The sequence below is a fragment of the Saccopteryx leptura genome, chromosome 4 (assembly GCF_036850995.1).
Source record: "Saccopteryx leptura isolate mSacLep1 chromosome 4, mSacLep1_pri_phased_curated, whole genome shotgun sequence".
NCBI lineage: Eukaryota > Metazoa > Chordata > Mammalia > Chiroptera > Emballonuridae > Saccopteryx > Saccopteryx leptura.
In genome coordinates, this window is record NC_089506.1 from 9,308,554 (window position 1) to 9,380,642 (window position 72,089).

Sequence of the window (72,089 nt, forward strand, 5' to 3'; positions counted from 1 at the left end):
GTGATTATATTATTTTTGCATAATATAACCTCGGAAGAAAAACAGAGGGTTTTTTTTTATTAATATTATTAACTTTCTTTAATTTGCATAATTGAATATCTATTATGTCAGTTACATGAAACTTTAATATAATTGATAAACTACTAAATTGATAACAAAATTTTAGGACCCTTTGAATCATACCTATATTTAAGTATCCTGGTTTTCTTAGTTTGAAACCTAGCAACCGAGGCCACAATTTAAAAAGAAAAAAAGCCATAATTGAACTCTTTTTCACCTTTGAGTTAAAGCTTCTAGAAGAAATGTAAAGATGAGGAAAAATATATAAAGTATAAATTTAACATTTTCCTTTCACTTTTTGCAGGATGTAATGACTAAATTTTTTACTAATTCTTTTCTTTACAATAATGACAAGTATTTATGTAAAAAAGATGTGTTTTTGTTTATTTTCCTTGCCAAGTCACCTTTTTCAGCAAAATGTTTCTATCCTCTGGGTCTACCAAAAGAATGCGCAGATTAGTAGAGGTAAGAAAGAAGTAAATTGTAAGTAGAAGGATACATCTCAATGTTTCAGTAAACTCTTCCCTTTCTGACCTAGGATTTGGAAAATTACTAACAATGGCACAGAGATCTGTGTGTAACCCAGATTTAAGATCCATATTTCAGTCAATATGTCCATTCAATGGAGATTGCATTATTAAGAAATAATGTTTTTATTTATTGCTCAAACAAATAAAATAAGACCAATTCTCATAGTCTCAATGAAGTAATCAGAATTCAGGAAACTTACCTTGAGGTTATGGGAAGAACAAAGCCATTCCTTTGAACTAGTAGAGATTGGAGAAGTCTCAGATATATGCACTATTTATTTCCTAGTCAAGGGCTCTGGTTCATGACATGTCAAGATTCATCATGGCAAGGTTTTCAGACAGATCTTAGTGGAATCTCCAGTCTGGTTGAAGTCCATCATTCAGGGCACTAGGAATATGCTCCTAGTCAAAGAAAGATGAGATTATTAATCTGCTGTAGAAAACAAGAGTTTACCAAAGAAATAAAGAAGTATCTCCATCAGAGGGAGTCATGAAGTGATTATTATATGTTTATGACATATCACAGGTAGTTTTTGTGGTAAAATAAAAAAAGGAAAAGAAAAGGATTCTGACCTGGATTAGGTCCTTTTGGGATTATAGCAATCAGGAGATTGGATATATTCATAATTTGTATCAAAAGGTAAAGAAGCAATGCAATGTTAGGATTATTGTGCTCAATGAAAGAGTAATAATACACTGTTAGCTGGGAAGGTGGTGTGTTTGATCATTCATGTGAAGGCAGAGTGTCTTTGCTTCTGTAAATAGAGTTGTATAGAATCACCTTGCTTTCTTCTTGTTCTACCTATCATGGTCAAAAATGGGGCTCTCTGATTATTGTTGATTTTTTTTTTAGAAACTGGTTGATCAGGAGAAATGATCAATCAAATGATCAAGAGGAGACATCATGGCCTAACAACTCATTGCCAAAGACCACCTATTGGCTGTCAGGGATGTTTTTGTTATTCTTTGTTCATTTGCTTTTTCTTCTTAGCAATGTATTTTGTGAGATGCTATAGAACATAGATTTTAGGCTCCCTCTTATTTGTAGTTCCTTCACATTATTATTTCAACCCTTCACAATTATAAAAATTTTATCTTCACTGTAAGACAAATAAAATATTTTTGCTATCATCATTAAAGCAGAATCATAATCACCAAAAGTGGAGACCCAATTTGGTCTCATCTGTTCTGTCATAATTCACTGTATTCATTCCAGGATTTATTTTTCAAAACTATTTAAGTCTACTCATAATAATATACTTTGTTTCAGGGGAACAATATTTAACACTTAAATATTTGTAAATATGCCTAAGTATTACCTGTTGTGGTAAATGATATGTATACTCCCAATACTCTCTGTGACCCACTAATCTACTAAAGTACAGCTTCTTTGGTAGAGAATACTGCATCAAGTAGTTAAAATTTATCTGCCTTATAGTTATCCATTATAATTAATCTGCATAGATTACAAATAGATTATGATGATAGATGATAGATAGGCAGACAGATAGAAGGAATCGATTCAGAAATATCATTTAATCAAATTGATGGTGTAAAAAAAAAAAAAAAAAGACAGAGAACTACAGAAATGAGGCGCCTAGGCAAGCATGATGCAGTTGCTGTGAACCAAAGGTGGAGAGGGAGTCTGAAAAGTAGTTGGAGATGGAAGGAGATTGCCTATGGAGGAACTTCAATTAATCTAAGAGCTGACTCTTCAAGGGCAAGAAGGGGGTGCAGGAAATTGTTATATCTTTAATGTGCTGAAAGAAAATGCTTTTCAACCTTGAATGTTGTAATCATTGGAACCATATTTCAAGAACAAGAACAGAACAAGGACAGAGCAAACAGAATAAAGACATCCTCTGATAAACAGAAACATGTTTTTCCCCACTACAAATAGCCATTAACAATTAACAAGGATAATTACTTATAAAAGAAGGTGACAATAGATTGGGAAACAGTAATGAACCTCAGAACCAGACAATCTGATAAGGAAATAAAAACAGAAAGCACAAATAAGATATAACAAACAAATCAAAATGCTAAATTTAAGAGATGTGTTTGAACCATTGCATCAAAATTTAAAACATATTCTTAATAATATTAAACTCAGTATGTATTTAATTTATGATGATACATTAATTACTATTATCAAATCAAATAGAAGTTAAGGCCAAAGTGTTAGCATTTTAAGGATCCCTCCAATAAGATAAAAAATTTAAAAAAAAACCCAGGAAGTTACATAAATTTAAAACTATTGCTATAATATAGAAAATGATCGTGTAATAAACCCATAGCTAGAAAATTCACATTCATCTGAAATACAGCACACATTTCTAGTTCATTGGTCAAAATAACATTATACAGGCAGCCCCTGGGTTACAAACAAGGTAAATTCTATAGGTTTGTTCTTAAGATGAATTTGAATGTAAGTTGGAACAGGTACATTTACCTATTAAATGCAACTTAGATGTTTATCTTAACATAATATTTATTTTTACCTTTCTTTGCATATAAATTCCTGAATAATTTTAAACCTACAAAATCCTATGTTGTTTGTTACCTGGGGACTGCCTGTAATACAAATTAACAAGAGTTAAAATTAAACAAGAAGGAATGTGACCAATTAAAACTAAAGAAGTGCTTAATAGAAAGTCTGATATCTTTTTTTTTAAAGAACAATACCTAGTGATGGTAAGGATATGGAACAATTTGTCAAAATATATAGTGCTGGCAGCCAGACACAAAAGAACATATATAGTTCCTTGGATAGTAAGTTCCAAAGTAAATAGTGACTTCCTGCAGACAGTGTGGATTGACTGTGAGAGGTTCTAAGAAAGGAGATGTTTAGTGCTATAGGGCTGTATGGCGTTGTAAGTGTTCATCAGGGTAGAATCTGACCGTTATATACTTTACTTTATAAAATCATGCCTCAGCTAAAAAATTAAATGAAAATGTTTAAATGGCTATGTGTAGTGGCTTAAACAAAATTGTTTAGAAAGCTCTAAAGCAGAGCATTGAGGAAAATTCAAGAAACATAAGAAAAGAAAGAAAAAATTCAATATCTACTCATCCCATTTTAACAAAAAGGTAGAAAATAGAATGGTAGGAAAAAAAACCTGATGAATTTAGAAGAAGAAAGTAATAACTAAATGAAACAGTGCAAACAATCAGAACAAGAATACAAATTTCCTTTTGGAAAGACTAAGAAAATTCTGAAAAACACCTTCAATATTAGAAAGTTTAAAGAGGTAGGTGTGGTACATGAAATATATTTTTAATAATATAGGAGGCTTTACTATAGACTTAAAATTATTAAAATATTAAAATTATTTAAAGAAAAGTAACAAACAAGTTAAAATAGAAAAAAAATACACGACTCACCTAATGACTCAAATGAAACAGAAAAACAGTATAATTCTGTAATAATTAAGGAAATTAAACTTGTTTGTCAGTCTTTTCACAAAGAAAGTAACAAGCCAAAACAATGTTAAGGTCAGATTTAATCTCTCATTGAAGGTAACAGATGATGCTGATTTTATACAATACACTCCCCAGATCAAAGGAGTAACGTGCTCCAGCCAATATCATGAGGTTAATATATATCCTTGATGGTCCAAGCAGATAAGAACATTTTATCACAGAAATATTATAGCTCAATGTCATTCATGGATATAAAAGCAAAAATACTAAAGTATTAGCAAATGAACACAGTGACATGCAAAACAGATATTATCTCCAAATTAGAGTCCTAGCTAGAATGTATTCTTGTTTGAACATTCCAAAATAAAATGTCATAAACAGGCATATTTAAAATTAAGAAGAAAAATATAATTACCATTGATAAAAGAAAAAAAAAGGCAATGGAATCTATTATCCAAATTTTGATAAAAGCTCTCAGCAAGCAAAAATTAAATGCACTTATTTACAAAGTAAATGTTGTACCTCAAAATTTACTATAAACATAATCCTAGTAGTTACATGGCACTGCATTTTTGAGGATTAGAATTGAGATTACAGGATGTAAACTCTATACACTTCTGTGAATCTTGTTTTTCAGGAGATCCTGAACAGGATATAAAAAAAAGATTTAATATGATGAAACAAAATTATAATTATTTGCAAATAAAAATCTTGTGTGTGTGTGTGTGTGTGGTGTATATATATATATATATATATATATATATATATATATACACACATACATACATGTGAGGAACTTACAGATACATTATTTGGGTTAATAATAGATTTTGCTATGGTTGATTAACAAAAAAATCAACACATGTTAATGGTCATTTCTTTATATTCTAACATTTCCAAAGCAAGTTTTAATACTTGTCAACATCAATATTTTTTACAGCAGAAATAAAAATCATGAAGTATCTAGAAGTAATTCCAGCAAATTTTGTAAGAGGCCTTTAGGAATAAAATTATAAAAATCTATTGAACAATATGGGAAGAGGTATACCATTAACCATCATAAAGTTGACATTTTTTCCCAGCTGAATCAAAAGACAAGTTTAATAAATATAATGTAGCATATTTCTTCAACAGAATATTATATTTGAACAAGAAAGAAAAGATCTATAGATACTTGCATAAAAATATGTTAGAAAACAAAATTTAATTTTGAAAAATGGAAACAAGTCATAGAATGATACTTAACATAAGTGTTTTTGTAAAGTGTAAAAAACAGGCATAATTTAAAAAATAAATGATAGTTAGACATATACCATGTAGCTTTTAGCTGCATCCAATAAGAAAAACTCAGAATTTCAGAATGCATTACTTTTTCACGTGACTGCCTGAAGCATGTGATCTTGGGTGGGCAGCTTGACTCTGCATGGAGGCTCCTTCTGTTTCTTGACTCAGTTGTGACCAGCGGTCACACTTCCGTCCAGCCATACATTCTCCTCATATTCCAGGGAAGCAAGACGTTGTCACACTGTCACCCCCTACACACAAGGGGGCTGGGAGACAGAGTCCTTGAGCAGCAGCCGCTTCCTAGAGGTAGCTTTACACTAATGAGGAGCATATATTTCCGGTGGTAGTTAAGCAACCTTGTGTTAAGTTACAAATTAAAAATCCAAAATAAAAACATAGAAATGAATAATACAAATGTGAATTTAGTGGTGACCTTGACATAAGTTTGGATTGCAATCATCATGGGCACGGAGGTCTTTTCAAGGCTACAGACATACTTAATATGTTTGGGGGTAGCACGTAAATGCCCGTATTGTTATTGAAAAGGTGCATGCTTTCTATGAATACTGTATATATGTATCAGATTACATGCCCTTGTATACATCAATACATATGCATGAACAACAAAGGACAAAATAGAAGCCAATACAATGATATACTAAATAGCATTAGTTGTAATAATTATATATATAATTAGTTATGATATTAAATAACACACGATAGAAACATGATTATAAATGCAAATATAATTATAGTAATAAATAATATTATTACCAACTAGGGGTTGTTTGCAGCACTTTAAGTTTTGGCTTTATTGATCATTTTAACAGATCTATAATACTAAAAATATAATCCCACTATCTTAAAGTGATTCAAAAGGAGAAAAATTCACCAAAGTAACACAGCTGTAACACAGCTGGAGCAAGCCAAAACTTGCAAAGCCAGTAAGTGGCAAAGAGACTTCCATTAACTGTAACAATGCTGACAGCTTTGGTAAAAGTGCGTTAATGATAGACAGACAGCCGTTCACCAAACTGACCTTTTCACGCCTGTTCTCTGAATCCCACCCCTGTTTTCCCTCACACCCAACCTCTCTGAGAACGTGCTCCATCTCTGCTTTCTCTTTCTCTGTGACCTGCCATGTTCCCCTCATTATTCACACTCTAATAGAGAGCCTTTACTTTGTACAAACACAAATTCTTTCCTCTGAAGCCCTTTCTGTTATGCTCTACAAACAAGAAATAACCCTCCCTTAAAAAAGAGGAGTTGACACAGAGATTAGTTAATTGGCATTCAAAGTATCACAACACGATTTTATTATTTAGCCTGGACAGAATTACAATCGGTTTCCTGGCCCATTCAGTAGCCATATCCAGATAGTGTTGGACAATCCAACAATGTAACCATGGAGAGGCTGCTTGGGACCACATATCACCTGTGCAGGAGCTGGTGCAGGTTGAGGAAAGCCTATCGTGGCTCCTCTCTTCAGCCCCTTCGGGGTATAAATGATGGTCCCAAAACAGATGCTGTAATCTCTCTGAAACTTTAAGCTGGCTATAACATTACTCTTGAAAAGCCAGTATTATTTGCAATGTCTGTCTTTTTAACCAACAAAATGAAATACATAACTTGTTTGAGAAACAAAACCCTCTAAACATTCTCCACTGTTATTGGAATAATAAAAATTTAATCACTCTTGCTCGTTGTAACTTTGGAGTGTCTTCTTTGTTCCACAACCGAATTTCTGTTTTATTTCAAGCAGCAATATCGAACCACAAAGAAAATTGTTGTTAACTATATTTTTGTAAGATCTTTCATACTTTTTTGTATAATTAGAATGATATTACTCAATACAAAACCATCCATAAAAATAATTATGCTTCAGAAGACTCACAAAATTTTAAATTCATTTTTGAGTGTGCTAATACTATTTTAAAAATTATAATATGTGTACTCATTGTTCTTAACCTTCATTTTTCTATTCAAAATCTTTCCTGAACTATGCTCACGATTATTCATTGAGACAGAGAGAAATCATGAGCCCACATTGAATAGTTTCATTGTTGAAAAGTCTTTATAATTAAAGCAGTCTGGGACACTAATCTTATACTATCAATATAAAAAGTTAATTTTCAAATACTGAAGATATCATTTAAAATATTTCTAGTCATCTATTAATGTCACTCTGACTACTTAACAAAAGAAAGAGTTTAAAATTTTTACTAATGAATACTGTAGAAAAAATATTTCACCATTGATGACATAGCAGCTATTAATATTTTTATAATGAGCCACAGCACTTTGTGTGTGAGTATGTGTTTATGGAAACTTTTAGAAAAAAATATACATAATGCTAAAGTGAGGAGTATATCAAATTTTTAAAGCCCTTTTAAATGTCTGAAACAGTAAACAAAAGTAAAAATAATCTTAATAATCAAAAACAATGGAAAAATAATGACATTTTAGCATGTTAAAAAACTTTTAAGTTTTTCCTATTATTAAAATTATTCCTTACATATTATCATTTTTTCAATTATTTGAAATCTATCCAGATTTCTTGAGACAAAATAGGTTACTTCCTTCTCTCATGTATTGAAATGTTTTCATGAAACATTTGTAAATAGCTTAGCATAATTACAACATGGATAAAATCTCTGCAAATACATTTAGTCACTTAACTTCTAAGTATTAATTAATTTTTGAATAGCCCCCTTGATTATGTCATAAATGAAAACTTTAAAATAAATGAATATTTTTGATGAATTTGAAAGCTATAAAATGGGAATGCCTTAGTTATATGAATAAATTCCCAGAAGAACTTATTAAACTATTTGCTTAAAGAGCATCTACTTTTTTTTGCATGAAATATTACATTCATGATATATAAAAAACATTTTAAACTATAGAAAGAACATAAATAGTTTTACAGTATAACTGAATTTCCACAAATATTTGAAAGAAAAGCGAGTTATGACCAGGTGAGGTGTTTGATTATGGTTATACACAGTGAAAAGCCAAATTTCACACTGCACGTGGGAGAGTATATGATCTCCAACCAATATAAATTCTTTCTTAGTGATTTAATAATATTAAAATTATTAATTTTGTTTATCCTAAATTATAGTACTCCTGGAATATTACCTATTTTCTACTTACATTCAGATGATAAAAGTATTTTATATATTTTTTCATGATGATATATTTCAAAAAATAATGGAAAGCATGGAGATAACTCTCATTCTATACCCATCAAACAGTTATAAAAATATGATTATTTTCAACATTTCTTTAAGATTTTTTAAAACAAACAGAACACTACAAATAAAATAAATCCCTTCTCTCATGCTACTATGCAACTCCATTGTCTTCATTTCCATAGGAAATCTTCATTTGTATTATTAGTGTATATAGTTTTTATATACCTCTATGTTTATATATCCATACACACTAATACTATATATGTTGCTTTGAAATGTTATATAAACAACATTGTACTAAACCTACTTTTTTTTTGTATCTTGGTTTTAAATTTAATACCCATATGTTCAGTTGAAATACAAAGCTTTCTTTTATTCTAATTTATCCATGGCATAATACCTCAATGTATTTAACTATTCTCTTATGGGTGAGTATTATAATTTCTTTCACACAGTAACTAGTGTTACAATATTATTGTTTATGCTTTCCCGTACACATGTTTGAGTATTTATCCAGAGTTAGAAATGCTAGATTATAGTCTATGCAGCTTCCACCGATATTGCCAAATTGCTTTCCAAAATGATTGATTGACCAATTCATATTCCAATCAATGTGATAATTCTTGTGTCTCCATGTATTGGGATGAATCACCTTTTAAAATTATTGCATATGAGAGGGATTTCATCTTCTTAAATATGCATTTTTCTGTTCAGTAATGAGGCTGTCTCATTTATGCTCCATGACCATTCATTATTACTTTGAGTAATTTCTTCACATTATTTGTCCTTGTTTCTATGGATAAGTTTGCTTTACTTATATATATATATAAATTTTTTTTTGAAATCTCATATTTCTGTTTCTGCTTCCTTATTAGTTATTTGTGTTGTAAAGACATTCTTTCAATCTCTACTTCTTTTTCTCTTTTTTTGTGGTGACTGAATTTTAAATACTACTACATAGATTTCCAATTTACTTTCTTCAGAATGTATTTTTTTATCAGTCTGAAAGTAGTTTCTTTAACTTGGGACCCTGTTAATAGCAATAACTCAAACATTCTATATTATGAATTTCAAGTGTCACACTGGGACCACTCCCTTCCATCTTCCCAAGGCCAACCCCAATTCCAGGGATCCATTAACCCCACAGAAGCTCACTCTACCTCTGTTCCTTTAAACACTGTTTTTTTGTTTATTTGTTTGTTTGTTTTACGTCCTTTAATTTCCAAGATCAAACTTTATAGTAAAGTCTCCTGTGTACACCCTCAACAATCTTGGTACTCTCTCACTTCCTGTGAGTTGAATTAGTAAAATGCAACTGTAATTGAACTCCAATTCTCTCACTCAGTATGCCTAGAGAAAAAGGAAAAACAATGCTAAATAACCTCTCTTTAAATTTAGGACAAATAATCTCAATGACTATATTTCAACTCATGTTGAATATGATATAGTTTCCAAATATTGGCTGATTTTATAGATATCTTCATGTTATTGATTTATAATTTAATGCAGTTATAGGCAGAGCACATATCTTGTAACAATATATCCTTTTAAAAATACTGGTTTTTATGGTCCAGATTACCATCTATCTTGGCAAATATTCTGTATTCACTTGAGAAGAAAGTGAATCCTGTGATTACTGAGCGGAGTGTTCTATCAAACATTCACGGGAAAGTATTAGTTAATAATATCTTGGAAGTATTTAATATCCCCCTGCTATTCTGTCTCTGTGTTCTATCATTCATTTTGAGAGTGGTGTTACGGATTATGTGCTTCTCCTTTCAGTTTTAGCAGCATTTGCTTTTGTATTTGAATTTCTTTCAGTTAGAACATGTAAGACTAGTATTGTTAATTTCTGCTGATGTATTGATTGCAGTTTCTTCATCCTCTTTACCTTTATTATATACTATTGTTTATTCTGAAATCTACTCTGTTATTAATACATCCAACCTGAATTCTAAGTTCATGTGTAATAAATTTTTTTTGTTTATCTTACCTTAATTATTTGAAAGATGTCTTCTCCTAAGTATACGTCTATAAAGTAATTTTTCCATTTTTCCTAGTACTTCAGAGATGTGCTGCTTCCTTCTTACCTGCATTAAAATATTTAAGCCATTATATCTTTAAAGGTTTTTTGCTCCCTACCCCTCATCCCAGTTCTATGAAGCTCCGGTTTCCTCTACAGTGGCTGCTTGAAATTTTATCACACCTCACTGATGCTGTGTTGATGTGTTCTTTACCATTCAATCTTTTCTCTCTGTTTCACTTTTGGTTATTTCTTCGCTATGCCTTCAAGTTTACTAATCTTTGCTTCTGAGGTTTCTCATGTTACATTTATCAACTTAATGGATTGTCAGCTTAGTCTTTGCAGTCTTCATAATTAGAAGTTTAATTGGGGTCTTTTATTATTTCTTTCATAGCTCTACTTAACATTGTCAACCTGGTCCTAGCTTCTAGATGAAATAGGTGATGGAGTTGTAATCTAGCTTTGAAAGTTACTGTGTATTAAATCAATTACTTGTGCCATTTCTGAGTCAACTCTGATTTTTTTTTCCTCGCCATGAGTTATAATTTTCTATTTCTTTTGTCTGATTCATAGTTTTGATTAGATGTCAGATGCTGGATTTTAATGTTGTGGGTTCTATATATTTTTGAATTCCTATATAAATTTTTGAGCTTTGTTTGCTTATTTCCTTGGAAATAATTTCATTATTCTGAACCTCGACTGTGAGCAATCTTAGGTCAAATTAAAGCAGTGTAGTGTAGGGGGTTTTCTCCCACTAGATGTTATCCTCTACTCAGTGTCTCATTAGTTTTGGATTTGTGCATTCAGCTTGGTGGAAATGGGCATGAGTCCAAGCCTTGCTTGCCTGTCCTGCACTGTTCCTGCTAATCCTTCCAGGGATTTCCCTTGCCAACCTCTGTCAGTTTCCTTACACAGTTTGCTGATCAGTGTAGGACTGTAGACTTGAAGGGGGAGGACCATCTGCTAATTTCTGGAGTGTTTTCTCTCCACTCCTTTCCTGCTCTGGTGCTTGGACTGGCCCACTGTTCATACCTCACGTGGCCAGAACCATTGTTGACTCACCTGGTTCGTTTGTCTTCTCTGTGAGATCGCAGTACTTTATCACCTGATCCCCAATTTGCTGAAGGCCATCGGTTCACACAGTAAATCTGGATTTCTAGTTGTTCAAAGTGGGAGCAAGAGGAAATAATTCAACCACAGTTACTTCCTTCCGGAAGGAAGTGGCAGCTTGTGGTATCACCTAAAGGACTGTTTAGCAAGGTAAATGCTTGGACCTAGAATCCCATTTCCTCATTACCTTCATATATAGCCCTATTAGCCTCCAGCAGTAATGGCTGCAGTAGACACACTGCTGTAAGCTTAATTATCATTACACTAGTTCATGTGCTTCCTTTTTCTGATATTTATTTAAAATTGCTTATTTATTCCTGGTGTTCAGTGAGGGCCCGTGTGTAATTGTTTTCTGTATTAATATACTGAGTGCTATTTCAACATAACGCCTTCGTAAGAAATATACTTATGCTGGAAATAAAATCTGAATACCATTTCTTTGCTGTTCACTTCCTTCTCTGTCTTCTAACTTTTCAGAGGAATACTAGCTTCTGAATTAATTGATCCTTCTTTCACTTTCTGCTTTTCTTCATTTTTAATCTTTTATCTTTTGATGCTTAATTCTATGTGATTATTCTCAATTTTATCTTCCAATTACCTATTTTTATACTGCATAAAAGTTTATTCCTTCTGTGCATTTTTAAATTTAAAGACTGTATTTTTCATGTGGAAGAAATATAATTGGTTCACTATCAGATTCCACTTAATTTGCCTCATTTGATCATGTTAATATTTCATAATTTCTTATTTTTATGGGTGTCATTTCTTCATTTATATTTTTGAAAATAAATTTTAAATACTTGCCAGATTTTTTTACAATTCATGAACAAACATAGAGCTATGTTATAGTTTTATTGCTTATCTTTTGTACAATCAGATTTTAAGTTTTTACTTTCTATTTATGTTTATATACTCATTTTAAATAGGAGGCATTTACTTTTATGGTTTGGTTTCATTCTATTTTTCTCAGTCTGTCCTTGTGTGCTTACTTTTACTTACATACGAAGAAAGAGGTTGTTTTGTTTATGGACAACTAGCTTCCTGGCACATTGCACGTTGCCAGCTTCATGGTGACAGTTATATGTTATAAGGAGAATCTCTATGACAGCTAGAGCGAGCTCAGTATTGTCCTCCCTCCTAAGGTTCAGAATTCAGTAACCACAGGCTACTTCTTGAGAGCTGATGCAACCATATCGGAGCTTCACCACTTGAGACTACCTCTTTTGTTGTAAGCTTAATTTGGTATCTCTGGTGCCAGGTGTAATTAACATGGACCCCTCCAATTTCTCTTTATCCCTCTAGAATCAAAGCACTACAACAGTTTCCTGCTTTGTGGCACAGTGGGCTCAGTGCTCAGTCTAAATTACTATTTCATTTATTCTTTCTTTTCTTATTCTGTGAAGATACTGTTTCTGAAGCTAGGTGTATACATATAAATAATACCTTGTCTATAATTGATGTTTGGAGTAGGAGTTACATAAAAGCATGTATTTTTTTTTTTGCCTTCATTTCTATGAAATCTTCTGTTTGTTTGTTTATTTGAGAGAGTCAGGGAGAGAGAAACAGGAACATGGAGCTACTCCTGTCTGTGCCCAGACTGGGGAATCGAACCAGCAACCTCTGTGCTCCGGGACAGTGCTCCAACCTAGCTGTCCGGCCAGGGCTTAATTTCTTTTTTATTTTCAGAGAAACAGAGAGAAGAAGCGACAGAGAAGAGAGGGGGGAAGGGAAACATTTATTTGTTGTTCGCAACCTTGTTGTTTTGGGATGATGCTCCTAACTGACTGAGCCTACCGTCCAGGGCTCTATGAAGTCTTTAACAAGATTATTGTCACAATGAAACTAACATACCAATCAACAACTCTAGGAATAACACTTTTTTTCATTTCAACATTTTTCTAAAAACATCAGAATAAAAGCCCTGAGATAAATCAACAACAAAGTTGACTTTCTAGCCTTTCCTGCCTCTTTAATAGGGATTCATTTTTAAACCAGGAGACAAACAGGAATAATTTTTCTTAATTGCAATGATACGATTTCTAAAAATCAGTTATCACTTTTTTCAAAGAGAAAGCCATAAAGAAGGTCAAGCTTTTTTATTCTGTGAAACACAGAAATTAGAGTAAAATACATTACTTATATATATCTGTCTACTTCCAAGGAATTAGTTATAAAGGCACTTCTTCAAACTCCTAACTTTGAAAATGTGTATCTAATTAACCATTGCCTTAAAGGCTTTTCTACTTGCACCTCATGAGGTAGAGGTCAAACAAAAGAGTTAATTGGATATTTCAAAGTGGAATTTTAGGACAAATTAAAGTATAGCTTGCAGAAATCTGATTTGTTATAGATACCTTGCAATATGCCTGAGGCTATATTCCACCAATGACTTCATGTAAAGAACTTTTATATTGACTAAAAACACAGTGTACTAAAAAATATAGTAGTTCAAGTACCTCAATGTATGTATATACAGTCAATGTGGTAGACTTGTTTAATGATGGCTTAAAAGTGAAAAATATAAACGTAATATTAAGAAACTAGTGCTTAAACTTAACAAGATCATCAGCCCCAAGCACAAATTTCACCATACAATATTCTGATATAAAGCTCAGGCTACTATTTAAAAAATTACAGAGATGCCTTAAGACCATTATTATCTTGAATAATGTATTACCACTTTTTTTGTTCCATCAAATGTAACAATAAAAGTTGCTCTTTCCACGGAGGGCAGTGACATGTGCTGGCTTCCTATCTTTTAGTCACTTTGAGACTCTCTCTGGGTTCACCACACAACCAAACAAAAATAGAAATTGAATTAGCTTAAGTGTACACACAGGTCAAATTAGAATAGGACAAAAAAAGAAAAAAGAAAGAAGAAAAGATCTTGACTTCGTTTAATGGTTCCTTTGACTTTGGTATACACCCTCCTTTTTATATTAAAAAGAATGGAATCTAATCCCTAAAGAAGTATCCTGTCTTTATTCTATCTTCCTTTTTCTTTCTTTCTTTCTTTTTTTTTTTTTTTTTTTTTTTTTTTGGTATAATTAAATTTATAGAGTGCAGCTGCCCAGATGTGTAGGGATGTATGCTCAGATATTATTTAAAGAAATACAAGGTAAGCCTACATATCAAACTAACAGACACAAACACATACCACACAGAGTGTATTTTAAAAATCACACGGATATCTCTGTCACTGGGGATTCGACGCTCAGTGACGGTTCAGTGCGACTTGTAAACCTTCAGGTCTATGGGAGTGTTTCTCAAACTCTCTTGTCCTTTATTCTTAAAACAGGAGTTTACCATGTTCCAATGGCATGGCCTTTGTGACGTGTTAGGGTCTTTCTTGTAGATGGACTGTGATTGGGAGTACTGAGAGGGATTCCGCAGGCAAAGAGGTTAGGTAATATATTATTTTCCTCTGAATGAAATAGATCTTTCTTAACAAACTTTTGCTTTGTATTTTTTTTTTACTTACGATTGTTGAGAGTCTATTTTTTTACCTAATTTTCTGCTCCAATTGGTGATGCCGATCATATTTACAAATCATTGACGGATTCTATAAAATGGAAGTTGGCAGGTGAGAAAAATTTTGTAGTATCGAACAATCACTTTTCTCTTATGTTTAAGAAGAATGTAAGTTGCTTGACCTGGCAGTGGTGCAGTGGATAGAGCATCAGACTGGGATGCAGAGGAACCAGATTTGAAACCCCAAGGTCACCAGCTTGAGCGCAGGCTCACCAGCTTGAGCACAGGGATCATAGACATGACCCTATGGTCACTGGCTTGAAGCCCAAGGTTGCTGACTTGAGCAAGGGGTTACTCAGTCTGCTGAAGGCCCCCGATCGAAGCACATATGAGAAAGCAATCAATGAAAAACTAAGGTGTTGCAATGAAGAGTTGATGATTTTCATCTCTCTCCCTTCCTGTCTGTCTGTCCCTATCTATCCTTCTCTCTGATACTTTCTCTGTCTCTGTCAAAAAAATTTTCTTTACAAAAGACCATAAGTTATATTACTGAGTTCCTGGTATACTTTCATGGCATGTCACCACTTAATCTGCATGACTGATGGACTGCATCTCTGTTTGTTCATGTACTCGCTGTTTTAGCTTGGCATGTTTTTGTTTTACGACGAGGGGCGCTGCAGTCATTCTTGAACACATCTCCTTGTTGACACCTGCAGGGCTTCTCAAGGATGTGGCTGGCGTGCTGCCCTACCACGTAGAAATGTGATGGCTGTTCTTGATCTCAGCATCACAGCTGGATGGGCACTGGAGACTAAAATTGTGAATAGCTTTATTTTTATACACAATTTAGTAAATTGAAGTATATTTCAATTTATTTAGTTAAATTTTGCTAAATTTTATAGTATGTTAATATATAACAGACTGGCCCTGACATGTTGGCTCAGCAGTAGAACATTGGCCTGGTGTATGGATGTCCTGGGTTCAATTTTCAGTCAGGATGCACAAGAGGAGTGACCATCTGATTCTCCACTCCTCATCCTCTTGCTTCTCTCTCTCTCTTTCTCTCTCTCTCTCTCTTTCTCTTTTTCTATCTTCCTTTCCCGCAGCCATGGCTCGGTTGAAGCAAGTTGGCCCCAGGTGCTGAGGATGGTTCCATGGCCTCACCTCAAGCACTAAAATAGCTTGGTTGCTGAGCAACAGAGCAATGACCCCAGATAGGCAGAGCATCACTTAGTAGGGGGCCTGCCAGGTGTATCCCAGTTAGGGTACATGTAAGAGTCTGTGTCTAGGCCCTGGCCGGTTGGCTCAGCGGTAGAGCGTCGGCCTGACGTGCGGGGGACCCGGGTTTGATTCCCGGCCAGGGCACATAGGAGAGGCGCCCATTTGCTTCTCCACCCCCCACCTCCTTCCTCTCTGTCTCTCTCTTCCCCTCCCGCAGCCAAGGCTCCATTGGAGCTAAGATGGCCCGGGCGCTGGGGATGGCTCCTTGGCCTCTGCCCCAGGCGCTGGAGTGGCTCTGGTCACGGCAGAGCGATGCCCTGGAGGGGCAGAGAGTCGCCCCTGGTGGGCGTGCTGGGTGGATCCCAGTCGGGCACATGCGGGAGTCTGTCTGACTGTCTCTCCCTGTTTCCAGCTTCAGAAGAAAAAAAAAAAAAAAGAGTCTGTGTCTATGCCTCCCCACTTCTCACTTAAGAAAGTGTTTTTTAAAAGGGATGTAACAAACTTCAGTGGACAGTCATGCATTAGAGGGGGAAATATATGGACTGCTGGAGGTGAGAGAGGTGCAGGTGGCACTAAAAAAGGTTAGGATAAGCCCTAGTAGATGCTACTTAATCCAAACCTTGAGAAAGGTGAGGGAGTGACCATGAGAAATGAGCCATGTGGAATATGACAGAAGCGGGCACAAAGGCCTAAGGTAGTATTATGCCTGGGTGTTTGAGGGAGAGCAGAGATACTCATATAGGTGAAGTCATGTGAGTGAGGAAAAATAACAGGAAAAGAAGCCTCAGGTAACTAGACAGATCTGGGAAGTTCATCCGGTGGCCATGCTAAGGGCTTTGGCTTTTACTACGTGTAAAAGAAGGAACTATCTGACGATACGAATCAGAGGAATTATCTGATCGGGCACGTTTTTCAAGAAGAACTCTGGCACCACACTTGAGGGGCCAGTGTAGCACATAGAGTGGCAACTGTGGATACAAATATAAAAATGAGTCTGAGATACACACCTTTTCTTATCCGTTGTGGTGCATGTCTTTGGAGAGGACACATGGATGTATGCTATCCTGGTCTGAGCCCGGAAGGAAGGTAGTGGACTTTCACTCCCCTTCTTTAGAGGGACAAACAGATAGACACGTTTAAAAATAAATAAATAAATAGCTTAACTTCATTAATCTTGAAACAATATAGCGTACAGAAAATGAGTTAAAGAGAAATCTACTCCAGCTTAGCCATAAAATTATTTTTTATATCTAAGAGATGGTGGGTACTGTGGGGTTAAAACGGTATAACTGACAATTGACTAAAGATATCATTGGTCATGCAAGAGTGAATCTTGAACCGGAGAAAAATTTTTAGTCTAATCTTCAAGGCAGCTGAATGTATTATTGTAGTTAAAAGAATCTCTCTTCTGCTTCTGAATCTCCATGAGATATTTCTCCAAGGTCTGAGGAGAAAAGTTTTTCCTAGACTCTGATACTTTTCATAAAGATTCATTTTTTTTTTATTATTTTTTTGCAGAGGTCATTAGAAAAGTTTTTGTCCTTGAAAGGTGAGCTAAGTCAATAGCTTTTCATTTGAAGTTACAAGCGCTCAAGCACTTCAGCTGCGAGTGTTATTTCTGCAGTGGTCTGAGACGTCGTTCTCGTGCAAACTTTAATCTAGGTAGTAGGAAATCAAAAACAAGTGCGGAGTGCATTATTTTCTGCCAAAGGTTATTCAGCTACTGTTGAATGATGAGGTTATTCTTCGAACAGTTATTGTCATCCTCTGGATTCTGTGTGATACAAGTAACAGTTACAATAGATAAACTTTAAAAATCAGTTCAAGAAGCTGAAACCACTGAATTCTGTTATTTTGATGATTTCATGGAAAGTGAAAAACATGCACAAACTTTTAGACAGTTTGATGAAGCATTAAAATATGGCAGAGAATATTCTTCTGGAGAATTTATGAAGACAACTATTAAACATTTATTAGGAAAAAATAATTTATTAGGAAAGACTAGAAATATTAATATAATTCTAATAAATATCAAATAGTTTTGTGATATGTTTAAGTTTCCTAAATATATTTTCTTTCTTTCTATCCTTCTTTTTCTTTCTTCCCTTCCCTTCCTTTCTTCCTTCTTCCCTCCCTTCCTTCTTTCCTTTTTTCATTCCTTTTCTCTTACTATCTATCTGCTTTTCTATCTATCCATTTATCTATCTTCTCTTTTGTACCTATTGAATATAAAGCCTAGAAAACATTGAAGAAAGAGTTAAGGTACTTCATAAGTAATAGGTATGGAAATTAGTAACTATTTGAAACTCCCCAAATTACCATTGTCCATTAAAATATCGCCCATATTAAATATGTAAGCAACCAGATAGTTGGTTGCAAGCTGCGCCAATAAGAGGAAGCAGACAGTAGGTTCCGCCTGGCGCCCCTCCCATTTCCTTCAGGCATAAGTCACAGGAAGGCGTGGACACCGAACACAACCCAGAATTTCCATCAGGCTGGGCGGTTACACAGGAAACGGCTGTAACTAACAATAGAAAGGGATGCGAATGTCAGACAACGCTGCCTCCTCCCTCACTTCTTTCTTTTCTTATTTGATAAAATTAACTGCTTTGAATATTTGATGAACGTATGAAGGAATAATTCCATAGTCACTTTGCCCATCTAACCAACAAAAATTTAGCATTGCTAAATTCTTTGCTCTGTGTGCCATAAATAAGTAATAAATACATGAATGAATGAATGAATGAATGAATGAATGAAACCTTTCTATATAGAGGAGATCATCTGTGGGCATCTGAAGGCTTTTTTTTTTAGAAAAATTCATACCACAAGGTTTCATTGCTGGCGGGATTGTAGACATCTTCAAAGCGAGGTGAGCTCTCTCAATTAGCACCTGCCTGTGGTGGAGGGAGAACCCACAATACTGTCACCCACAGTGCGGGAGCCAGAAGATGGGGTGCAGAGAGGCTATGTTCGTTTTCCTCTGGCAGCTCTGCTGAAATTGAGGACAACAGTGACGATGGCTAACGTCCAGAAATGCGGTGACAGGAGAGAACAACTCTCCCCTCCTGGTGTTGCTCAGCTGTCAGACCTCGGTCTCCTGCTCTGTCTAATTCCAGTGAGGTTTCAGAATCTTCCTCTCCACGCTGCTCTTCCGTGAGCCACTTCATATATTTTTAAACGCATTGTCCATGTCCCTGACCAGAGTCCGTGCAGGTGACTGATGCAAGCATAGAGGAATGTGTCCCAGATATTGACAACTTTGACAACTTTTATTTACAATTTGTTGATTTGAATAAACTTTTAGTTTTTCATTCATTTTTAAAAAAAAATCTTTTAGTTTTTTGTTAATTTTTTTAATGGGACTATAATTTACACAATAATTTCTCTAAGAATTTAATACAGAATTATGATTCTATGACATGGGTAAAGATGAATGTTATTAAATGATAGCATGTACTTTTCTCACTTAGTGATTTTTGAGTGATTTATCCTAAATTGGTTTTTCACCGTCAATAACTTGTGCTTGTTAATTGTTTAATAATAACTCACAATTTCAGTCTTATAGCTTGAAAATATTTACTCCAATTTTGAGCACCGAATAAGTGAAAATCATCTGTATTTTATGTTGAGATAAAATTTATTCCTTAGAGGATAAATACAAAAGAGGTATTTCGTAAGAAAAAAGTAACGGTTTCATCTTCTTTCTCTTCCTTGACTTTTAAACTCTTTAAGTGGAACCAAGCATCCACAAACACTAGGGAGACCTGACCTTTCTCTGACAAGTATGGAACAAGCGGTTGAACCTCAGGGGGTAGATCTGAAAGGAAATATCCTAAAGATAATTAAGTACTCTTCAAACTAGGGGGAACTACCCGTGTGGGGGACATATTTTGAGTTAAAACTCAGTTTTTAACCTAAAGATACAGAAGAAAGAGTATTGTTACAGATTTTCAATAAAAATTTCCTTGAGAATCCTTTTTTTCTTTTTGAAGCATTTCCCTGAGTTGCATAAAAACCTGCAATAACAAAGAGATTATTATCACTGTATTCATTTTCTCATATTTCACATACCCTTTACGTGAATCCATACAAACTAAGTACAGGCTCCCTTTATCTAAACTTGTACTTTCACCTTTGCTTAAACCGGAATGGAGAATTTGAATTAATGGGATGATGAGATCTGCATGGATAAAAGGAAAGGTTGAGAAGTAAGGCATCCTGGATTTCTTAGGTCAAATCCCATCGGCTCTCTATTTTTGCCTTCACATGACCAATATAAAGCTAGCCCAAATCTAAGTAGAATCTCTTTTTAAAAAGTAATGCTAAACTACAGCTATTGAACGTATGAATTATAAAGGTGCCCTTGTGACCATAGGTTTCATGAATGAAGACAGGGCACATGATTTGGAGTAGAAATAGCTATACATGAAATGCTTTGTTCATCCTGTGTGCTGAGACGTTCAATGTAAAGATGCTCTTTACAGAATGTTGTTAAGTACAGCTGTAAATATGTGCTATATCTTTTAACTCTTGATTTTATTGCTATTTTACATAGTAGAGTTGTGAGAATTTCACCAGGGATTTGTGTCAGATTTAAGAGACGTCCTTGAAAGATTTTAAGTAAAACATGAAGATATGCAAATCCACGGGACCGATTAGTTTAATCAAAGTCTACATTGAATAGAAGTAGATTATAGCATGACCTATGACTCAGAAATGCAATAAAAAAAGGTAACAAAAAAAATGCAGTTAGTTACCTAGCACTATATCATCAAATTGCTATCATATAAACAGAAATAGCTACTTCAATTAGGTATTGACATCAATCAAACAGAAACTTTTTCCATTTGATTTAGCAAAACAAGTGTCCTAACATTTCTTACCCGCTACCATAAATTAGTTTATTCAAACTATATGTAGTAAATTTCTATTGGTGTGATGTGCAATGATGAATTACAGAGTTAAATTAAATGTGACTATTGATTCAAGGTGAAATTACCTTTCAGGTAATAAGCTGATGTGTCACTAAAAATTGAAAGTCAACTTTATGTTTAATTACTCCTTCAAGACTTAAGATAGCCAATCAAAATATTGCTACTTTTAGCCAATAAATAATAACTTGAGTATTTAAGTACTTAAATTTAAGCAATTTTGATAACAATACAAAATATACCTTTGGATAGAAAGATTAAATACTGAAGTATACTGCACTGTATAATAATAATTCACTACAAAATTTAAAAATTTCCAAAACATAAATAATGCGATTTGTTTGCTTTATGACATGGAATTCAGCCAACTTAAATTAACCTATGAATTATATATTTTTAAAGTTTTAAAATTAAGGTTAACTCTGCAATAAATATAGGAACTTAACATCTTTTGAAAAAAATGCTTGTAGCTAAAATCTAGAGATAGAGCAAAGAACAAAGTTATTGTACATAAACTTTTTGAAGGTTCTTTTGCAGATTTTGTTGTTCTTTAAATAATTTCAGTTTCTAAAGGAAAACTAAAATAGACAAACTAGTTTTAATTTTATTAATATATATTTTTCTGCATTTTATAAATAAAAATAAGTTCCTTTTCTCACCACCCCTGGGAAGCAGGTAAGTATTATTATCTTCCTAATTTAGATGACAAATAGAGAAGACTGGAGGTTGGGACAAAGGCTACTGATATAATCAGCGGTATATTCACAGTACGAATAAGTGTTCATAAGCAACTTGATCACAAGCCATAGGGCAAAAATATGGGAGTTCTTTTCCTACTCAGGAATTTCCCTACTTCTTCCTACTCCTTTCCAAAACTTTAAAGGAGATCTGTGTAATTATGTTTCAAAATAGATCTTTAAAATTAGCAGTGAAAAAATGTATAAAATTTGAAAATGTAAAAATTACAGAGTATATTATATGAAGTGACTAGACTAGATCATGGTACTGTTTTGGGTCAATTGAGATATATATATATTTAAGCACTCAAATACAGTTTTAGTTAAGATCTCAGGGATTGGGGGGGGGGTTCAAATGTAATGCTTTAGAATATTTTGGTTAGTGGCCCAGAAAAATTGTGATAATAATAAGAAAATTCAATTTGTTTAAACTAGAACTACTAAAATTTAATATACAAATGCTCATATATATGTCTATGTGTGTGTATATACACATATAGAGACACCTAAATGTTCAAAGAATATATGGAATTTGTGAGAAAATTCACAAATTTTTTTTAATTTTATATATATATATATATTTTTTTTTTACAAAGACAGAGCGAGTGTCAAAGAAAGGGATAGAAAGGGACAGACAGACAGAAATTCAGAGAGATAAGAAGCCTCAATCATCAGTCCTTCACCGTGGAACGTTAGTTGTTCATTGACCGCTTTCCCATATGTGCCCTGACCATGGGGCCACAGCAGACCGAGTAACCCCTTGCTCAAGCCAGCAACCCTGGGTCCAAGCTGGTGAGCTTTGCTCAAACTAGATCAGCCTGCGCTCAAGCTGGTGACCTCGGGGTCTCGAACCTGGGTCCTCTGCATTGCATTCCGATGCTCTATCCACTGTGCCACTGCCTGATCAGGCAGAAAATTCAAAAATCTTTATAATAAATGATGCTATAAAAATTTTATAGTGAGTATAACAGTCTAATATCTTTAAGTGGTTGAAGAGATTGAGACACAGTAATTTTTTTTGACAAAGAATAAACTAAGTCACATCATTTTCCTTTTTGACAAATGATTATTTTTCATATTATGTTCACAATACAAATTACATTTTGTCAGACCTTGCATCAGCTATCCAAAGCTCATTTTTTTAATTAAAACTCTCACAAGGTACAGGCAAGTGAAAATTAGTGAGTTGGAAAATTGAAGTGAGAAACTATTCCAGAAAGCTTACTTAGGAATAAATTATTAGAAAAGTAATCCATGTAAAGGATAGACTTAGAGGGATTTCTTTCTCTCTGACAGGAGCCTTTGAAGAGAAGAATAATGAAAAGGAAAAAGGAGAGTGTGCATTTATAGAAATAATATCAAGTATAGCATTCCAGAAGTCTAAGAAAACAATATAAACTTTATAGGTTGTGTCTCCATAAAACAATACCTGAGACACAGGCATCCAGGTGATCACAGAAAGTGAGAGTCTAGGAGTGAACAAGATGGGATATGGAGAAACTGATCTGTTCATGAACAACTGAGGCCCTGAAGACCATCTTAGAATATGCTTCGGATTTGTCTTTCCTAATAACGGAAAGTCAGGACTGGTATCCACTGATCCCAAAAGCGGTCTTTAGGGCCAAACTCTAAAACTTGTGGATCGTCCTAGGTAGCTGCGGAAGCCAGTCCCCTAAGGCAGAGAAGCAGAGCATTCCGGGGTGGGTTGCTGAGAAGCCCCCAAGATGCTATCCACCACGGCTGCTGCTCAAATTTAGGCGATGCCCCATGGGACTCAAAATCACATCTAACACACTTACACTGGATGTCCGGTTCATAAAACTCCTAAAAGGAAAAAGAAGCAATAACTTGCACTAGACACATGCTAGGGGAACTTAAGAATATCAGGGACAATCACTCAGGAAGAAAACAAAAGTAGATCACATAAAAAGAAAGAATGTAAGTTGAACATCAGGTTTCTCAACTATAGCCCTGAATGCAAGAATAAAATGAAGCAATATCCTTAAACTACTGTAAAAGTGAAGCACTTTACACTGCCATTTAAATGCATGAGTGCAAAATAAAGAGACTCTAGGCATCCCAGATCTTAGGAAACTTACCGTATGCAGAACATACCTGGAGGAAAGAAACTTTGTCTTAAAAGTCTAAACATAAGACCTCGGTGTTCAGGCATATTAGGGAAACATAAACGATATTAAGATTTTAAACGCAGTTGAAGACTGAACATGATTGAATTTTAACACTGACAAGTAAAAATATAGAAATGCAGGTCAAAAGCATTAGAAGAAAAGTAAAACAGGAATGCATTTACCTTTAATTTTAAAATTGCTAATATTGTGAAATCTATCATATTTTAAAATAATATATATAGCATGCCCACACAAATACCTCTGGTGGTAATCATAACCAAAATTTCTTAATATTTTCTATTCTGGTTTTCTGGTTCTACCACCTATCTATTTATTGATCTATCTATCATTTATGTGCTTATCTATAATTTTGCTGCTTATTTTATATAAATGCAATTCTATTTTCTATGTAACTTGATTTTTAAATTTATAGTATACGCTGAGAATCAATCAAGTTTGTGCATTACAACTTTATTTCATTAATTTTTACTGCTGTGTAGTATTTTGTGATATAATTATGCCATAATGCAATCACCTATTTTACTATTCTAATACTGGAAATTGAGGCAGCTGTTTATTTTTTAATTTTTTTTTATTCTTATCAATGCAGCTATGGATAAAGGATTTCTAGTGCAAGCTTTATGTCGAGATTTTACCATAGGGTGCTGTTAAAGTAAAATACATATGGCAGACCAAACTTTGGCAGACCAAATTCCCTGAGCAGACAAAACCATTTAAGCCACGTAAGCAAAACTAAATCTAACTTATTTAATTTACATAAGGGAAACTTAACTTAGGTTATTTCTTGTGAATGTCTCTGATACTCATTAAAGGACCTTAAATCATTTTGCTAAGGTGGTACATGATAATATTTTAACTAATCCCTTGTCACCCAAAACCCCATTGTAATAACCAATCAGTGTGAAGGTTGAACTACATTCCCATTTTCACTGTATAAGCTGCCCTGTAATGTCAGGACTTTACTTTCATATAAGTTTTGAATTTCAAGACATCCAGTTCAAGATGTCCATAGAGAAAGTGTGATGTTCTTGCATCCTGAACTCCTACTAAATGCTACCTTACTGATCTTGATTTTAATTTACCCTTTCTTAATTTTTGACAGTACCCAAAGGTTCAACTTCACTCAAGATTTCTAAATTGTTTTATAATACAACTGGACAGGTTTACACTCTAAAACCAGTGATGTGTAATGAGATTAGCCATTACAGCACACCTCAATCTTTCTGTATACTGTTGTTGTGTTGTTAAATTATATTTTTCGCCTGACGAGGAGGTGGCGCAGTGGATAGAGCATTGGACTGGGATGTGGAGGACCCAGGTTTGAGACCCTGAGGTCGCCAGTTTGAGAGCGGGCTCATCTGGTTTGAGCAAAGCTCACCAGCTTGGACTCAAGGTCACTGGCTAGAGCAAGGGGTTACTCGGTCTGCTGAAGGCCTACAATGAAGGCACATATGAGAAGCAATCAATGAACAACTAAGGTGTCGCAACAAAAAACTGATGATTGATGCCTCTCATCTCTCTCCGTTTCTGTCTGTCTATCCCTCTTTCTGACTCTCTCTGTCTCTGTAAAAATAAATAAATAAATAAATAAATAAATAAATAAATAAATAAATAAATAAATAAAATTATATTTTCTAATGAAAAGAAGGCATACATTTTAATACAGACCAGATAATCAATATTTTCCACTTATGATTTGTGTCATTTACATTTGATTTAAGAACTCCTTTCCACTCAAAGAGGCAAAAATGCACTCTTAAAATACCTTCTAAATATGCTGTATGCTTTCTCTTGTCACAAGGCCACATAGTTTTAGTAAGATCCTTAAATTTTGCTCTTTATTTTTCAAAAAAGTCATGGCTATTTTTTGTCTTTCAGTCTTTCAGATATATTTTGTAATCAGGTTATTGAGTTCTAAAAATGTACTGTTTATGCCCTGGCCAGTTGGCTCAGTGGTAGAGCGTCGGCCCGGCGTGCAGAAGTCCCGAGTTCGATTCCCAGCCAGGACACACAGGAGAGGCGCCCATCTGCCTCTCCACCCCTCCCCCTCTCCTTCCTCTCTGTCTCTCTCTTCCCCTCCTGCAGCGAGGCTCCATTGGAGCAAAGATGGCCCGGGTGCTGGGGATGGCTCCTTGGCCTCTGTCTCAGGCCCTAGAGTGGCTCTGGTCTCCACAGAGCGACGCCCCAGAGGGGCAGAGCGTCGCCCCCTGGTGGGCAGAGCGTCGCCCCCTGGTGGGCGTGCCGGGTGGATCCCGGTCGGGCGCGCATGAGGGAGTCTGTCTGACTGTCTCTCCCCGTTTCCAGCTTCAGAAGAAAAAAATAAAATTAAATTAAAAAAAATAAATAAAAATGTATTGTTTAGGTTTGATTATGACTGCATTCATGTATAGATCTACAGGCAGAAAACTGACAACTCCGTAGCATAGAGTCTTGCAGTCAAAATCATAGTAAACTTTCCTTATTTATACTTGCTTCAGTATCTTTTAATAAAACTATATTCTCTATAAATATTTTCCTGTAAGAGTTTGCATATCCTAAGTAATTTTTTAATACAACTATTAATTGCCAGTTTTAGATTACATTACTTAATATTATTCCTTGTGTATCATATTACAATTGACATATATATTGATAATCCCCAAAATTTGGCACATTTGTATATTCATCTAAAATTTTCATGTGTTTTCCTTTTGGTTTTCTAGGTCACAATCATATGATTCCAAAATAAATGATGTGTTCTTTTGTTCATTTTTAATCTTTTTTTTTTTTCATTTCCTGTCTTCATGTTGACGGTGTCTACTACAATGTCAAATAGATGTGGCTTGATTGTATCTGCTCTAAAAGTAACTGCTTTTAATGTTCTACTATTAAACACTACATTTTCATTATTGTTTTGTGGTGCTCTTTATCAGGGCACACTATTTAAAATTTCTAATAACATTTTAATCACAAATAGATACATATTTCTTCTGAAAGCCTTTGTAACTTTTGAAATAATTATATTTTATTTTATCCATTTTTTTCTGTTATTGAGAATGAACCCAACTGTGTCAGGTTTATCTTTTTATTTTTAATTCATTACAGAATTCGTTTTGTTATTATAGTACTAATATGGTATGTAAATTTCTCTTCTATTATTTTTCTGGTTAGGTTTTGGAATTAATGTCTTGGTAGATAAATTTTAGAAAGATGATATATGTTCCTTTCTTTTCTAGTCTCTCTGAGAGACTATTAAGATTAGAATGATTTATTTTTTTGAATATTTGGTAAAACTTGCTTCTAAAGACACTTTGATATAACTTTCATTTGTGTAAAAATTTTAACATACTTGTTGAATCCTTTAATTAGTAAAGCATTATTATCGGTTTTCAATCATTCCTGACTCAATCTTATTAGGCTGTTTCTAAAATTATTTTTAATTTATCAATTTATTGACATAACAGTTGTCATATATTTGCATTCTATTTTACTCTCTGTGGCATCTATATTATTTGTTGTTTTCCATTCAAATATATTCTTTGTGCACATGAGCTCATGTATTTGTGTGTATGTGTTTATGATAACCAAGTCTTTTTTTTTATTATTATTATTTTCAAAGAACCAACAGGATAGATTAGATTAGGCTGTAGGTATAAATAGTTCCAAATTTTCAGTGGTTTAAACAGACTGATTTCCTAATAGGAACTGTCCAACCAAGAGTACACCAAGATTCTCTTTTCTCCACACCCTCACGAGCATTTACTTTGTCTTGTCTTTTTTACGGCAGCTGTTCTAACAGGTATTCGGTAACATACCACAGTCATTCCAGTTTTCCATTTCCTGGTGCTTCTTGATATTGAGCACTCTTCATTTTCCTCTTGGTCTTCTTTGGAAAAATGTCTATTCAAATTTTCTTTCCATTGTGGAGTCCATCTTTTTGTTGCTGACTGAGTTGTATGAGTTCTGTATCTGATACAGTTTAAACCCTTATCAGATAAATTATCTGCAAATATTTCTCCCATTCTGTTGATTACCTTTTCATTTTGTTGATGAGGTTTTTTTTTTTATTTGATTGTTTGTTTTGCTGCACAGAAAATTTTTACCTTTTCTGCACAAAACTAGGATATCGGAACCATTTAACTTTGAAGTCACTTCTCTATATTTATGGAATCTTTGTTCATACCCATCCATCTTTTTATCCTTACAATTAAACATTATTGTTACTCTACAGCCAATGTTTGTTTGGGATGCTTTAGTTTGACCATTTATTTTAATAAAACAGATTTTTAAAAGGAGAGCTTTATATCAGCATTAAAATTTGAAAACATTAAAAGTGTACATTAAAATATATAGTTATTGAAAAGTGTTCATCTGTATTATAAACCATGTGTACCTTAGCGGGGAGACTGACCAAGAATTGTAATTTATATTCACACTGTTATGAAATATTGTGCAGAACTTACTGAATATAGTGTTTTTTATTTCTTTTAATTTTTATGGGTTTTTTTCTTATTGAATCTTTTGCTGTAATACTGGTTAAAAAATTTATACATGTTCCGGGTGCACAATTCTACAACCCGTCATCTGTACCCTGTATTGTATGTTCACCAACTACCCCAAGTCAATCTCTGTCCATCACCATTGATCTCCTTCTACCTTCCTGTACCTGCTCCCATCATTCTTCCCCTCTCCACAGTCACCACACTGTATCTCATGTCCATGAGTTTTTCTAACTTATTTCTTTTTTTTCTATGCTTCCTTCTGTATCCAGCCACCCTCCTCCTTGACAGCTGTCAGCCCAAGTGCCCATCAGTAGATGAGTGGGTTAAAAAAAGCTGTGGTACATTTACACAATGGAATACTTCTCAGTCGTAAATAAAGATGGAAATCTTACCCTTTGCAAAAGCATGGATGGGCCTGGAGAGCATTATGTAAAGTGAAACAAGCCAGTCAGGGAAAGACAAGTACCATATGACTTCACTCCTGTGTGGAAACAAATGAGCAAAATTATCTTCATATATATATTTTGTTGTTGTTATTGTTGTTTTTGTTTTTGTTGTTTTTTTTAAAGAGACAGAGTCAGAGACAGAGGGACAAACAGGAATGGAGAGAGATGAGAAGCATCAATCATCAGTTTTTTGTTGCGATATCTTAGTTGTTCACTGATTGCTCTCTCATATGTGCCTTGACCGCGGGCCTTCAGCAGACCGAGTAACCCCTTATTTGAGCCAGCGACCTTGGGTCCAAGCTGGTGAGCTTTGCTCAAACCAGATGAACCCTCACTCAAGCTGGAGACCTCAGGGTCTCGAACCTGGGTCCTCTGCATTCCAGTTCGATGCTCTCTCCACTGCGCCACTGCCTGGTCAGGCTTCATACACAGAGTGTCCGTAAAGTCATGGTGCACTTTTGACAGGTCACAGGAAAGCAAGAAAAGACGATAGAAATGTGAAATCTGCACCAAATAATAGGAAAACTCTCCCCGTTTCATACCTATTCAGTGCAGTTCGATGTGGGCTCGCGCACAGATTTTTTAGGGCTCCTTAGGTAGCTATCCCGTATAGCCTCTACAGACTCATCACTGACTGATGGCCTACCAGAACGGGGTTTCTCCACTAAACTGCCGGTTTCTTTCAACTGCTTATCCCACCAAGTAATGATATTCCTATGTGGTGGCGCTTCCTTATAAACGCGCCGATATTCACGTTGCACTTTGGTCACGGATTCTAATTTAGTGAGCCACAGAACACACTGAACTTTCCTCTGTACCATCCACATCTCTACTGGCATGGCCGTGGGCTGCTCCGCTGTCTACACGTATACACGGTGTTGCCTCATCATCTGCGCATGCGCACATGCTGCCACACCATCCTACAGAAACTGGGAGGGTTTTCCTTTTATTTGGTGCAGATTTAACATTTATAATTTTTATTTTTATTGTTTTAATTTTTTACAGAGACAGAGAGTGAGTCAGAGAGAGGGATAGACAGGGACAGACAGACAGGAAAGAAAAGAGATGAGAAGCATCAATCATCAGTTTTTCATTACACATTGCAACACCTTAGTTGTTCATTGAATGCTTTCTCATATGTGCCTTTACCGTGGGCCTTCAGCAGACCGAGTAACCCCTTGCTGGAGCCAGCAACCTTGGGTTCAAGCTGGTGGGATTTTGCTCAAACCAGATGAGCCTGTGCTCAAGCTGGCGACCTTGGGGTCTCGAACCTAGGTCCTCTGCATCCCAATCTGATGCTCTATCCACTGCGCCACTGCCTGGTCAGGCCAGATTTAACATTCCTATTGTCTTTTGTTGCTTTCCTGTGACCAGTCAAAAGTGCACCCTGACTTTCCGGACACACTGTATATTTTAAATGAGTCTGCGTTGATAATGAATATTACTAGTTTGTTTACTGGAATGATACTTGTTTTCTCTTGAATATGAAAAGCTTTTTCACTCGTTAAAAAGTTTTAGATTGACAGCTATTTTTTTCCTCTGTACATTTTTTATGGTAGTATATTGATTTATGGCTTCCAAAGAGTGTCATTAAGAATCAATACTCAAATTAATTTTGCCCCTTAATTATCAGCATTTTTGGCTGTGTTTCAGTTACTTTATTATTTATATTTTGCAATTCTGCAAGGATATGTGTATGTGTTCCTTAATTTTTTTTTAATTTGACAAGTTAGAAATTTCTTGGCGTTATCTGAAAATGAATATTGACATTGTTCAACAACTCTGAAAAACTGTGTTATAAATATTATATTATCAAATAACTTCTCCTCTGTCTCTATCATTCTAGACTTCCAAATAGTTATGTTAGTCTTGTATATTCTATCCTACATCTTTGTAACATTTTTAATTTATTTTTTTCCCTGTCTCTGAGATGTGGTCTGAGTTATTTCTTGCACCTGCCTTCCAGTTATTTACTCTGTCTTTAGTGCTGACTAATCAGTAGAAATTCTTTGATTGAATTATGTAGATATACTCTGACATATACATACTCATTAATAATAATTTGCCATGTATCAAATCTGTCTGGTAAAAATATCTTTCATCTTTTCCTTTATTAATTGAATATATTGGAATGACATTGGTTCGCAAAACCATACAGATTTTAACACCAGCCGTACCCCTCATCGCACACCCTCAGCCCCCAGCAAAGTCTCTTTTCATCCGCGCAGCCACCTCCCAACTTGCTGTCGCCCCCACCTCCACTGTCTTATAGCATTGAAAGAGAAAGCATGATGAGAAGCCTTCTCTCTTAGCTCTTCATTTGTAGAAATTTCTCAATAAAATACATTTTTAAGATAGTTGTATTATGAATGACATTATGGGAAGGCAATATCAGGACTGCTAGAGCTCCATAAAAATTCATCAGGTCCTTGTGGAAGTGTCAAGGTGCAGAGTCCCTCAAAGACATACCAGCACTCTTCACCAGTTTATTGAAGGATGTGATAAGGGCATACATGAGCAACCACATGGGAGAGCTACACAAGGCAAGGTACGAGGAAAGGGGGTGAAGCTCTCTCCCCTGGCACACACTTCTCTTCTCCCCCAATCTCCACACATTCACCAACCCGGAAGCTCTGACAATCTTCCTTAATCAACAACCGCAGACTCTCAATGGATAACAGCAATGCAAATTTATTTTTCTTATTGGCATGTACCAGTCAAATGTGGCTCTACTGAACTCAACTAGAATCAGCTGAGCTTGGCTTCACACTGTTACTGTGTACAGGTCTGCTCCATATGTGTTTTCTTTCCAGGATCGGTGACTGCCAAAGGGGAAGTGCTTCTCATGAAGGAATTCAGACGTACAAAAAGCTAATCCCAAACTGATCAAGTACATTGTTCCTTTCATAGCATGCTTACTAACATTTATTGATCAAAGCGAGTCATGTGGCTAAGCTCATGGTTGATGAGTAGGAATGCATTCTCTACCTATTTTCCAAGGAAGTCCTCTGTAGTTTATGGCAAGCTGTAGATGTATAACTCTGTGAGTATAGAACTGAAGAAGAATTCAGTCTACCACAAGAATCCAGAGCACATTTGGAATGGAACCTTCAATATATAGAGAGGTACATATGTGTATATATAATATAAATACTACATATGATATATAACATACATTACATACTTATACATAAGAATTTACTTGGCCAGAATATTCTTTAATACATTGGTCTTCACAAGTTAATAAGGAAATACATTCATATAACACAGAAAATCTATACCCAAAAAATAATGAAGCCCAACAGAAAAGAGATATAAAAAAAAAGTCAGGGCTCATAACCTATTTTTACACATATAGGCTTTAAGTTACATAAAGACATGTTCATATTTCTTTTTTCTTATATACTAAGAAGTACTGCTTAAAAACTATAAAGAATAATAATAGCAGTTCTAGAGAAAATGTTAGGAGATGCATACAATATATAATGAAAGCTTTAATAAATGTATGGAGAGACTTTAAAAAAGTGCAAAAGGTGATATATACATTCTTATATGGAAAGACTTAGAAATTTTGAAGAATAATCTCAAATCTGTCAAAACTAAACAATAGCTGTGTAGCAAGGGAGTTATAACAGCAATGTTTTGTTTTGCATTCATGTCCTAGATTCGTTGTGGGTTAACTATCATCTTGCTATGTCTGTTTCCACTCTGAAGCCCAGGCAAATGAAGATAGCCATATCTAGGACATGGCTGTTCTTAACTGGAGAAAATGAAACAAACCAAAATTAAACTATGGTGACGATGTGATAGCTGTTTGGAAATGGCATGGCATGTTACTTCTGCTCATACTTCATTAACTAAAGCAAGTCACATTGGCAAGGATGATGTCAATATGGTGGGAAAGTATAGTTTTCCATGGGAGAAAGAACTGAAAATCATTCTATTAGTTTCCTATTGATGCTGTAACACAGTGTTATACATTATCTTTTTTTTTAATTTTTTTAAAGATTTTATTTATTCATTATAGAGAGGGGGGAGAGAGAGAGAGAGAGAGAAAGAGAGAGAGAAGGGGGGAGGAACAGAAAGCATCAACTCCCATATGTGCCTTGACCAGGCAAGCCCAGGGTTTTGAACCGGCAACCTCAGCATTTCCAGGTTGACACTTTATCCACTGCGCCACCACAGGTCAGGCACACATTATCTTATGGATTTATTATTTTACAAATGTATTGCCTTAGAGTTTCAAAGTCAGACGTCTCAAATTTAAGGTATCCACATGGCTTCATTTCCTTTGGAAAATCCAGGGAAGAATTCAATTTTTTCCTATCCAACTTATTGGCATTTCTTTCCTAGTTCCCTCCTCTTACCCCCCCCCCCCCGAGTTCAAAGCCAATCTCCCACATCGACTCCTCTTGCCTCTCTCTCTAGAAAGCGCTCTGATGATTTCACTGGACATACCTGAAAAAGTCAAAATAATCTCCCCGTCTTAAAATTCACAAACTAATCATACTAATCGGCTTTGAAAAGTTCCTTCTGCTATGTAAACCATCTTATTGAGATTCTGGGGACTAGGTCACAGCCACCATTGGGAGACCATTATTCATCCTAATAACAGCAGAGAAGAGGTAAATAATTTGAAAATTAATTTACAAAACTGTCTTCTAGTTAAAACATGAACTTCCCTGCTATTTATATGCAGATATGCTCAGCCCCCTTGCCCCAAGCCTTAAGTCCAGGAGTCCAGCCTAGCATTAGAATCAGTGTCCAGGACATTTACTATGCCCAATTTCAGGTAGCTTATCTGGATTCAGAGATCAAAGAATTAATTAACAGGACATAGCCAATAAGTACAGGATAAATTCAATTATAATCTTATTCAGAAAGGGAAAGAATTAAAGTTGCAAAGCAGACACAACTTCATAATAATTCGGTACTGTCACTGGGGTGGTAACACTCTTGTCCACTCTTTTCCATAGACTTTGTCTCTGACTTCTGGATATTCTTTTTCAATATTTCCCTTGGCTGTAACCAAAGAAGGCACTAAAGGGAAGTCTCTCCGTGGGAGCTAAGCTCGTTTTCCATTGGAATTTGGGGCTCAAGCTCAGTCCACTGGTGGATTCCAGTCCATCTCGTGTTCCGAGAACCATTCCTCAAGTTGTGTGCAAGTGTCTCCCTCGAGTCTTAATTACAGATACATTGAACCTAAGAAAAAGAGCTATTCTTTAGACCTTTGCCTCTGAACCACTTTTGACTAATTGAAAATATTCACATGAGCTCTCTGGCCCAGAGTACTAGATGAGGACTCTAAGGAGGTTAATCGGATGAGATGTATCACACAGGAAGAGAATTCTGATTGCGAATTATACAATTGTAACTTACATGATGTTTTCCAAAGAGCATGCCTTGTAAGTGTAGGGATTCTAGGTTTGCTTTCTAAAAGCAATACGAAACTGCAGCCAGTGTGTTAAAAATATTCCATAGATAAAATGTCTCCTCATAGCAATACAATTAGTCTTTTTGCCAAGAGGTCCAATTATCAGCGTGTGTTCAGGAAGATTAGCTTGGGTCACCTGCCTTCCGAGAATGTCCCACAGGGAAGGAGAGAAAAATGGGTCATGGTCCAGTTGCTTTAATTCCTTCAATTTTAAATAAAATCAAAACACACAAAATAAAAGACTAAAGAAAACTTATATGTGTAGGAAAAGTGTTATAACCTAGGCTAGTGAATATATAGTTTAATAAAATACTGTAGATTCTAGTAGATATGGGGACAAATGGTACGGATAACAATTATAACTTACAAACTCCTTAGTTAAAGAACAATGAGTTTTGCTTTGCTAATTTATACTCTTTATTTTTTGCTGATATCACTGTAAATGAATAAAATGGCTTTTATAAATCAAATCACCAGTATGTCAATAACCTAGAAATCATATATCTTTCTTGGTGGAAAGATATAATTGTTGCTAATTTATATATTGAGATAATATAGGCATAGGTAAAATGCTATAAGGCATGGATATATAATTATAATAACAAAAACTTTAACAGCCAAAATAAACTAGGATATGAGAAGAGATAAATGTATTAAAATGTTGCAACTATGTGTCAGCATGAAAAACTGACTATCATGAATAGGCTATATGCTGATATATTTCCAGCCTACGTCTCCAGCTGTACTTCCAGCTGGCTATGTTTTTAAATGTCCTTTACTGTGAGAGCTCATGCAAAATTGGCGAGTATTTCCAAATTGCTTATGTTATATCATAAAACTCTTAAAATATATATTTTAAATCTTCAGACAGGAGGCAGTATAGCTACCTAGAAATAAATAAATGCTGTAAATTAATTAATTTTAATGTAAAGAAATATCCAGGGCTATAAGTACAATATATAGTCACTCTAGCAAAATGGTATGGTCCTATAAAGGTATGTTACATAGAAAACAAATACTTATTTTTCTAAGTCCCTTCTCTTATATTTTAAGTATAAAATGAATTATAAACTAATATTAGTTTAAAGTTTAATAATGGAAATGCGTTTCATCCCCAGAACTTGTTTTAATTATTCTTGCTTTAAAATGGCCTAAATTTATTTTATAATCATGGAAACTCCCAAGCACAGAGTAGTGTCTCTATAGACCCTCTGTTTGTTTCATTGGCTTCAACTTGACATTCAAACAGAAGTGATGGTGATCATGGCAGGCTTTTGATAATTCCAAGGATATTGTGCCAATTTGAGTTGAATAATATTGAAATTTTCATTTACATACTATTAAATTGTACATTTTTATTAGAATATATTTCAATTTGACAGTAAAAAAAAAAAACCTCTTTAAAAGCTCTCTTTTTCTCCGTGCCAATATAACTCCATACAAGGACGTAAGGTAGACATAAATATAATATGTTTTATTGCCAACTCTTTTTACATTCATCTGTACAATGGAATCCCAAGTGTAAAGCCTTTAAATTTCAAATGCAAATGAATTTATACACTGTAAATATGAAGTGATTTTGATGCAAGTCAAAGTTTTTAGAATATTTTAGTTCATACGTAATCGCTGTAAATCTCTGTTATAATTCATTTTGCTTCTACTTTAATACTCTCCCCATATGCTGAAAAGATACACAACTATAAATTATACTCTAACTCTAGGAATAGAGTACATCGAACTAAACTGCTATAGCACAATCAAAACTATGGAATAACAGCAACCAGATTTTAAAAAGGAGAATGAAGCCTTAAGGGTATCCAGATACCTAATTTAGGAACCATTTTAATACTCCCTACTTAAATTGTTTTCTTTTCAGTGAAATTATTCAAGGGTTGCTCATAGTACTCTCCTGTTTTAGGCGGGAAGAAAAGAGATGATAACATCAACATTATCCATAAAATATGTTTACTGGCAGAACATAATTTTGTAGAACTGAAATTGACTAGATTTTCAAGTTTTCAAATAGCTTTACTTAACAAGATAGAACACCAAATTTCAATATCACAGATCTGTAGTTTATTTTTGTCATGTAACATTTTTCTTATCACTCCCTTGGTGGCGTTTGTGTAGCTTTTGTTTCAGGATTGTGGTTATTAAACTTGCCTTTTCTGTTCTCATTGATAGAATATTTTATAGGTAAATCCACTCAAAGATCCCATTGTGCTTTCTGATCAAAGTGGAAAGTGATGCCAGGCTGTAATAAGCAATTTAATTTTTAATGAGCTTATTCATGCCCAAGGTCATTACAAAGGTATAAAAAATACAGCTAAAATAAAAGTACAGCAAAAAACACTATCGAGGATGTCCTAAATATGGCCAGGGTAAAATAATATTTGGCAGAGAGCACTTTCAATGTTTCCCTGCGCAAAGTTTTAAAATTTTGCTTCAGAATAGTAACTTAGCTCAAGTAAGGTGTAGCATATTAAATAAGAGAGATAGATAAAAATGTGTGAGACTTTGATTCAAAAGGAAGGATGCTACACTGCTTGTGGATTTTAAATTTCTAAGCTAAAATGTCTAAGTGTGTTTCACTGAAAGCAGTATTTGTAATCCATTGCTATTTTTTAATTTAAAGAGATAAAAATTTGACACATTGTTTTTCTATTTCTTTCTGTATTTGTTTTTAAGAATTAACAGCAAGGATGTAGGAGTACATTGATTACTCAATTTGTTCATCTCTTAATATACTAATTAGTAAACACGAGCTATTACAACAAAAATCATTTTGATTACAAAATATTGGAAAAGCTAGATATATTTTAAATCATGTTTATTTTAAATTATACTGTTTTATTGAGTTCACACTTTCTGTTGTTATATTATTTTAATTTGACAAATTACATGTTAAAAAAAATTTTAAATCCTGGTTAAAACTACTGTTGAGAAAATCTGAGACCATTTTTGTTCAATGGCCATGCTATGCCCTGTTTATATACTTGATTTTTTAAAAGCTCTTTTAATTCTTTCATATTAAAAGTAGTAGGCAATGATAAAACTTTAGAAATACCTTTAGGTTAATAAAGACCTTTAACTACATCGACTCCAGGATTCCACTTATAAAGGATAAAAGTCCACTAACAAACTCTGGAAAAGAATAGGACAAAAGTAGAGAAGAAATTTTTTCATTAGCTGATCTGTTATCTATTTACTATACCGTAAAATCAAATAATTTTATGTGAAGCAAGCGATTGTTTTTGGTTTTCCCATGTGGAAAAAGGTGGATATAATTGTTTCGCTCCTCTTTTGTTTAGAAAACTTGTGTATTTAAGAGTAAAGACGGACACAGTTAACCGTTACCATTGACTTACAGGAGCGGGGTTGGGTAACGGGAATGAAATAGACCCTGCTTGGGGTAGAGGGTGCAGGATGTGGTGGGCAGATGGTGTTGCATTGAGTTGTGCACTTGAAAACGTCATGGTTTTGTGAACCAATGTCATCCCAATGAATTCAATTAAAAAAAAAAAAGACAATGGAAAAAAAGAAAAAAGTATTAGGTCACTGCTTAAAATCAGAAAATGGTCAGGGGGTAATTTCATCAAATAAGGTTTTGTAATTTTCTGATTCTGTGTTAAAATTTAACTGAAAATTACAGGATGGGTTTCAGTCAAATAATATGATCTTGCTATAACATCAGTAACACCACAAAAGATGGGTAAAAACCACTTTTGACAATCCTTAAAAATTCAGATTCTAATTGACTTTACTGTTCATTCCAGCCCCCCAATTTTTCAAACAGGTTTTTGTTTTTTTGTTTTTTGTTTTTTTTTTTTGGCACAGTAGAAATGTCTTAAAATATCTTTAAAAAGAGGATAAAAATTCAAAACAAACTGGAGTCTGGAATAACTTTTATAAAAAAAAGATATTTTTTTCTATATCAAAACAAACAAACAAAAAATAGAAACACTTTATATTTACATTGATGATTGATTCCAATGGAGTGGCATTTCCTGATTCAGGGAGGTGGAATACCCTAAAATTTTCTACTTTAAAATGATAAAAAACATTGCAAGACAAAAGCAATTTCTCACTTCTTAGTGAATGTAATAAAAACCAGGAAAATTCCTGTCTCTGGGGAGCCAATCGAGAATGAGATTCTGAGTGAGGCTGTGGAGAACTCCAATAGTGAGCTGGGAATCTGTTCTCAGGCGGGAATGCTCCTGTGCGTTTCCACAAAATAAGTTGGGATGTCAGCACTCAATTTCAAAGGTGGGAAGTACGTGTTTTTTTTTTTATGAATGAACATTTGCCAAATAAGATAATAGTACCCATAGTTATTCTCTGTAGTGTTTTATTTTTCCGCTAGGTAAATATAAGTTTTTGATTAAATTTAGCTGTGTATAATTGTAGCCTGAGGATTAATGCTAGACAGAGACACCAGGGAAGCTTATGAAATCTAATTCTCAGATTTCTCAGGAACAAAAGTTTCATGCTATGAAAAGTGATACAAAGAATAGTGGTGTTGGGACCAGGAGACAAGGGATAAGGGTGTATGATTTCTCAGGAACCCTTCCAAAATGGCCGATGATTATATAAGCTTTTCAGTGCGTGTTCTCTTGAAATAGACTTCTTCTCTGAGTTCAGGAACCCACTACAGAAATGAACATTTTCTTTGCTTTCACTGCTTTTTTGTTCTTCATGACAGATCTTGACACAAAGCGACAGGAGGTTTTGTTTTGCACATGTAATTGTGTGTGGTTATTTCTATATTTTAATTACCAGTTCATTTAAAAACTAAACAATCCGCGATATCAGTGGCCTTCATGTAGACAACGTTATAACTATATCAAGGCTGATTGAGTTCAAGTAAGTAAGGGAATTAATTATTTACAAATATATGTTAGGTGTAGCAGCATGCTAGCATTGTTCTAAATTATTCCGATGGGAAAAAAAAATAGTCATTGCAGAAACAAGGAAAGAAATTAAAGGCAATAAAGCTATGGACAGTGCACCAGTCCTACACCAAAGAATGAAATTAATAAAAATATTTAGAAATCCATCAAATTTGGCCTTCCCTGGTCTCGCTCGTTTTTCTTTTCAAATTTCTTTCATCTTAGCTACTGGCATCACCTTCTCACTACGCCGGTGCTGATGTCACTCTGGTCGCAGCCTGTTGGGTCTGCCTCGGAACTTGACGTCTCCTCATACACACAGTAACCACAGCTCTCAGTCGTCCTTCAGTGTCCGGCTCGGTGATTGGCTGGCTACTGCTGAGCAAACCACACTCAGTGGTCAGGAGCGCCTTCCCATCTCCCCTCTTCCTGGAAAGAATGGCCACAAATTAGCATCGTTTTAGCTTCTGTTGTGCACGGCTGAGTTTTTACTGATTTTGTTGTTATTACTGTTATGTCCTTTGTAGTTGGGGAGGAGGAAGATAGATTAAGAAGAAATAGAAACATTTAATACTACATTTTATGGATAGAGTCTTTAAAGGGTAGCTATGAAAGACGACATGCTGCATGAGCAGAACTATTTGGTTTTCTAGCGCAGTATTTGTGAACTTGAGGTTGAGTGTCATAAACAAGGCATGCACACTGGGGCCTGCTCCAGGGACTACCTGCCATCTCCAGGCACGTGTGTATGCAAACCGCAACACAGACCTGTCTAGATCACGTAGCGAGACTGGATTTACTTGCTCTAATTCAAAATTCTACTGGCTTGGAACTTAACAAGAAGGGAAATAAGCCAGTTATCACACGACTATAATTAAATTGTATCAGGTGAGAAACAGAGGTTTGGGACAACTTGTCTATATGAAGAAAGGTGTTTGGAAAACTGACTCATATCATTTCCTTCATTTATCTCAGCAGAGTGTCAATGTGTAGGTAACTAAAAATAATGTGCAGTGATTATCTGCAGAGAATACTTTGCCTTTATACATTTCTGTCCCGGCCTGTTTCACAATGAGTTTTATTGAATGTAGGCATCCACTAGAACACTTAGAGTCAGGAGTAGGGAAGGCAAACAGCGTAACTAAGGCCCAAACACTCACGCTCAGGTGCAAACCCTGCACTCACAGAGCCCTGACAGTGAGCGCCTGTCGAATTTTAAGTTTTAGGGACTTCTTTGTTTAGAAGGAAATTACAGCAACCTTACGTTAAAAATCTGTGGTCTGGCCATATCTGGTTTATCTAGATTTATAATAATTTAACAAAAGCTTCTCAACCACTCTACAAAAAGACATTGTGATTTGATCTCTGTTTCTAAACCCATATCAATAATGGTGTCCCTGGGTGCTTTATTTATTTATTTATTTATTTATTTATGTTAACAAAGAATCAGGGGACAAGTACTGGTCTCCACTCACTCACTTCTCTTAACCTTCTCACCTTCTGTTATAGTCTGAGCCACCATCATCTCCAGGAGAACTCCTTGTATAGCTTCCCATTTGCATCCGTTCTGGAGGGGAGACCATTCTCCTTAATGCCTCATGGGAGGTTGTCCAGGTCTCTTTCAGGGTGAAATGATGGGTCCGCTTGTCATTGACTTTGCTGTAGACAGGAAGCCAGCATTCCCATGGAGAGTTAGCATAGCATTAGGAAAACAGGTGCGAGGACATTATCAACAAGGGGACCAGAATAAAAGAAGAAAGATAACTGAATCCTATTAGGGTTTTTTTTTTCCTTAGGAATTAAAAAACAGATAATACAGATGTTGCTAAGTGAATAAAGAATGGTATTCTGCAGGTGGGATAATACCTCAGGGAAATTTGAGTATTAGTATTATCATGACCTTATATGTGCCCATATGCTAGTAAGATCTGAGTCCATAGGGTTACATTTTAAAATATGATCCTCAAGAGAGTTCAACTCATTACTTATCTTTTGATATTAAGTACAAAGTGATTAGAATAATGTAGCTGCTGAACATGTTTTGTGCATGTAATTGTTAAGAATATTTAATATAGAAAAACTTACATTGGAAAACAAACATTTTAAAAAGTTATCATGCTCTGTTCATTTGCATGAATACTGGACAAAGACTTATGAGGCACTAATTTATTCCCAATCTATCAAAAAAATGGTGACTATATAAAAATACCTGTAATAAAATCATTGACTGTATCTAAAATTATCATAAAAATTTCAGGCCATATTTAACTATTAATATTGGCTCAATCTTTCCTGACGAGGCAGTGGCGCAGTGGGCAGAGCGTCGGACTGGGACACGGAGGACCTAGGTTTGAGACTCTGAGGTTCTCCAGCTTGAGTGTAGGTTCATCGGCTTGAGCACAGGCTCACTAGCTTGAGTGCAGGATATCTGGCTTGAGCGTGGGATCATACACATGACCCCATGATCACTGTCTTGAGACCAAAGTCGCTGGCTTGAGCAAGGTGTCACTTGCTCTGCTGTACACCCCCCTCCATCAAGGCACATATGAGAAAGCAATCAATGAACAACTAAGGTGTCCCAACAAAAACTTGATGCTTCTCATCTTTCTCCCTCCCTGTCTGTCTGTCCATATCTGTCCCTCTCTCTGTCTCTCTCTCTAAAAAATATATATCCAATATATATATTGGATCAATCATGCTATATTCCATAATAGATACTATGAGCATCATTTGAAAAAATATTCTACTAAACTTCCCTCAGCATAAAAATACATCATTTCCTCTTCTGCTTAAGAATATTTTAAAGTTTTTAGTTTGAGTTCATATACATATATATATATTTTTAATTATAAATCTTTTTTCTAACTACTTAGAGAAATTTTTGAAAATGTATAATGTACTTAATATGTACAAAAGAATGTATGTAAAATAGACATACACTATAAAGCATTATTATAAAATGTGCAGCAATGATTAATCAAGTAAATTAAGAATTAGAAATTATCTGATAAAAAATGTGTTTCCTGTGGTCTCACCATTTTCTTTATGGAAGTTATGACTACCTTGAATTTTTTTATTCCATTTAAACCCTGTTTTTAAATGAGCTATTTCAAAAATAAATAGCAAGAAGTAGACTAGCTGAACCATGTTTGCATAAAGTCTACTTTGCAGGATAATTCTAAATTGTTTTCTGAAGAGGTAGGATCAATTTTTACTTTCATCAAAATGTCTGCAGTCTGAATTGATTGAAACCTCACCAAAACTTGGAATTATAAAACTTTTTATTTTTGTCAGTCTAATCATGTGTATAAAATTCAGTTTCATTATTCTAACTAATTGATAGACGTCATATATTTTGGATATTAATCCTTTCTTGCCAGTATGTGCTTAACTATCGTCTTGTAGTTTGTGCATCTCTTTACTTAGAATGCCTTTTGATAAATAAGAGGGCTTATTTTAGTGTAGTCAAATATTAATATTTCTATGTATGTTACAAATATTTGTCTTTTAAATCAATTCTGTGCCAAACCTGATCCATGAAAATGATTTTTTTTCTTTTGACCTTTAAATTTTAAATTCTTTAAGAATTGTTTTAATGTTTAAGGTAAAATACATATTCAATTTGTCATCTTCCCCATTTTAATAATCCTATTTCCTCAGGATGTACAGTGTCACTTTGTCATATACCAAGTACCCCTCGTGTGGGGGGTTTTGCCTATACTCCCCATTGATATTTAGTGGCTTAAATAGTCCATAATTTTAATAATTCTTGTTATCTGGTAAGGTAATCGTCCTCATCTTCTATTCTTCAGGAGTGGCTTAGCTAGACCTTTACTTTTCCAAAAAATATAAAATCAACTTGCAAATTTTCTCGAAAAGTGCTGTTGCAATTTTTATTAAAATGAAATCTATAGCTCAGTTTGGGTTGAATGCTGGTTTAATTGTTTTTCCTTCCAGTCATAAACATGATATAGCTCTCCATTTATATTTTTCTTCTTTTAATGACTCAATTAATTTTTATCATGTTTTCTATTAAACACTACATACATTTTGGTAGGTTTACACAGACATGCACACAAACATTTCGTGGTTGTTTTGATACATTATATCTAATTTTCATTAAGTTGAATATATTTCTTAATACCTTATTATTTCTGCATTGATCTGAATTCTTTGAGGTATATAAGTCGGTTTTAAATTATTTGAACGTTTCTCTTTATATTTTTGTTATTGATTACTGGCATGCCTTCATATGGTCGCTCAGATGACATATGTATGATTCCAGTTATTTGCAATTTGTTGAGGTTTGATTTATGATCAAGTACGTTTAATTTATTATAATGCTTTCATGATTGCCTGAAAAAACTACGCATGGACATTATGATGATTGATTTTATGTGTCATCTTGACTGGTCATGGGGTGCCCAAGTTAAAGGTTATATCTGGGTGTGTCTGTGAGAATGTGTCCAGGTGAGATTAGCATTTGAATTGGTGGACTCCATAAAGTAGATCAATCTCTTCAGTGTGGGTGGGCACCATCTACCCTCTTGAGGTCCTGAACAGAACAAAAAGCAAGACAGATAAGGGGAGGAATTTGACACTTTTAATTCCTGACTGTCTGCTTGAGCTGGGACACTTCCTAGCTTTTCAAACTCTAGAACTAAAATTACACCATAGGGTCCCTGGTAGTCAGGCCTTCAGAAACGGACTAATTTTTCCTCTGGGTTTTCCCAGTTCTTGTTTACAAATGATAAATTATGGATCTTCTCAACCTTTAATATGACATGAATAAATTTCTCAAAATCTCTCTATCTCTTTCTCTTTCTATCTATATTGTATATATATTTTAAACCTACATGTGTATATTAATTTTATATCCTACAACTCTATTATATTCCCGTACTAGTGCCAAGAGTTTTCTGTCAGTTGTTTTTGTATTTTCTACACAGGCCATCATGTCATGTAGAAGCAAAGACAATTTTCTTTCTAACTTCCCAATCTGCCTATCTTTTGTTTTTCCTTTATTTTTTTTTTACTGCATTAAGTAGAACTTCCAGGAAGATTTTGAGAAGTAGTGAGATGGGACATCTTTGTCCTCAGCCTGATTTTAGTGGAATGTGTCTCCATGTTAAGTTCAAGGTTATAACATTTTGTTTTAACTGTGTTTCTTGTAAACATAACTTGATTTTGTTTTTCTTACCAATTTGACATCACTCTGTTTAAATGAGCCGTTTAATTTTGTTCGTGCATACTGAGATTACTGATGTATCTGGATTTACTTCAGTTATCTTATTTCTGTTTAATCCTAGTTCCATTTTCTTCTATGCTTACATTCTTCTCCTGTTCTGTAATCTTAATTAATTTTATTTAATTTATCATAGTACCAATTTGAATTAAACACTGTTTATCTTAGTGCTTAAAAATGAAATTTTCATGCCTACTTTATTTAACAGATTGTACCATTAATCAATATATCTACACATGCACTACAAAAGAAATTTAGAGTATTTTAACATTAATAAACACACATTCCTATCTTACATACTATTATTGTTCAGTATAACCTTCTTTCATATGACATATTTCCTCAATTAGATATAATATTGTTTTATATAGTCAATATTTGTTTGACATTGTCCACACATTTATTAAGTATTTGTTCATTTTTCTCTGTTCATCTTCACGTATCTTTAAGATTCATGCTTCCCTGTTTTGAAATTCATCCGTTGGCACTTTATTCAGTAAGTTTCTCTTTGTCTAATTTTTTTTTATTTTTAATCCTTTTCCTGATAAATATTTTTGCTGCATATATAACACTGGGAAATAAAATTTTTGTTGCATCCACAAAAATACTTGTTCTTACCTAATTCGAGGGTGCTGATCGCAAATCTGACATTAGTTTTTCTCTGTAAGCTACAGGGTTTTTTTGCAAGTCAAGATTTTAGGTTTTCATCTTATTATAAAATTTTCAACATTTAGTTTAACATAATGAAGTAGAATGTCTTCTTGGGCATCATCTTTGTGAAAATATAATAATTTGTATAATGCAGTAAATACACTAATACACTAAAAGATATGATTGCATCAGAATTTATCTACAATTTCAAAATAGAACATGTTAAAACACTTGTTTTAATCATAAAATTTGCACAAAACTTATTTAAATTCTATTCAGGCAAAAATTTGTGTTTATAGCTCTTGTGTTTGTGTACTTGTTGAGGACAATCTCATTTAATGCTCCAGCAGTAGTCTACTCATCACTAACAGCTCCAAGATTTTCTAGAAACTTATCAAGGTGACTATTCCTTAAGTGAATCTTAACGATCATGTTACATCCAATGTCGCGGAAAGCCAACAGCATCCTCTGAACCAGAAGTTCATAGTTTTCTGCTTTCTTGTTGCCAAGGAAGTTCTTTGTAACTGCCACAAAAGACTGCCATGCTGCTTTCTCCTCCTTATTCATCTTCCTGGCAAATCCTTCATCATGTATGAGAGTTCAAATTTGAGGTCCATCAAATAAACCTTTTTTTGTCTTCTCGAAAGACAAGGCAGGAAAAGTAGAAATAATATGTTGAAAGCATTCACTTTCTCTATTCAAACCTGAACACACTGCTTCATTAAGCCAAGTTTGATGTGAAGTGGGGGAAAAAATGATCCTGTCTCGATTAACTACAGGTTCATTCACAATAGTTTGCATCCCTACTTCCAGAGCTTCACATTTCGGCCACTCCCTCTGTGTCCAGTGTTTCTCCTGAGCTTGGCTGCCCCACAAACACAGAAAACAAGGATACTTCATGAAACCTTTCTGTTGTCATAGCAGGAAATTTGCCATTTTTAGATCCACACAAATGATCCAGGTATGCTCCTCATACTTCAATAAGTCGAGGACAATTTTTATGTTATTATAATGTTCTTGCAGATGAGTTGAATAACCAATTAGAACCACTGCATAAACATTACCATTGTGTAGGAGAACACATTTCAGATTCCATTTAGAGCTGTCAAGAAATAGCCGCCATTCTGTTGGACTGTAAGTGGTAACACCTAGCTGGCTGAGAAGACTACTAATATCATGACAGTAAACAACGTGTTTGTCTTCAGAAAAAAAATCCACAAAAATTTGCTCACACTTCCTGAAATGGGTTACCTTAGCTGACCAGTGAAGTACATTCTTTTCTTGAAGCCTGGAGGCTAATAACTCAGCTGCTTTCTTTGATAGGCCCAAATCTCTTATTAAGTCATTCATTCAATTTGGGTTGGCTAAACTGCTGAGGGGTTAATGACTCCTTGGCATCAGAAGAAGACCCTTCAGATTCTACAACCATTTCCTCATGAATCTTATCAAAATACACTTGATCACCATGTTCACTTTCTTCATCCTTAGAAGAAATAAAACCATTGAAGACTGGAACTGGGAGTGTCTCAGAGTATGGGATAGGTTGTTATTACTGAAGGAATATTAGAATATGTGATCATATACCTTTTTTTTTTTTCCCAAAGGAAATTAAGTACTGAGGTATACAACTAACAAAGCATGCACAGATTTTTTTATCTGAATTACAAAAAGTTGTTAATAATAAAATAACTCAATAAATAATTACACATACTGTGCTCATGATTAGAAGAGTCAGCTTAAGGAAGATGTCAGCTCTCTCCTAATTGAATTATAGGTTTAATCCAATTCCCTTCAAAATCCTTTCAAGGCCTTTTGTTTGTTTTGTTTTATTTTACAGATATAGACAGGCTTATTCTAACATGTACAAGAAAAGGCACAAGACAGAATAGTCAAAAACATTTTGAAAGAGAAACAAAATGGGAGGAATTAGTCTACCGCATGGGAAGGCTTAGCATACAACTGCAGCGACCACATCTGTGTGGCATTGCTGGAGGATGACACGTACATCAACAGGAAAAACACAGAATTCAGAAGAAAACCTACCAAAATATGCCCAACTGAATTTTAACCAAGGTACAAAAATAATTCAATGGTGGAAAGATATCCATTTCAAAAAAGCATGTTGCCTGACCTGTGGTGGCACAGTGGATAAAGTGTCGGCTTGGAAACACTGAGGTCGCCAGTTCGAAACCCTGGGCTTGCCTGGTCAAGGCACATATCGGTGTTGCTGCTTCCTGCTCCTTCTTTCGGTCTGTCTGTCTGTCTGTCTGTCTCTCTCTAAAATGAATAAGTAAAAAATAAAATTTAAAAAAAGCATGTTGAAACAATCAAAAATGCATAGACTTACAAAATAAACCTTAACATATATCTCATGCTTCCTATGAAAATTAACTCAAAATAGATCACAGATTTCAATGTAATACTTTTTTAAAAATAAAAAAATCTTAGAGGACTAAGACAAGCTGAGAATTTCTTAGAATTGACAGCAAAACTCAATATACAAAAGAACAAATTGACATATTAGAACGCGTCATAAACCTGACCAGGCGGTGGCGCAGTGGGTAGAGCGTCGGACTGGGATGCAGAGGACCCAGGTTCGAGACCCCGAGGTCGCCAGCTTGAGCACGGGCTCATCTGGTTTGAGCAAAAGCTCACCAGCTTGGACCCAAGGTCTCTGGCTCTAGCAAGGCGTTACTCGGTCTGCTGAAAGCCCACGGTCAAGGCACATATGAGAAAGCAATCAATGAACAACTAAGGTGTCGCATTGCGCAACGAAAAACTAATGATTGATGCTTCTCATCTCTCCGTTTCTGCCTGTCTGTCCCTGTCTATCCCTCTCTTTGACTCTCTTTCTCTGTCCCTGTAAAAAAAAAAAAAAAAAAAAAAAAAAAAAAAAGTAGAACTTGTCATAATTGAAATATTGCCCTGTAAAAGACCCTGCTGAGAGAATAAAATTACAAGCTACCAACCAAGATAAAATATTTGCAATGTATCTGACAAAGAATTTATATATAGAATTTAAAAAAATCTCAAACTCAACAACAGTAAAAAATATAAAAATTAAAAATCCATTAGAAAATAGGCAAAAAAATCAACAGGCATTTAACTGAAAAAGATAGACAGATGTTTAATATCATTAGCCATTTGAAAAATACAAATTAAAACCATAATGAGATATCACCATCCATATATCAAAATGGCTAAAATAAAATTTAGGCTGTTGGCGAATGATAAATGTATCTTTTTATATTCTGTGAGATTTTTAACTGGATTGAAATTATGTTGAGTTTGAAAAAACACAAGTGATTATTATTTGAAAGTAATTCTGACTTGGACAAATTACAGAGAAAAATAAAAAGGATACGTGTGTGTGTGTGTGTTCAGGATAAATATATCTTCACCCCAGGCCTCAGAATATCTTCACAGCTCAAGTTTTAGCTAACGTAAGTTTAGGATAAAAAACAACAACACACAAAAGATGAGAAAAAAACACTAAATAAGGGCTATCAGAAAAACAAAGAAACCTTACATTCAGACTCTATAAAAGTGTGTAGGATAGATTTTTTTGATACTTAGCATTTTGATTGGTAATCTGAATGGTGGAGTGGGAAAATTCTGCGTATACTAGCATTTAGGTCTGAAATCTACTAAGATAAGCAGCTTTAAGGTCATTCTGCAGAGGATGATGGCGCATGGCCCCTGGCTGGTACTCATAGGGGTTCCCAGTGAGAAGTGAGTGTCTGTGGAGAAGGAGGAGAATAAAATAGGAGTGGAGTGAGCAGTGACTCAAAAAATACCTACACCCTACAGGGCTTAGGATAGACAACACTTCATTGCAAAAGAGTTTCCGGCACATACGCACAGTCAGAATTTGTAAAAGAGTAGGGGGCGGGGAGTTCTAAAGAACAGAGCAGAGCCCTGGCAGGTTAGCTCCGTGCGTTGGAGCATCGTCTGGATGTATCAAGATTGTAGGTTCGGTCTTCTGTCAGGGCACATGGAGGAATCACCCAATGAATGCACGGGTGAGTGGACGAACAACTGGGTGCCTTGCTATCTCTCCTTTCCTCTCTCCCTAAGATCAATAAAAAAAGAAAACTTACTAAAAATAAAGAACATAGCAGAAAATAATGTCTAAGCTTTCCTGATATTCTAAGTAATCATTAAAATGTTGGAGCATGTTTGTATCATGGTTCCCCATTATCAATGGATCATGCTATCATATTAACGCCTTGTCAAGGTTTTTAATAACTTCATGCAAATATTTTACAGCAGACTGATTACATGATTTCTATCTTATAATAGAGCAGCTCTTTAATATATTTTTAAATTCATGAAAAGATGATAAAGCATAATACAGAAAATACACATTTTTCTTACATAAAGAAAATGTTAGTAATGGGCTGGTAGTCTTGAGTTGTTTGCTAAGGGTGATGACCTCTTTTGAGTGATAAATTGTTGAGATTAGCTCTCTAATTCATTACAGTCAGTTCTTTTGAAAATGGTAATAGATATTTCAGTGAATTAGAGAATTAATCTAACAATCTGCCAAACAAGCTAACCTGATAGTTTGAAGCTTTCCTAAGTATAATGTAATTATAAACTAAGAGAGATCACATCCCATGAGCAACAAATTGAGATACCCTATGTAACTTAATTTTGAATGGTAATTATATCAATGAAATAAGATTTTAAAAGCATTCCAATCCATACATTCCTACAAAGAACTGTTTAATCAACCCCCTAAAGCAGGAGGATAGTTTAATTTTCTAAATTTCATAAAAACACTTTCCTTTAATAAATTCTTATCGGTGACAAAGTGATCAGTCCTTCTGAATCCACTTTTTAAAAGCTTCTTTTTTCTATGCAACATCTGTGCAAAAGCCCACAGGTGTATGTTTCTTATTAGTGGAGTGTACCTTATAAATAGTCAGGAGAACTTGCTAAAGTTGATGTAGAGAATGCAAATGACTGAGGGAAGAGTCAAGGAAGTATTGAGGCTCTACATACTAAATTCAACATAACATGACCTGGTTCTGTGGGAAACAAAGGCACCACACAGTTTCTGAGGCAAAGAGGTAGATTGAGAAATTACATTTGATTCTGAACAGCAAAGAAATATCTCAGAAAATAAAATAAAACAGACGTTAATGTAAGTTAGATATGATTATTTATAGTGACTGTGGATAAATATATTCTTAAGTGAGGTAACATGAACCCGGTGAGGACATATGGGTGTGTTTATGTGCACGCGAGCATGTGTGTGCGCGCGTGTGTGTGGGGGGGGTGGGTGTGGGTGTGTGGTGGGTAATGGGAACATAAAATGAACAAAGAGCAGGGTTAAATTTTCCAATTTATAAATTTCTATGCAGTTCTTACATTATTCTAAGGACGCTACTAGAGCTTTGTTAAGTGACTTTAGACTGCAACATTCATTCTACTGCTTTGCAAGAGGCACTGAAGACAGAATTCCACCTCATATCTGGGAGCAGGCTTATTTACTGCCTGTTCAGTTTGGGCCACTTTAAGAATCTTCCCTGAGCTGGACAGAGTTCACCTATATGTACAAGACAAACACCCCCTGGTGGAAGCCGTGTGTTTCCTTTGCTTAGAACAGTACTTGATATATAGTGTCTGAATCCAGCCCCGTCTCCTGCTTCCCTACCTAATAACATAGTGACCTCCGCCTTACTTCTTGCCTGGGTTTTGCAAGATTAGAGCTCAAGGTTGGTTCTCTAGGACCAAGTAAGAGCCACCTTAGGGAGACCGACATGAGAAGAGTTAATGGGAAAGATTTACGCTGTGGTCCAAAAGAAGATCCAAAATCAGAACTTGAGAAACCAGGTGTAAAAGCCAATACATTAATAATATATGTAAAATAATTATATTTATCGAGGGCTTTACTCTGGGCAGTGTTTTTGTGTTGTTAACTTATTTAAACCCACAATAATATTATTAGCACTCATTATTAATGCTGCCCCGTTTCTCAGATGAGGAGTATAGTTATACAAAAGATCTTACCCAAGGCCACACAGGCAGTGTATCTCACACCTGGCATTCATACAGAGGTAAGCTCATTCTAGAGCCTGTCTAATGCAGCGACATTAGGTATTTAGACACACTACTTTTTAAGATACATTACTTTTTTTTTTTTTTTTTTTAAAGGAGGGCTCTTAAATAAAATAATATGCTGGAAAAAGCAGAGTAATTGTACCTGGCAAGCCACATGAAATCTTAGATATGTTTAACTGTCTGATAGCTTTGAATCTCAGAAACCAAACAAAGAAAAAGTTTAGTTATCATTACATATATTCCCAGGGTGGAAATAGTTGAAAATTGCCGAGTCATTGCATTTGTGGGGTGTTTTTTTTTTGTCAAATTTTAAGAGTTGTTTATATATTCTGGATACAAGTCTCTTATCAGATAGATGATTTGAAAATGTTTTATCTCATTTTGTGAACTGTCTTTTCCCTTCTGTGATGATTTCCTTTGAAGCGCGTCTTTTAGTTTGAATAAGCCCAGTTTATTTATTTTTTTGTAGTTTACAATTCTCTGGCACGTTTGAGAAACAATCACCTTACCTGAGATTGGGGAGACTTCCTCCTGTGGTTAATTTTTAAAACATGTATAGCTGAACTTCTTATATGTAGATTTATAATTAATTCATATACAAATTTTCATGCCCCATTTGGAAAAAGGAGAAAATAAAAGAGTCCATTCTTCAGGTAAATGAACAGAGACTGCTGTCCCTCAGGCAGCTAATGTGCAGACTCGAAGGAGCCCAAACTGAGAACATTCACTGTACTGAATCTTGCATGTAACCACTGCATTCTGCCTAACAATACACCAATCCAGAAAAGAAAGGACCTGTCTCCATTTGACCCAGTTTAAGTTCATCATAATCCGCTTTTCTTTTTCCATCAATTCATGCTCAAGCAAAAACCACCTTGAGAGGGATATAGTGGGCTCGCTTTTTTTAGTGCCTATTCTAACCCTCTCTCGCCTATGGTGGGGGCTGAAAAGTCGGAAGAGCCCTGTGAGGAGAGGACTGTGTACGTGCCTGTGTTTCTCCTCTCCGATACACCACGAGCCTACCATGCGGAGGTGAGCACCTGAGGCGCACGCGCGGCTTGGTCAGCAGGTGACCTGTGCAGTCTGCAGCGACTGCATTCAGTCTTCACCGCAACCACGGTGCGCTACTTTTAGCATCCAGTTCGCTGGCGTCCAAGTTCTGAGCGTGGACAGGGATCTGTCTTAGCTGTGTCATTGGAAGTCTTCCCTGAACTGTGCTGTCCCTAGCTCTATGTTTCCTACTGCTGGGGGCCCCCTCTGTAGTGCTCTGGTTCTGTAATTAAACCATTTCTGTTCAAGAAACTCAAGTGCATTCCACTCTTGGCAAATAAGAGCCATGATCAATGCACCCCGTCATCTCCACTCACACTCACAGCCCCGCCTGGCAACCTACTCTTGAGCGGCCTATCATTGCGTAAGGCTTTATGATGTCATCCTAACCTTTCCTTCTGTCTTCTAGAACACTACGAACCAATTTTGCTATGCTCTTAATCTTGGTACCCAAAGATTGGGTTTCCCAAATCATTACTTTAAGTACTATACTCTCTGTCCTTCTAGCTCACTTGGCCAATTCATGCCACTTAATATTTTAACATCTGGGTGTGTTTATTTTTCCATTATTATTTTATGTCTTCTGTTTTTATTTCTTTCATTTTCTATTGTTTAATAATTATTTTTTATGTTCTTCTGACTTATGTTTTTCCCCTTTCTAAACAGATGAACACAGCTAGAGAAAATTATCTAGTCTGACAAGTTGCTACCAGTATGAATTCAAGATCACTCACCATTGCTAGATTCTCTATATGGCATATGATCAAATATTTATTTGATCAAATCACACTATCCTATCAACAACAAATATTTCAAACATTGCCTACTTATCTAATATCAAACACTGTCAGCCTGTCCAGGCAGTGGCAGAATGGATAGAGTGTCAGACTGGGATGCGGAGGACCCAGGTTCGAGACCCCGAGGTCGCCAGCTTGAATGCAGGCTCATCTGATTTGAGCAAAGCTCACCAGCTTAGACCCAAGGTCGCTGGCTTGAGCAAGGGGTTACTCCTTCTGCTGAAGGCCCACGGTCAAGGCACATATGAGAAAGCAATCAATGAACAGCTAAGGTGTCGCAACAAAAAACTGATGATTGATGCTTCTCATCTCTCTCCGTTCCTGTCTGTCCGTCCCTATCTATCCTTCTCTCTGACTCTCTGTCTCTGAAAACAAACAAACAAACAAAACACTCAGCAGGTGATCTTCAACTACTGTACTTATTCACTGGGGATTGAGAAACTTCTAACATCTGTCAAAACATTTTTGCCCTCTGACTTTAAGTCTACCAGAATTTGATTCCAGCCAATTATCCTCTCTGTCATATTCTTGTAAAACCTAGAGTTCTTGCCTGGACATGTCTTGCTGAAATAATATTTCAGGGGGAAAGCAAAGATGGAAGAAAGTGCTGAAGAACCTCTCTCTGCATCTGCGATGCGATGTCCCGGGACTCTTGGGTTCTTGATGCCACGCTCAAGCAAGGAGCGCCAATGAGAGGCTCGCTACTTCTGGCAGGATGTTGCCTTTCTTGTTTGAGAATTCTATTAGGTAAAGGATTTGGCCTTGAATACGAGTGATTCTTTTTTGTTCCAGTTCACTAGATATTGGCTAGATATTTACAACATCAGTCTAGCTCTGTAGCTAAGATGGTGGAGAAATACATTGAATCACTTTGACTCAACAGCCTTCCCATAGTTCACAGTGGGCAAGTTAAGATAGGAAAGACTTAGAGAGATTTGTGCACTGAAGACTAGGACAAGTATTTGGATGGACTCCTAAGAATGGCGACAGTGTGTAGTCCATCCGGGTACAATTACTCGTTCACCAAAGGGTCCACTGAAGAGGAGGCCCCAGATAAGGAGGAAAAGATATGAGAGTGGGGAGTGTGCCACCCACTTTTCCTCAGCCATTCCTAGCTCATGTGCAAAGTCATCGTGGTAGAAGGGATGACACAGCATGAACTACCCCTGGTCAAGTTACTCTAGCCACACTGCCTGGTGCCTACATTGCACACGGTGCATGTCAGTGCTGGGCTTCTTCTGTAAACTTCTGCCCAGTGGAGACTTGGCTCCTTTTCGTCTCTGGGGGTGGAGATGGGAGGGGCGTGCAATCACGTGTCCCCTTAAATAGGCGCTCATTCTAATACATAGCTGGTACGTGTTTTCATTTCTGGCTGAAAATTTCTGTGTCGACAGAGTCATGTGCATAATGCCTTACTCACATTCCTGATACCCTATTCAACACTGCTTTTGATCAGAAAACTGGCTTTGTTTTGTGGAAATAAAACTTAACTATCCTCAGATAATTCCCTGGATGGACCTCACACCTTTTCACTCAAACGCGCCAGCACCGCGGACCTTGGGAGGGAGTAGCCTGCGGAGGACAGCATGATGGGCCGGGCAGAACGCCAGCCTCCGAACTGAGCTGTCCTGCTGCAAGTGCAATACGTTCTGAACCCAAGTCCAAACGAGACGCACTGTCTCCAAAATCGGAAACGTACGTGTCAATCAATGGACACGGGGATGACTACTCCTCATAATGCATCCAAGCAACTTGCTTCTGTCCCTGCTGGTCTGTGCCCTCCCCGGGGGACACCATGCCTGTAGATACAAAAATAGTGCCATTTGGCCGTGAGCACTGTGGGTCGCTAATACCGGGAAACACAAGCATGAACAGTTGCTGCTGTGCTGGGCGGGGTGACGGACCCGGTTTACGGAGGGGAGATGTGGCTGCTGGCCCACGAGCAGGGCAAGGAAGACAATTAAGGGACCCAAGGAAGCCTCTTTAACGCTCCCCGTAGTAAAAGTTAATGAAGACGCTAACAGCCACTGTATCCGGTCTAGCGACAGTACAGACCCTTCAGGAATGATATCAGGTTCATCACAATGAATGAACAACAACTTAATGAGCTCATAATCAGTCTCGGTATACAAAACTCTCACGTACTAACAAGTACAATTTTATCCGAAAAATGTGATAAAAGTATGGGGCAAAATCTATTTGAATTGTAATAGATAAGAAGTGGGAAAATTAGGATGGGTTATTCTGAATATGATGTGTTATTTTTATATTTATGAGTTCTATTAATCTGTTATTAATAGAAAATAACACTAAGCTACATCTTCTTTAGTCCTGTCAAGTTTAAGCTGATATACTTTTTTGTGACACAGAGAGATAGAGACAGAGAGAGGGACAGAGAGGGGCACACAGACAGGAAGGGAGAGAGATCAGAAGCATCACTCCTTCGTTGTGGCACCTTAGTTGTTCATTGATTGCTTTCTCATATGTACCTTGATAGGGGGTCTACAGCAGACCGAGTGACCCCTTGCCCAAGCCAGTGACCTTGGGCTCAAGCTGTTGAGCCTTGCTCAAACCAGATGAGTCTGCACTCAAGCCAGCAAGTTTGGGGTTTCGAACCTGGGTCCTCCATGTCCCATGTATCCACTGCACCTCCACCTGGTCAGGCTAAGGTGATACACTAGATAATAAAAAATATCAATTAAATGAACATTTAATAACATTTTTATTCTGGGAGTATAGTATACCTGAGCAGACAGCAAGCCTCCACAGACTTTTTTTGAGGCAGTAATATAGTAATTGTTTGATATTTAATTGTCCCTGGAAATATAGACAAAATAATTTAGCACATACAGTATATATATTTGGTATTTTTCTGAAGTGAGAAGCAGGGAGGCAGACAGACTCCTGATGTGCCCTACAGGGATCCACCCTGCATGTTCACTAGAGGTCAATGCTCTGCCCATCTGGGGCATTACTCCATTGCAACCGGAGCCATTTTAGCACCTGAGGTGGAGGCCATGGAGCCATCCTCAGTACTCAGGCCAACTTTGCTTCACTGGAGCCTTGGCTGTGGGAGGGGAAGAGAGAGATAGAGAGGAAAGAGAGGTGTAAGGATAGAGAAGCAAATGGGTACTTCTCCTGTGCACCCTGGCCGGGAATCAAACCCAGGACTTCCACATGCCAGGCTGATGCTCTACCGCTGAGCTAGATGGCCAGGGCTTACAATATCTATTTTTAAAAGCATGACTAGTTTGAGTTTGAAATTACCTTGAAGAAAATTCAGGTCTGCATCATGAAGATTCTATGTAAATCTGAGCCTTTTTATATATAGAAGAGGATTTACTGAATAATAAAAGTCAACTACCAAATGAATTAATAATAGATAAGTTTAAATGATCAATTTCTTTTCTCAAATATTTTCACTAATGTACTCCTTACAGCCCTTTCGGAAGAAGAGAATAAAACAGCATGGAAGATAATTTAAAATTACCCAGCTAAGAGTACATATAAATTCTCTTTGCATGCCCATGTTTTATCTTAAATGATCGTACAGACTTTAGATTCTACTTTATAATGCAGTTACATTTATTTTAATATAAAATACCTTAAATTGCTTGCTATAGAGTAAGATAAGCTCCCCAGAAATGCATGTCATGCTTAGTGTATAACTTCCCTCTATATTTCTAGGAATGTAGCCATATACCACACTAGTAATTTTAGAAAGTGTTTATTTGTGACAAAGTACTAGCATACTTTTTTCTCGTGATATAAAGAATTTTATGACCAAGAATAAAGATCTTGAAAGCATAGTGTTCTAATGATCTCATTTTGGTAAATTACCAACGTACTGTCAATTTTATGCTTGAATTTAGATAAGGGAAATCAAAGGAAAAATTAGTCCTAGAATATAGTGCGGTGAGTCTATGGTTATTTAATGAAATTGTCCATGTATATATGGACACAATTCTAAATAATTTCTGGGACTTAGAAGCATCTATTGAAATTGAGAAGAAATTCTACACCATGAAATGACTTCTCTGTGGCATTTCAGCCACGTCTTAATTATGAGAATTCCTAATGTGCCTTGCCATGTCACATGCTTGTCTTGTAACCTGATTTTCTTCCTTTGTTGGTTAAGTCTATTCCTGTCAAGATGTAGTTGAAAATAACACTTCCTGAAGGAAGCCTTTTCTGACCCTATCTTTCTTTACCCTTTCTAACTAATGCCCTGTATCTTCCTGTAGTTTTCAGGGTGTTTTTTTTTTTTTTTTTGCCACATTGGAAACTCCATAGAGAAGGAACTATGTCTTCTGAAAATACTGTGTCTTCATTAACAAGGATAGTGCTTGTCACTTGGTAGGTGCTCAATATAATTTGTAAGTGATTAAATCATTATGGTATACTGAAGTACAACTTCAATGTCAGTGATACCAGGAATAAGAGTCTTGTATTATAATAACACAATGAAAATAAAATTTGGAATTTGCTTTGAACAGAATCATTTTTAATTCTGGTTGATATCTTAAATGAAAAAAAAAAACCAAAACAAAACAAAAAAAAAACAAAGCTATATAACAGATAGCCCAGCAGTGATTCTCTACTCGCCTGGTGTTAATATATAAAAAAATAAATAAATAAAAGAGGGAGTCAAAATGTTGTCCACAGTGGTTTATAAGGAAATTTACAAAAATACATTAAAATAAAGCCAAATTCTTAAGAGAAAATAATCATGTGGCTTTGATGGCAATTTACAAACTACATTCATTTTTGGATGCTTTTCACACAACGAGACATCCTAGTCTCTGATTTCTTTTTTTCTTGTTTACCATGTTTTGGGTATCTATTTTTAATGCACAAATTTAAGGTAAATTTTAGCTATATGTATACTGTTGTTTCTCTCTGGCTTACCAGAGGTTCTTCCTTTTCAAAGAAAGTGAGTCTTCAGTGTTAAAATGTAAAAATACTTATGCTAAAAATATTGAAGAAACTTCTTAGGTATTTATGAATGGCCCACTGCATGTGGCATTCTATTTATACTGTGACTCATATACGGTACTTATGGAATTGTTTTGTAATATGAATATGATTTAATTTGGTGTGAAACCTTGTATCAGCTAGAAGACTAGTCTCAGGACTACTTAACAGCTGGTTGATGCAGTCTGTAGTATAAAGCTTTGTTCAAGCCGCATGGTGAACCCTCCAGGAAGACATGCTAGCCTTCTTAATTCTGTAGTATTTTAGGATATTCCTCTAGATGTTGGAACCAATACAAAACATTGTACTTATTATAGCAATTACTTTCACTGTCTTATTCATAATGGACATTATAAGCAGGGAAGATACTTCCCCATACAGTTTTCCCCCAGCCCATTTTCTATTGTGTTATAGTTTCCATACAACATAATTTACACAGATTTCAAGTGTACCATCAATTTGATAAGTGGGATGCAATTTCATATGTAGATGCTCAGGAAACCAACCATCACTGCAATTAAGACAGTGGCTATATCCTTCACCTGCAAACATTTTCTGATGCCCACTTATAATCCTCACCTAACAGCCAACGCTTCTCTGCTCTACACAGGTAACCACTGACCTGAGCTCTGTCATTCTGAAATAGTTTGCTTTCTGCAATTTTCTAAAATGGAATTACACAGTATGAACTTTTTTTTGGTCTTGCTTCTTTCACTAGTCAGTCATATTTTGAGATTAGAATGTTATTCATAGATTAAGAGTTCATTACTTTCTGTTGCTCAGCTGTATTAAACTGTATGGATATGCAGCAGTTTATTTACCTGTTTGTAGACATTTGGTTTGTGCCCAGTCAAGTTCACTACCACTACAAAAAAAAAAAAAAAAGAGCTTCTGGATTTTTTAATAGAATTAATTGATTTTTATGTGAATGACCCATTTTGGGTTCAGTTTTGTATGTACTATAGGTATAGATCAACATTCCTTTTCTTTGTTGCATCTGATTATCTATCTAGTTGTTCTCTTAGTACGTGTTGAAAGCCTATCCTTTCTAACCTTATTTGCCTTTCCATCTTTGTCAAAAAAAAAAGCTGCTCATAGATACTAGGGTCTGTTTCTGCATTTTCTATTACATTCTATTGACCAGTAGCTTATCTTTATGCCAATATCACACTGCCTTGATTACAGTATCTTGATAATAAATCTTGAAAACACGTAGAGTGACCCTGTGTTAGCCGGCTAGAACCACCGTAACAAAATCCCACAGGCAGGGTGGCTTAAACTGTGTGCATCTTTCTGACCCTCCTGGAGGCTGGAGTTCTGATATCGAAGAGCCAGCGGGGTTGGCTTCTCCTGAGTCCTCTCTCCTTGACTTGCATATGCCCACCCGCTTGTTATCTCTTCCCATAGCCTTTTCTCCGTGGGCCTTAATCTCTGCTGTCCGTACCTCTCCCTGTAAAGACATCAGCCCTATTGGATCAGGACCCCCAGTTTATGATGTCATTTAGCCTTAATTATTTTCTTAAAGGCCAGATTTCCTAAAATAGCCATGTGAGTAGTTAAGGCTTCAACATGATTTCTGAGAGGACATATTTTACAATTCATTATATAATGCCTTCTAATTTTTTCTTCTTTTCTCAGTTTTTGTTTTTCCAAAGAGTTTTTTTATTACTATTTTAGTCCTGGGCATTTCCATGAAAATCACTGACTGGCTTACCAAATGCTACAAAAAAAACCTGCTGGAAAAACAAAAACAAAAACAAAAAAAAAAACCCTGCTGATGTTTTGACTGGGATTAAAACTCAATAAATGAATTTGGTAATGATTTGCATATTAAAATCATAAATCTTCCACCACAGTCTTTACTTGTATACAATCTGACATTCTGTATTTTTAATTGTGGAATTTAGACTATTTACATGTAACATATTTTTTCTTCTTTTTCCAAGTGAGAAGAGGGGAGATAGAGAGACAAACTCCCATATGCACCCCGACTGGGATCTACTAAGCACTCCCCACCTGGGGCCAATGCTCTGTCCATCTGGGTCTATGCTCACAATTGAGCTATTTTTAGTGCCTGAAGAGGAGGCTCCACAGAGCCTTCTTCTGTGCCTGGGGCCAATGCTCTCAAACCAATCAACCTATGGCTGTGGGAGGAGAAGAGAAAGAGAGAGGAGGGGAAGGAGGAGGGATGGAGAAGCATATGGTAGCTTCTCCTGTGTGCCCTGACTGGAAATTGAACTCGGGACATCCACACACTAGGCCAATGCTCTACCAATGAACCAATCAGCCAGGGTAATTTATGTGTAACTTGATTAAGTTTAAGTCTATCATCATGTGGTTTTCTTATGTTTATTCTACCTGTGCTTTGTTCCTTTTTGTCTTCTTTTGCCTTTATTTGGAGTACTTATTATTCTGTTTCATCTACTTTTTTATTGATATAAAAATAATTTCAGAAGTTGCTTTGTTATTTTAGCTGTTGCTTTGGGATTTACAGTATAAAGCTTCAACTTTTCACAGTGTACATTCAAGTGATAGTATACCAAAGTATATACCTTAAAATAATATTCTTCCTTTTTCTTCCTTAGCCATTACGCTATTGTTGTATTTCATTTCTATATGCTATAAAATGTACAATGTATTACCATTAGTGTTTTAAAAGTCAATCATTTTCTAAATGGTTTTAAGGAATAAGAAATATATAATTACCCATTCAGTAACCATTTCTACTGCTTTTGTGTTTTTCTATAGATTCTTATTTCCAACCTGACTGAAGAACTTTTTAAACATATAATTTCTTACAAGTCTAGTGGTGAAGAAAAAATGTTTTTAGTTTTTATATGTCCAATTAGCCTTTTGAATGGATTTTAGCTCGGTTAGTTTTCACCTGATACACACAATTTTTAAAAAATGTTTCTGCTTAAAATATTGCTTCACTGTCTCCTTGTTCACGTGGTTTTCTGTTATTTTTGTACTGCTGTATCCAATGTATCTTTTTTTCTCTGCCTGATTTAAGGATGATTTTTTGTCTTCTTCACAAAATTTGAGCCATGTGACTAAAATGTGCTTAAATATCGTTTTCTTCATGTTTCTTGTGCATATTGGATCTATAACTATAATCTTCATTGAATTGAGAACACTTTCTGCCTTTAGTTCTATCTCTTTGGTTGCTGTTCGCCTCTTTCCTTCCTTCCTTATGGAGATAGCAATCACGTGTGCATTACACATATGCTAGACCACTTGAAGTTGCCCCATATCTTTTTGAATTTATTTTTTTATTCTTTTTACTTTTTGTATTTCATTTTGGATGGTTTCCATTGCCATGTCTTTCATTCATGAATCTTTCCATCTGCGATACTAACCAGCTGTTAATTCAATCAAGGGTGTTTTTCATCCCAGAGGGTATAGTTTTCACATTCAGAATTCCACTTTAGCTGGTTTTTTGTTTTGTTTTGTTTTCCATGCCAGTTCCCTTTAAACATTTGAAATAAATAATAACTTTTATGTGACCTTCTGCTAATCCTAACATCTGTGTCAGCCTCATTTAATTTTTCATGTTTCTTTTTGTATGGATCATACACTCCTATTTATTTTACACACTTTGAAGCCTTTAGCTAGAGGCAGGACATTGTGAATTTGACCTTGATGGGTGCTGAAAATCTTGCATTCCTGTAACTTACCGTGAGCTTTGTCTAAGATGCAGTTATGGTTACTTGAAAACAGTTTAATAAATTTATGTCTTGCTTTTAAAGTTTATTACATAGGATTAAATTGCTTTTTTCCCCACCAAAGATCAATTTTTACCAACTTCTGAGGTATGAGCCATCTGAGACTTCTACCCAGTGCACTGTGAGTTAGGTAAGATTGTCCAGTTGGGCTGATGGAAGCTAACATTGTTCCTAGCCCTATTTGAGCACCAGGTACTATTGCCTCAGAGTTTTCCAGCTGGCCGTGAACCACAAAGGATCAGGCAAACAGGATACCACCAAAGAAACCTAACAAAGCTCTGGTCATCACCTCCCAAATGGATCTCTATGTATGACCTGACAAGAAATTAAAATAATCACCTTAAAAGAACTCAGTGGAATAAAAAAAAAAAAAAGGCAAGCAGACAATAAAACATAATCAGGAAATCAATATATGCACAATAAAAACTTTTTATATAGGCCCTGGCCGGTTGGCTCAGCAGTAGAGCATCAGCCTGGCGTGCGGGGGACCCGGGTTCGATTCCCGGCCAGGGCACATAGGAGAAGCGCCCATTTGCTTCTCCACCCCCCTCCTTCCTCTCTGTCTCTCTCTTCCCCTCCTGCAGCCAAGGCTCCATTGGAGCAAAGATGGCCCGGGCGCTGAGGATGGCTCCTTGACCTCTGCCCCAGGCGCTAGAGTGGCTCTGGTCGCGACAGAGCGACCCCCCGGAGGGGCAGAGCATTGCCCCCTGGTGGGCAGAGCATCGCCCCTGGTGGGCATGCCGGGTGGATCCCGGTCGGGAGCATGCGGGAGTCTGTCTGACTGTCTCTCCCTGCTTCCAGCTTCAGAAAAATACAAAAAAAAAAACCCAAAAAACTTTTTATATAGAATTATTAAATTGATTTTATAGCATTGTGGTTATTTCTGTAGCTGTTGGACTTATTTTCAACCACATTATTGTACACACAATTCATAGAATTCATTAACAAATGAGTATTTTACATCCAGGAATTTCAGTACCCAGCAAGATAGAGAAGAAGTTCCACTTCTAATAATCAGACTCAAGTCTGATTATTAGGATGGATGTCTAGAATTATTGATTTATTAGTCTTATTTTTAAATTATAAATTATTCCTAGGAAACTTCCTTTGTCAGGTATTTTATTTTATTATTTTACTGAGACTGTTCCGGTTTCATTCCAGACACAAATTACAAAATAAAAATTGTAATTATGTTGGGTGAATAAGATGTTAACCAACCTTATCATGGTAATTGTTTTGCAATATATAAATGTATAAAATTATCACTTAGTGCAACTTAAAGTTACATAACGTTATATGTCACTTATAGAATCAGATCAAGTTGAAAGAAATAATTTTTACAACTCCACAATAAAGACAAACCAACCCACAGAAGGGTGAGGAATTTGTATAGGTGTCTCTAAAGAAGACATACAAATTGTCAATAAGCATATGACAAGATGATCAACATTGTTAGTTACAAAGGACTTATAAAAAAAACTGCATTGAGATGTGACTTCACACACATTACGGCGGCTAAAAGAAATAACCTGGGCAAGGACAAATCTGTGCTGGTGAGGATGTGAAGAAATCGTAATTCTCATAGTTTGCTGTTGGGGATGTAAAATAGTGTGGCCACTTTGGAAATAATGGGGCAGTTCTCCAAAATGTCAAACATAGACTTACCATGGAACCTAAAAATTCTATTCTTAGATATATACCCCAGAAAATTAAAAACAGACATCTACACTAAAACCTGTACATACGTGCTCATAGCAGCTTTAACCAGACAGACACAGCCCAGAAGTTCGTCAGCTGATGAGTGGATACAGGCAATGTGGTCTGGCCATATCCTGGAATAGTATCCAGTCTTAAAAAAGGAATGAAACACTGATACGTGCTGTACCATGGTTTAATCTTCCAAACATGCAAGTCGAAGAAGCCAGTGTCAAAGCACCATGTGTTACATGATTCTGTTTATATAAAATATTCAGAATAGGCAAATTCATAGGCACAGAAGGCAGATTAGTGGTTGCCACTAATTAGTGGTCGGAAGAAGATGGGAAAGACTGAGGACTGACTCTTAATAGATAAAGGGTTACTTTGAGTGGGGGGGGGGGATGAAATGTTCTGAAATTAGATCGTGGAGATTGTTACACAATTCTGCAACAATGTTATAAACCACTGCATTTTGTACTTTAATGCTGTAAATGTTATGGAATGTAAATTATCCCAATAGTACTGTTGTAAAAGAGGGAGGGGGAAGGGTAGGAGAGAGAAAGAGAAAAAAAGACATGGGCATTGGTGAAGTTGGAGCACGCTTTATACTATTTGACAGAAGACAATATTCCAAGGAAACGATAAAGGTGGTAGGACTGTAGATGCCCAGACTGGCTGTTAGACAGAGGCAGGAAGCAGACACTCAGCAGGACTGCGGCCGGCGGTTTGCAGTGAGCACGTGTGCGTTGGGGGAGCGGATTCTGAGAAGCTGAGTTTTGGACACGATGCATTTGAGATATCTTTTAAACATCGAAATGGAGTGATCAAGTAGGTAGTTGAATAGATATGTGAGTTGGTGGAGAAGTCCCCAGTTATAGAGTCTACTTTGGGAATAATGAGCATAGAAATGGCATTTGAAATTTTGGGGCTAGTTCCTATCGCTAAGGGAATGACGTAGCTAGCAAACAGAAGCCGGCTAAGGTGGAAACCTAGGGATCTCCGATGAGCAGAGACGGAGGCTGTTGGGCTAACTTCATCCATCTCCTTCTTAACGTTTGCTGGTTTGATGCAGCTGCCACGAGTTCCAAATTTTCCCTTATTAAAGTTCTACTTTTCTCTTCCACTAATTACCACTTTCTCTTCTTATTTTCTGTGCATGGATTAAGACTCATATGAGTCAGCATATTTGAAAACAAGATGCTATTTATTTAATTCTCCAAGATTTCTCCATTTTGTTGCTACTTGGACCTGTCTCAGTAAAATCAACCTTTGTGAACCCTCTCCTGGCTCCTGGCTGCAGGGCACACATCTCTGCAGGCTGACGACACTGGAAAGCGTTTACCCCTCCCCCCCACCCCTCGCCTTCCGAAGCTCCCTTAGTCTGCAGCTGTGTGGTTCTTAGAACACGCTCGGGGGCGTGCCCCTTCTGTGCGAAAGCCTGGCCGCACAAGTGCATGGCGATTCCCGGGACGTCCTGCATTCCTCAGCGGTTATCACAGCACTGCGCACCTACGTCCAGTGACCACGTGAAATGCAGTGCTCTTTCCACCTTTCTTTGTTTCTTTTGCTCCTCATCTTAAAGTTTCTACCTCAGATACATTCTTTATTTAGTTAAGAGTCTTTTCTCCGGTACTGTCCTTGGAGAGAGCACACCAATTATATACTCTGTGATTTCCTATACTGTCTCAAAGTATTTCTTTCTCTCTGGCGCCTGCACACCACCTTGACTGGGCATGGGATCATCGGGTTACACGGTTTTAAATGCTCCTCCATGCTGTTCTGCTGTCTTCTCCTTTTTCCTAACGTCCAATATCGCACAACAAATCATTAGTAGGCGCCCCTGTGTAAAGCGTCTTACCTTACCTGTGCTGGTGTTATTTTTATCTTGTCCTCACTCAGGGTTTTGGGTTTGTTTGGCTTTTTTTTTTTTTTAATGCAGGTCTATTTCCTTTTTCAACAGATAAAGTGTCTCCTGTTATTTAATTATTGCTGTCTTCCGTCTGTTCTGTTCTGTCTTTCTGGAATGCCTCTCGTTTTTATTATGTGTTTCCTATTCTGTGCTACAGTCTCTTGTCTCTCCTTTCGAACTTCCCTCACCTGACATTTTTGCCCTTGAACTTCCAGGACTTGAATTTGGTCTGAAAGGTGATAGTCTCTCCCTCCAAACAGCCTCCTGAATTGTTTAACTGGAGAGGAGTTTGGTGGGTGCTGGCATGCACGTGTGTGTGCGTGTGTTGAGCGCACGGGTCTATAGGAACTGTTCGCGAGTTTCCCCAAGTGCTCCTCTTCCTATTCTAAGTTTCCATCCCTCTCCTCTAAGACTTGGATTTCCATGAAAGTATGTTTTGAAACGCGTGGCTGGTCTTCCGTTGTTGTTCAGTTGGACCTTGTGGTGGGCAAACGAACGACTTCTGAAGATGTCCACATCCTAATCCCAGGAACCGTGAATATGTTTCTGTACAAGACAAAGGGGACATTGCACATATGATCAAGTGAATGTCCTTGGATGAGCGGGTCAGCCTGGATCACGTGGCTGGACCTGATGATGACTAAGGGTCCTTGTAAGCGAGGGATGTGGGCGGGGCTATGTTAGAGGAGAGACAGGACGCAAAAACCGAGGGAGAGATGGTTGGGGGAGGGCAGAAGCAGGAGAGGGAAACTGATTTCAAGAACCTACAGGGCTGGCTTTAAAAATGGCGTAAGGAACCATGAATCAAGAAGGTCAGGTGGCCTCAGGAAACTGGAAAGTATAAGGAGACTGATTCCTGCCTAAGAGCTTCCCGAGGGAAGGCAGCTCTGTTGGGACGTTGGTATTAGCCCCGTAAGACTCGTGTCAGACTCCTTTCTGCACTGTCAGATGATAGATTTGTATTGTCTTAAGCCACTACGTCGGTGATGAATTTTCCTGTAGCAATTTTCTGACGCTCTCCGCATATGTGTATTTCTTTTTACAGGGCATTGGGGCTTGGCGCGGACGTGCGTGCCCGTTCAGGGCCAGCAGGCGCAAGGAGACAGAAAGGGGTACAGAAGTCGAGTCCACGCCTGGATCGGATCGGCCCAGCACGCTGCTCTGCGTCCGGCCTCTGCGCACCAACAGTCTCCGGTCAGCATAGTAACCGGGCCTTGGGGCGCACTCTGCCTTGTCCTCATCATAATAGAAAAATCTCAGCTTACTGGCATGGGGTCGCTACTGCTCTGAGCTTCCCCACGGAGCGTGGAATGTCTCTGCTTTATAGAGTCTGCGGATTTCCAGGCTTTGCCCTCCATGTCTGATTGAGTTCTTCAAGTGTTTTCACAGAGCCCTGAATCAGTTTTGCCTTGGGATCCAAAACATACTCAAGCTTCTGCGCATTACTTCTAGGTCAGGAAAAGCCACGGGGGAATTAGAATCGGAGGAAACACAGTATTTGTTTTAAGTATTAATATAAAATATAATAGTATGTAATAACAAAGTATTAATTAAAACTGGGGAAATAATGGGGGTAGAAATAGATCTTCGGATCATTGATTGAATCAATTAGAAATCCAGAACAAGGCAGAATTCATAAGAATTTAGTGATGCTCAAACCAGTGAGAATTTGCTGTAAAAAGTAAGCAATTTGTATCCATAATGACACTCAATCTCACAAAACTAACTTAAATGAAAAAAGAAAGGAACATATAAAAGCTATGGGAGATAATTTAGGAGAATAGTATAAAATGCTGAAATAGAGGTAAGTCTTCTAAGGGTGATGCAATATTCAAAGGCCATCAATAAAAGCAATGATATTTGACTATTTTTTTATAAAAATGTATATGGCAAAGAAATCATCATAATCCAAGTATAATATAAAGACTTTCCATGTATCAGTTAGAAAAAAACAACAACAGCCTAACTAAAAATAGAAAAAGGATATAAAAATATAGATCATACTATAAGCACTCCAAATAAACTTTAAAAGATGAAAATGACCAAACATACTCTAATATATAAATTAATATTAACTTCTAAAGAATATCATTTTTATATATGATTGTCAAAGATTAAAAAGTTTGGTAGCACCTGTATTAGCCAGTGTATGTTTCAAAGTCATTCTCAGCATTTCTGCTGGATGTCTAAACGTAGGGTAACAAGTGACAGGAAGCTAACATTTGTTTAATTTTGTATTTCTAAAGTCAGATTATTTCTATAGCATAGAGAAACCTCAATTTATGTTTGAAAATTGAATAAACTTAGCTAACAATTATGTTGTTGAGAACTTTTATGTACTTTATTTACTAGGCAAGGAACTATTCTAATACATGTATACCAAATTGATTGACGATTGAAACAAAAGCCATGCCAATGAACTCCCAATCACAATGTAATTAATTGTACACAGCTCTTGTGGAGCATTCTATCTCATCCAGATTTTACCGTCCCTAATCCTTTTGTCTGTGAGAAATATAAGATCACCTCGATGCAAATACATTTTTGTATTGTCCATTATTTTGATTTAAAGTGGTGTTTTCTTCAGTATAGAAATATTTTCTACTTGCAATGCATTTTCAAAACTATTTATATTAGTGAAAAATATCAGCAAGGTACACCAATTAGCAAATTCACATCGCACACTATTTGCAAGTTTATTGCCAATTGTAATTATTAAATTTTTTGAATAAAATCTTCTCTTTTCAAGGTCACTGAAATCCCAGTAAATTGTACCGGTAAATTTTTTCTGAAATTCACAGGTATTTCAAAATTCTGTATCTTGATGTGTCTGCATAAAAGAATATCAGCCTTAATTACTGCCATTAATATGTATAATTAAGTTGTCTTGCAACATAATTACTTTGTGATGAACCTATTTAAAAATTAAGTAATAACTTAGATCAACTCTACAGATGAGTATATTTCAAACATTAAAAAAAATCATAAAAAAAACTTACTTTTTGCCTGACCTATGGTGGTGCAGTGGATAAAGCATCGACCTGGAAATGCCGAAGTCACCAGTTCGAAACCCTGGGCTTGCCTGGTCAGGGCACATATGGGAGTTGATGCTTCCAGCTCCTCCCCCACCTTCTCTCTCTCTGTCTTTCTCTCCTCTCTCTCTCTCTCTCTCTCTGTTTCTCTCTCACCCTCTCTCTCTCCTCTAAAAATGAATAAATAAATTAAATGTTCCTCTGCTGTGGACATTAGTCTCAATTCCAACCATGAATAAATATTATAAAAAACACAATAAATGCAGGTTATAAATTTGTAAAAACTTAATATATATATATGAAAACATCTTTCTAGTGAGAAGGACTATCTTGGGTTATATATATATTTCTATGTCAAACCTTTGGAATAATTCTGGACTTCCAGATATATTCAAAATCAATTAAAGAAATAAGATACTATTTCTTTTTCCACTTTTATTGACTCACAGAAAAAAAAAAGTATCCATAGGGAGATGAAACTATATATTGAGTGGTAGATATACTCTAAAGTGTAAGAGAGAGTGAAAGAACATGTGGTATATTATGATCTCTTTCCAGATATACTAGTAATAACAGAAAATGCAAAAAGGAGTCTTTTGTCTTAAGACATATCCATTTAATAGGCAAACAATGCATTAAAGACAAAGCACTTCTCTCATTAATATGCTTACCATTTCTCCTAATGACCTTGAAGCTTAATGAAATTTACATGAAAGATTTTACAATGCCTGTTTAAAGAAAATAGTTAAAAAGATTCAGATAGCTTTATGAAATTGAATTTCACTTTGTTAAACAAAAAATTCTCTGCTCTCATCTGTAAACTGCTCCAACTCAAAGCAGTTGATAAGCAAATTCCATGTCCTTTATTGCTACACGGCATTGTACTAGATTGACAAGTGGTGCAGTGGTCTTTGAGGACTGATTTCTAAGGATGTTAAGAGCATGAACTTCACTCTTTTTAAATACCTTCTTAAATACAAGCTTCAAAACAAAGTCAATCATTGATCTAACCATTTAGAAAAAGAATGTCCCTGTGTTTGACAAAAGGGAAACACTATAAAGAAGAAAATGTGTATTAATCTAGTTTATTGTTTTCACTTAACAGAAGTAGAGGTGTAGTGTTGTAGAACAAGGAGAAATGTGTATGCTCTGTTCTGCACGGTAAATCTACCTATAGTCACTAGCAGTTAAGATTAGAGGGAACTTTAGAGTTCCACATGCTGGAATTTAGAAAGACATCTACTTATTCTATTCATATCTCAAACTTTCCATGGCATTGCAGAATATTGCGGACCTCTTGAATTTGTTATCTCCATTATACACCATGAAAAGATGATATCCTTGGGTTGAGAAACACTTTGGGCCTGAGAATATAAAGAAAATAGGGGTTACAGACTGTCCTGAGGCAGGGATTCCCCTTGTGATTCTCAGCAGGAAATAAGACCACTTTCTAACTAATAAGAATAATCAGATTTGCACAGAAAAAACAACAACAACCCTGTTTGTATAGACCTGAACTTTACTTTTTATCCTCTCCTAATATAGAGAAAATCCAAATAAAGAGAATGGTGAATTCACATTATCTGGTACTATTTATTTACAATGCAGAAGCCACCTGTAGAAGCTTTGCTACCTGACTTGTCCATCCACATTAATGAAGATGTTCGAAGTCAATGGACTTCTTAGGTCTCACAGTACACAGTGTAGAAAATCACAGAGTAATGCAGTGATGGGCGACGTTGTTGCATGTGGCAGAGAAAAGATTGGTAATACTCACCTGTCTATATATAAACTTTGGATGTTTTGTTCATTTTGTTTTTAAATCTATTCTTACTTTTTTAAAAAAAAAATATATGTTGCATTAAATAAAATTTGATGAATGGGACTATCAAATAATAACAATTTTGGTGCGCATCAAAGGGTATTATTAATAGACTGAAAAGGCAACTTACAGAATGAGAGGAAATGTTTGCAAATCATATCTCTGATTAAGATCCAGAATACACACACACACACACACACACACACACACACATTTCACCAGGAATAAAAGCAACAGCCCAAGTTTAAAAAGGGGCATGGATGAACAATGAAGATATTAGGCTAAGGGAAATAAGCCAGCCACCATAGGACAAACACTGCCTGATTTCGCTTGGATGAGCCTCCTGGGGTAGACATGTTCCCAGAGGCAGAGTGGCACTGTGGCCACCCAGGGTTGGAGGCAGGAAAAGTGGGGAGAGGTGGTTTCATGGGGACAGAGTTTCAGTCGTGGAAGGGAAAAATGTCCTGGGATGGATGGTAGTGTTGGTTTACACAATAGTGGGAATGCACTTACTGTCATTGAACAATTATAAAATCAGTAAAATGGCCTGACCAGGCGGTGGCGCAGTGGATAGAACACTGGACTGGGATGCAGAAGGCCCAGATTCAAAACTCCAAGGTCGGCCTGACCAGGCGGTGGTGCAGTGGATAGAGCATTGGACTGGAATGCGGAGGACACAGGTTTGAGATCCTGAGGTCGCCAGCTTGAGTGTGGGCTCATGTGGTTTGAGCAAAAAGCTCACCAGCTTGGACCCAAGGTCACTGACTCGAGTAAGGGGTTACTCGGTCTGCTGAAGGCCCACGGTCAGGGCACATATGAGAAAGCAATCAATGAACAATTAAGGTGTCGCAACGAAAAACTGATGATTGATGCTTCTCATCTCTCTCCATTCCTGTCTGTCTGTCCCTGTCTATCCCTCTCTCTGACTCTCTGTCTCTATAAAAAATCCCAGAAAAACAAAAACAAAAAACCCAGAAGTTGCCAGCTTGAACCCGGGATCATCTGACTTGAGCACGGGCTCACCAACTTGAGCGAGGGGTCACTGGCTTGAGTGTGAGATCATAAAGATGACCCCATGGTCGCTGGCTTGAGCAAGGGATCACTCGGTCTGCTGTAGCTCCCCAGTCAAGGCACATCTGAGAAAGCAATCAATGAATAACTAAGGTACCGCAATGAAGAATTGATGCCTCTCATCTCCCTTCCTGTCTGCCTGTCCCTTTCTGTCCCTCTCTCTGTCTCTGTCACACACACACAATCAGTGAAATGATAAAATTTTGTTATATGTATAAATATTTAACTCGATTTTTAACACACAGCAATTAACATTACTTAATTAAATTACTGGTGTTTCACACTCTCACCCCACTTAAAGTGTGACCCCGAGGAGTGTTTCACACCCCTCACCCTTGTCCTCATCCTAGACACTTATTTCAGCATTTGTGTTCTTCATAGAGTAGAAAATATATAAAATTTCCTTATCTGTTTCTTCTTCCCCTAAACTCCCTGTGCGTTCTCAAGTTCTAAGTTAAAAATGGACTTCCTTCTTAGTTGTAAAATCTACATTGGGCTCTGAGTTAAAGGAATCTATTTGTGACATTCAAGTTATTTCTTGAGTTTGATTTCTCTTCTCTCTTCTCATTCACAGATGGCAAAATTTTAGTCTTAAAAGTAATTTTAGTAGAAATATATATTAAAAGTTATACCTGAAAAGTTACCCCAAAAGCTTT